This window comes from Microcaecilia unicolor, chromosome 3, assembly GCF_901765095.1.
Source record: "Microcaecilia unicolor chromosome 3, aMicUni1.1, whole genome shotgun sequence".
Classification (NCBI taxonomy): Eukaryota; Metazoa; Chordata; class Amphibia; order Gymnophiona; family Siphonopidae; genus Microcaecilia; species Microcaecilia unicolor.
This window is the reverse complement of record NC_044033.1, coordinates 320,972,422-321,044,510: the sequence shown is the minus strand read 5'-3', so window position 1 is coordinate 321,044,510 and position 72,089 is coordinate 320,972,422. Positions and strand designations below refer to the sequence as shown.

The following is a 72,089-nucleotide window of genomic DNA, read 5'->3' as shown; positions in this document are numbered from 1 at the left end:
GCATAGGGATTCAGGAAGACTGTTCCAGGCATAGGGTGAAGCAAGGGAAAATGAGCGGAGCCTGGAATTGGCAATGGTGGAGAAGGGTACTGAGAGGAGGGATTTGTCATGTGAGCGGAGGTTACGGGCAGGAACGTAGGGGGAGATGAGGGTAAAGAGGTAGGGTGGAGCAGCAGAGTGAGTGCATTTGTAAGTAAGGAGGAGAAGCTTGAATTGGATGCGGTATCTGATCGGAAGCAAGTGAAGCGACTTGAGGAGAGGGGTGATATGAGTATATCGGTTCTGGCGGAATATGAGACGTGCGGCAGAGTTCTGAATGGATTGAAGGGGGGATAGATGGCTGAGTGGGAGGCCAGTGAGGAGCAAGTTGCAGTAGTCGAGACGAGAGGTGATGAGAGCGTGGACGAGAGTTCGGGTGGTGTGCTCAGAGAGGAAAGGGCGAATTTTGTTGATGTTGAAAAGGAAGAAGCGACAGGTTTTGGCAGTCTGCTGGATATGCGCAGAGAAGGAGAGGGAGGAGTCGAAGATGACCCCGAGGTTGCGGGCAGATGAGACGGGGAGGATGAGGGTGCCATCAACTGAGATAGAGAGTGGGGGAAGAGGAGAAGTGGGCTTAGGTGGAAAGACGAGGAGCTCAGTCTTGGACATGTTCAGCTTCAGGTGGCGGTTTGACATCCAGGCAGCAATGTCGGATAGGCAGGCCGATACCTTGTCCTGGGTCTCTGCGGTGATGTCTGGTGTGGAGAGATAGAGCTGGGTGTCATCAGCATAAAGATGATACTGGAAGCCATGAGATGAGATCAGTGAGCCTAGGGAAGAGGTGTAGATAGAGAAGAGAAGGGGTCCAAGAACAGATCCCTGGGGAACTCCAACAGATAGTGGGATGGGAGTGGAGGAAGATCCATGAGAGTGCACTCTGAATGTGCGGTGGGAGAGATAGGAGGAGAACCAGGAGAGCACAGAGCCCTGGAATCCAAAAGAGGCCAGTGTGGCGAGAAGTAAATCATGATTGACAGTGTCAAAAGCGGCAGAAAGATCGAGGAGGATGAGGATGGAGTAGTGGCCTCTGGATTTGGCCAGGAGTAGGTCATTGCAGACTTTAGAGAGTGCTGTTTCTGTCAAGTAGAGAGGGCGGAAACCGGATTGGAGTGGGTCGAGGATGGCATGAGAGGAGAGAAAATCAAGACAGCGGCTGTGAACGGTGCGCTCCAGTATTTTGGAGAGGAAGGGTAGGAGAGAGATGGGGCGATAGTTGGAGGGGCAGGTAGGGTCGAGTGATGGTTTTTTGAGGAGAGGTGAGACTACGGCGTGCTTGAAGGTGTCAGGGACAGTTGCAGTGGAGAGAGAGAGGTTAAGGATGCGACAGATGGAGGGGTTGACAGTATGGGCGATGGTGTTAAGTAGGTTGGTGGGGATGGAATCAGAGGAACAGGTGGTGCATTTCGAGGAGGAAAGAAGGCGGGAGGTTTCATCCTCGATGATCTCAGTAAAGGAGGAGAAGGAGGCCTGGGTTGGTTGGTTGAGGGAGAGGGTTAATGGGTGGAGAGGGGGGGTGGGGGGTGATGGCTTGGTAGTGAATTCAAGGTTGATCTTTTGCACTTTGTCGTGGAAGTAATCAGCCAGTGATTGAAGAGAGAGTGAGGGGGAAGTGGGAGCGGGGGGCACCTTGAGGAGAGAGTTAAGGGTGGTGAAGAGATGACGAGGGTTGGAGCTGAGAGAATTGGTCAATTGGGTGTAGTAGTCCTGTTTTGCAAGGAATAGGGAGGAGTGGAAGGAGGATAGCATGAATTTATAGTGCAGGAAGTCTGAATGAGTACGAGATTTCCTCCAGAGGCGTTCGGCAGATCGTGCGCAGGAGCGAAGGTAACGGATGGAAGGGGTCATCCAGGGTTGGGGATTGGTACGCTTTGTGGGACGGGAGATGGATGGTGCGAGGGTGTCCAGAGCAGAGGAGAGAGCGGCATTGTAAGCGGAGACCGCTTTGTCGACAGTCTCGGAGGACATGATGGATGGGAGGAGATTAGAGATACTAGCGGATAAGGTGAGGGGGTCAATGGCCTGGAGATTCCTGGAGGTGGTGGTTAAGGTTGGGCGGGGCAGAGGGGGGGGGTGAAGAAGTGTGAATGTGATCAGGTGGTGATCGGAGAGAGGAAGAACTGAAGCTTGGAAGTTGGAGGGTGAGCCGGATGAGGAAAGGACGAGGTCAAGACAATGGCCGTCACGGTGAGTAGGGGTGGTAGAGCACAGCTGGAGGTTGAAGGAGGAAGTTAGGGTGAGGAACTTAGAAGCGTGAGGGTCGGATGGGTCATCAACATGTATATTGAAGTCTCCGAGAATGAGAGAAGGAGATGAGGGTTCGAGAAAGACAGAGAGCCAGGCATCGAAGTCGGTAAGGAAGGAAGAGAAGGATTTATCAGGGGGGCGGTAGATGACTGCTACTCTGAGTGGTAGCGGGTTGAATAATCGGATGGAGTGGGCTTCAAAGGATGAGAAACAGTGAGACTGCGGTAGGGGGAGGGGTTGGAAACTACAGGAGGGCGAGAGTAGTAACCCAACGCCTCCACCACGGCCAACTGGGCGGGGAGTGTGTGAGAAGAGGTGACCACCATGGCAAAGGGCTGCGACTGAGGCAGAGTCGTCCGGGGAGATCCAGGTTTCGGTTAGGGCGAGCAGTTGAAGGGAGTGGGAGATGAAGAGATCGTGGGTGAAGGGCAGTTTGTTGCAGACTGAGTGGGCATTCCACAAGGCGCAAGAGAAGGGGAGGGAAGAAGGGGGGAGGAGGGGAATAGAGACGAGATTGGAGACGTCCCGGTATCGTCTGCGTGGATAGGACGGGGACAGATGAGGGGGACCTGGATTAGGGTTAATGTCTCCGGTGGATAGTAGGAGAAGGAGCAAGAGAGAGCGGAGGAGGGAGGGGGAGGACGGGCGACAAAGGCGACGAAGACGGGGTGCACTTAGGAGGAATGGGGATGGGTTAATAGCAGGAAGGAAGTGTTGAAGGTTGAGAGCTAGGATGGAGGAGGGGGATAGGAGGGATGGTGAGGTGGTGAGGTATGGGGGTGAAAGGGGTATTGTCGTGGCGGGCCAGGCGGGAGGGCAACGAGTTCCAATGGCGGACAGTGGGGGTGGGGAGGAAAAGAGATTAGGAAGGGACAGGGCAAGGAAGAGAATGTGGATAGGAGCCATATGTAGTGACTGAGGTGTAGCAGGTGATTGTGTCGTGACTAAGGTGTTAAGCAGATAGATAGAATGGAGAGCTGGGTTGGAGGTTTGGAATTGATGGACTGGTAAGTTAATAGTTGACAAGCTAGCAGCAGGCAGGTAAGTCAATGGATGAGAGGCTCGCAGGCAGGCAGGCGAGCAGGTAAGTCAATGGTTGACAAGGTAGCAGCAGGCAGGCAGGTAAGTCAATGGCAGAGAGGCTTGCAGCAGATCAGGCGGACTGGAGCACGCTGGAGCAGATGTACTGGAGCAGGCAGGCTGGGCAGGTGTACCGGGGCAAGTAGGCTGGAGCAGATGGACTGGAACATTGGAGCAAGCATGAGAAGCTGGATCAGTGGACTGGAACATGCTGGGATCGGGCGGACTGGGACGAGCTTGGAGCAGGCGGATCAGGCGGACTGGAACACACTAGAGGATTTGGGCTGGAACAAGCAGGGTGGAGCAGATGGACTGGAACAAGCAAGGGGAAGCTGGATCATGCAGACTGGAACGAGCTGGGAACAAGCTGGAACAAGCTGGGATCAGGCGGACTGGAACACGGTGGGATCAGGCGGACTGGAACAAACTGGGATCAGGCGGACTGGAACACGCTCGGCATCTGGACTGGAATAAGAGGACTGGAACACGCTGGGGCATCTGGATTGGAACAAGCAGGCTGGAGTAGATGAACCGGGACAAGCAGGCGGGAAGCTGGAGCCCCCGGTCTGGAGCGAGTAGGCAAGCAGGCAGAGAGAAGCTGGTTCGGGAAAGCTGGAGCAGTTGGGCTCAGCTGGGAACAAGCAGGCTGGAGCAGGTGAACCGGAACAAGCAGGGGGAGGCTGGAGGAAGCTGGAGCTGCCGGCCTGGAGTGAGCAAGTAAGCAGGCAGAGAGAAGCTGGCTCGGGAAAGCTGGAGCAGCTGGGCCGAGCAGGGCCGCCCCCAAAGCAGCAGAGCAGCCAGGCCGCCCGGGGAAGACCGCGTCGCTGCACCGCCACGCGGCGGGAACGGCAGTGTGGGCGTAGGGCTGCTGGGCTGGGGACCACAGGCCGCAGACGAACCCCCTCCGACTCCACCTGGGTCACCCGGAACTCTTGGCCAACACGGTCCCGGGCAATTCCTGCCGGGGAGCGCGACGGCCGAGGGCGGGCTTCCAGACAGGCGAGATCGGCTCGCGGGCCGTTGACAGCGCGAGAGACCGTCTGGCAACCTGGGACCCCGCAAACCTGCCTCTCTCCCCCCGCTTGGCTGCAGTGATCAGCACTCACCCTGGGTAGCTAATCTGTGCTGGTGCTGGCTTGTCCTCCCCTTCGCTACAGGGTGATCAGTCCGTCGTCTCTGGCTCTCCGAGCCCCGGCCTCCCCCGGGTCCGCGCACGCCCGGACGAAGTGGACTCCGCTGCTCCCAGCCAGGCCAGGTCATGCAAGGTTCAGCGTTAGGAGTCACGGACTGAGAAAGGGATCTAGGTGTGATCGTTGATGATACACATGCTGCTTTAGACCCGCCCCGAGAAGCCTTTCTTTCTCCTTCAACTTCCTGTTCCCGTGTAGGCGGGAAGTTGTAGGAGAGAGAAGGGCTTCCAGGCAGGGACAGGTCTAAAGCAGTGTTTGTACTGCTTTCTCAATGAAGCTGCGGGCGACTCGAGGGATTGGAAGACTAGGTGGAGGGGATGACGTGGATGAGTCAGTGGTGTGACCTTCTTGTACTCTTGAATGTATTTATTTTTTTCTGCCAGCCCTGCCTTCACATGTTTTCTTTTTCCTGTGCTGCAAAGAATGTACCCAGAACCAGAACCTTTGTGATACCAGCAGTGAAAAAGCAGGTTGTCGATGTGGGGGAGGGAAGAATCTGGTCAGACGGACAGCCCTGGGGTTAACTCTCTTGTCTCTCTCCGGCATAGGAGTGGAGATGGCAGGGAGAGTGGCTTAGTATTATTACGTTTAAATAGACTGAAGCATGTATGGTAAATCATTTCAATTTTCAACTGATCTTTCCACGTAGGAGGGAGCACAAATTCCATCAGGCCGTCTGGGTACCAGGATTCCATGATAGAATATTAGCATAAGCTGGCATTATGGACCTGTATTTAGGTGCATCCACTTATACCATGACAGTGCATGAGCCTCAACATGGCACTTTAGTGCATAGTTTACAAAATTGTGTACGATATGTTGAACACTCCCATGCCCTGCTCAGGGCTGCTGAGGGGGGGGGGGGGGGGGGACAAAATTCCCCAGGCCCAGCCTCCAAGGGGGGCCCGGTGCTGAGATCTATGTCTCTCCTGCTCCTGTCAGGACCCAGATGATGGTGTTAACGTGATAACCCGGTCCCGGCACACAGGAACAGGAAAGAGACAGACCACGGCGCCGGGACCCCTGGAAGGCTGTCAGACTGTGCGTTGTTTTTAAGGCAATCGGCAATGCATTCCAACGTTGCGTGCAGATGTAGGAGAAGCTGGATGCATATAATGATTTGTATTTAAGTCCCTTACAGTTAGGGTAATGGAGGTTTTAAAAAGTACGTGAGTAACTTTTTGTGTTTCTTGCTGGTATGTCTATAAGGTCTGACATATACGTCGAGGCCTCTCTATGGATGATTTTATGAGCCAGGGTGCAGATTTTGAATGTAATTCGGTCTGTTAGTGGGAGCCAATGTAATTTGTTTCTAAGGGGACTGGCGCTTTCATATTTCGCTTTTCCAAATATGAGTCTGGCTGATGCTGGGCTATGGGTGTGGGGGTGGGGGGGTAGGGTAGAGATGAGAAGGGCTGGTGCTGGGCTACAGGGTTGGATGGAGGGGTAGGGAAGCAAAGTTTGAAGGATATCATTTCTTAAATTATACTGTAGGATCCTGTTGTGTGTTGATATGTTTGCCATTATATTAGACTTACTCCTGGTCAAGTTTAAGATGTGCGATAGTGTAAACTATATTTTAAAATATTGGTTTTTCCATATGTTGATGCTGGGCATACTACTTAGAAATCCATCATCAAGTGCATTCTAATGCATTATTTTGTAGCAAGAAACACTACTCATACCTATATATTTATTTATTGCATTTGTATCCCACATTTTCCCACCTATTTGCAGGCTCTATGTGGCTTACAGAGTTTTGTTATGACATAGTCATTCCAGGATATCAGATACAATTAGTAATATATAGAGATTAAGAAAGGGAAGAGAGAAGGAAGGTGTTGGGCAGGTTAGTATAGATGGTGGATTTTAATAACTGGGTGGGTTGGTGAGGTAGTTTTGTAAGGCTATGGGTTCTCTTTGTAGACCTTATTGAAGAGATGTGGCTTCAAAGATTTGCAAAAGTTATTTAGTCAATGGTTCTCAGGACTGTAGGTAATACATTCCACAACTGCGTGCTCATGTAAGAGAAGGTGGTGGCGTGTATCAGCTTGTATTTTAGTCCTTTACAGCTGGGGAAGTGAAGATTGAGAAATTTGCCCACCCATATTAGCTCTGGGCCCACCCAAAATGTTAGGTCTGGCTACGCCACTGGCGCTATACAACATGATGATTGTACCCAGATGGTTATATGTGTTTCAAACATTCCTACTTTATCTTCCAAGGAAAGTGGAATAGCAAATAAACAAAATACTGCAGAAATTCCTTTGGAAAGGAAAGAAAGCAAAAATTGCTCTGCGGATTCTGCAGATCCCAAGAGAATACGGGGGCCTGGGCCTCCTGAGTTTGCGATACTTAACGGTAGCCTGTGGAATCAGGCTCCTAAATGACTGGTTTTGAAAGACAAGTGAATACTCAGCTACCACCATGGAATTAGGCTTGTTTGGCTCAGACAACTTTACAGGATTTTTGCATGGTAGCAAGCAACATCCCCCAGCAGTCCTACAGAAGTCACACATTTTGCCTACGATGAAAGCGGTGTGGAAATGGATCTGCCGCATGCATGGATTTTCGCCTAAAACTACCCCCTACCTGTCGATTTCTGGCAACCCAGGGTTCGAGCCTGGGACAAGCAATGCTGTATTCAACAGATGGAAGGAAAAGGGGATAGAATATCTGTATCATGTGCTCACAGACGAAGGGCATATCAGACCGTTTCCAGAACTGAGAGCTCAGTTCAAAATAAATTCAGCGGACTACTTCCATTATTACCAGTTAAGGCACTATCCTGCTTATAATCGAAAGAGAAAAACGCCTATAGTGCGACCTAAATCGGGAGATAGACGTTTATCTCCCCAAAACGAATAAATCAGTATAATAGAAACAAAACTTTCAGTGCGTCCGTTTCGCTTGTACGCTCAGATACAAACGCCCAAATAAGGGGCGTGTGGTGGGCGTGTTAGGGGCGGTGTTACGAGGTGGTCGTCTACAACGTATAACGGATAGCGAAATGATTTTGGGTGGGCAGGAACATGGGCGTAATTGCTCAGACCCGAAATAAAAGCGACCAGAGCAAGGGGGAAATCGTCTTTAGACCCATTAGCGATTGTGTGGAGTTGGAGAGTGGCGAGATCGGTGTTGGGAGAGCTAAATTGTTGGTTGCAGAGAAAGCTGAGTGTGTAGAGTACCTGTTACATTTGTCTGTCTGCCCTAGTCAGAACGTTGTCACCCTCACCTGCCTCTTTTGTGTCTTACCTTTCCCTACTCCTCCGCCTTGCTCTATCGGTCCCTTCCCCTTCCCCTCCCCCTATCTCTCTCCATTCACTGTTCCCACGTGTATATGTGTATATTGTATTCCCTGACCTCCGTTTGTCTCTGTGTTCCCTGTACTGTTTGGCGAGCGAGTGGCCAGAGGGCGTGGTGGCTAGCAGTGAGAGATCTGCATGCTGTTCTTGTGTTAATACTACTAGTACTAATACTTGCACTGGTGGGGATATGGATGCAATTAATGCACTGGTGGCTGGCATGGTAGAGGAAGAGGCCACACACCGCAGGAGGTATTCATGGCCCTGAGTGTTCAGGCCCTGCACCACCTTCCTACAACTCACTGACCAGCAGTGTCTAACAAGGTTCAGGTTTGATAGGGCGACCATCGTGCAGCTTTGTGAGCAGCTGAAACCCCTCCTTCAGCCCCAGACCCGTAGGAATAACCCCATCCCTGTCCACCTCAAAATCACTGCCTCTCACTCTGTCCTGGCCACTGGGAGTTTTCAATCTGTATTAGCTGCTAACACAGGGCTCACCCAGGCTTCTATTTCACACTGCCTCACCCAGTTCCTGGATGCCTTTCTAACTCACACCTCTCACTACATCACTTTCCCCACCACCCCCCAGGCCCTGCACAACAACATGGCTGCCTTCTATGCTGTTGCTAGATTCCCCTCGGTCATAGATGTGATTGACTGCACACAAGTCACATTCAGACCCCCCCGGCCACATGAAGTCACCTACAGAAACAGGAAGGCATTTCATTCTATGAACATGCAAGTTATGTGTGATGCCCAGGGGAAATATTAGACGTGTGTGCCAGGTACCCCGGTTCAACCCACGATGCCTACATCCTACAGCACTCGGGTATCTTCTGCAGGTTTGAACGAGGGGAGTTCACTGGTGGATGGCTACTAGGTAAGTGCAACATAGATATACACATACTATACCTCCTCCACTGGGCAACTCTCCACCCTGCCTTCCTCCACCTCACTCCACAACCCACTATCCTAATCCCCTCCCCCCCCCCATACCTGCTCCAAGCAATACACACTCATCTATCTCATTCTGTTTTTCTCCAAAGGTGACCGAGGCTACCCGCAGAAGACGTGGCTCATGACCCCTGTGGTGCACCCACAACCAGGGGCAGAAGAAACCTACAACAGGAGGCATCGGAGCACCCGGGGGATCATCGAGCGGACCTTTGGCTTGTTGAAAAACCGGTTCCGCTGTCTGGACTGGTCTGGAGGAGAGCTGCTCTACAGTCCAGAAAAGGTGGCCAAGATATTTGTGGCGTGCTGCATGCTGCACAATTTGCCCCAGCGCAGAGGACAGGCCCTCCCAAAGGAGTCACAGCCACCAGAGGAGGCCCCAGATGAGCAGGAAGAGGAGCCCTCTCCACCCCCAGCCCACAGAGCAGAGCTCACTGCTTACCAGCTTGGCGTCAGAGCCAGACAAAGACTCATAGAAACAAGTTTTCTGTGAAAGTAAGTGCACCACCACCCACCAACCCTCACCCTCCAGCATGTGCCATCACTTTCCCCGTCCCCTCCCCCGTCCCCTCTTACCCCTCCCACAGACTTCCTTTGCAGCTGGTGCTGCAGGGGAAGTCTGTTCAGACTCCTCTGATGGGCTGCTCCCACTGTCCTCCTCTGTATCCACACAGCAGCCTGCGGCTTCAGCTGCGCTGTGGAAATCCAGCCACCTTGTTGGCTGTAGCCTGGCCACAGGACCCAGAAGGGGAGCTGGTTTGGTGGGTGCTGAACCAGTGGCTGCTGAGGCGGACGATCTCAACGCCCACCTCTTAGCTGGTGGTTGCTGCCCACTGGAGGAGGTGGATGGCAGGTCTTGCTGCAGCAGCACCGGTGGAGTAGGTGCTGTGACCTGAGGGCGCAGGCCTTCAATGGTGTGCTGCAGCTGTTGGAGTTGCTGGAGCACCTCCTGGTGGGCTTGGCGCTGTGCCTACAGTGCCTCCCGCTGCAGCTCTAATTTTTGCTGCTGGTACTCCTCCAAGCGCACATTGTGCCGCAGCAAATCAGTGGCCAGCCGCAGTAGTTGCCTCCTTTGGCTGGATGGTCTCTGGCGAGGAGCTGGCCCCCTATATGCATCCTCCTCATCAGCAAAGTCAACCGGTGGTAGAGGTCCAGCCTCTGCTGGTGGTGCTGGTGGAGGTTGAGCCTCTACTGCTGGTTCTGCTGCTGCAGGTGGTGGAGTTACAGCCTCTACTGCTGCTGCTGCAGCAGGTGGTAGAGGCAGAGGCTGTACTGCTGGTGCTGCAGGCGGTGGAGGTAGAGGCTGTACTGCTGCTGCAGGCGGTGGAGGTTGAGGCTGTACTGCTGGTGTAGGCCTTTGTTGGGATTGGAGGCCACTAGGGCCAGCCTCATCAGAGTCATCACCTGTATAGCACAAGGGTGAGGAAGTGTGTTGGTGAAAATAACCCATTTTTGTCTTTCAGCATTCATATACATTGCCCCACGCTTCATGACCCAGCAAAGAGAGATGGTGAGGAGGAATGGAATTGACACCCATGTGAAAGAGAGCACCACAGGCAGCTGGGTACAGGTGGTGGACGGACAGCCAAGAGAGGACACCGCTCACACCTTTGTGGACAAGCTGTTTGTTGTATATTTGTTAAAGTGATGGACATTTGAGCATGTCTTGTGTTACTACTGACTTGGTAGACTGCCTAGAATTGCTTTATGACCCCGATTACAGGCTCCTTAAGTTGCATGCATGTGGCCCACACTGACTAGATCACAGAGGTGACAGAAGGAAATAGGCACAGTTTGGTGATGGGAAAATAGGAGGGAGTAGGAAGGAAGGGCCCCAAAGTTGTGCCACAGTAGTAACCTACACACATCCATAGGAGTCAAGTGTAAAGTATTATTGGGGGTGCTAAGCCCAGTGCAAAGAACCCCTCCCTGGACACCTACATGATATTTCCTCAATATTGGGGGTGCTCAAACACTCACAGCACCCACAGAGTCTACTCAAATAGAGCTTACAATTTAATTAAGATGCACACACAGGCCAAGTAAGAGGGAAGCCAATGAATACGGTAGGGATAGGGAGTAAGGCTACAGAGCAAGTGAGTAGGGGTTAGGAGGTCAGGACACCATCATAAAGGTGGGCGTTTATTCCACATATGAAGACAGCCTGAGACACACCCTAGTGAAACTCCTCCCCCCACCTCCCTCCTCCTGCCCCCCCCCCACCACTCCTCACCTCCCTCCCCCTGGCCCCAACTTGTATAACACAGTGTAGTGCAGCACAACAGATACTCCAACCTCATAATGGACAACCTACCTGAGCCCTCAGGCTGGGCCGAGGTGTCCTGGGGTAGGAGAGCGTGAACCATCAGCTCCATGGGGGTGAGGTTGGCTGTGTCATGTGCTGCGGGATTGGCCCCAGCCTTCCTCCTCACATCCCTCCTCAGCTTGCGCCACTTTCGCTTACAGTCCTCGACGTCTCTCCCACAATGGAAGACTGCATTCAGCCTGTCACATACCGCCTCCCATTCCCGCTGCTTTGTGGTCGCAGCCAGCCTCTGCCCTGTGGGAGCAAACAAATTGGCGTGCCTTTGCTCTATCTCCTGCACCAGGAGCTCCACCTCTGCATCTGAGAAATTACCCTTCCGGGTTGGGGGCTGGCGTGGCGGCATTGTACCAATGGGGTTTAGAAAATACGGAGTGGGCATTTATATCGTCGCCAGGAATGCCCATGTTGGACGGGGAATAGGCGTGTCTGATATGGGTGCTTTAATTTCGATTATACACACAATTCCTAAACGTGCCCAGCTGAGGTAGCAATTTGGAGCGCATGAGTTCGATTATGGGTAGATAACTATGGGCGTTCCCACCTGCCTTCCCCTTCTTGATTGCCATTTAACCCGCGATTTTATGCGCTGGGACTTCGGCAGTTCTGATTCACATTAGTTCACACATTTTACCCTCACTTATATTAAGGTTTGTGTTTGGCAAGGTATGCTTCGGTACACCTGTGTATTTTGGGGGGTTGTTATTTGTGGTTGCCCTCAGCCCACAACGCTTCTGTTTCCATCCTTTGAGCCTCTTCCTGTCTCCCATTCTCTCTGCCTGGTTGTAGCAGGCAGTCTGTGGGAGCTAAAAAATTGCTACAATCGTACCAAATCAAGCACCCCTCAGTAAGGGTCATTTTACTGAGGCAGATGTCCAGCTAGTTCCAGAAGATAGAAGGCGCACTACACATTTTTGAAACAGACGTTCATGGTAAGCTCTTACTTTTTGCCACCTCTTCTCTTCCTGCTCATCATCAAGGAGTGTCCATTCACTGTATGTAGTCTGCAGTCATCTCTTAGCTCTCTTTTCACCAGGTTCCTGTGCACTGGTTGGAGGCCATCAGCCCCGTACTGTGTGGTTCTGCCAGGTCCTCAGTGCTGTGGGCCAGCTGTTGCAGCTGCTGTATTGGTTCCCGGTAGGTTCAATCCTTGTTTGTGTGCTCAACCCCAGTCCCCATTTATGAAATGGCCACCCATTCTCACTTTTGATAGGAGGGGGAGGGGGAACAATATAGGCAATTCATGTTTTTACCACAGTATTGAACACAGTCCTACAATCCTCCATAGTTCTGGAACAACAACATTTCTAACATGTAGGCTGCAAACTAGTTTCAAGATGGCCACAGGTACTGCCTACTGAGCCCTTAAGACATGGTGAGAGAGAGAGTTTGTGGCTACAGGTCCAAACTCAAATTACCTGCAGGTAGCTGCACCCTGGTGGCTGCCGTGGCCTAGTGGTTAGATCACTAGCCTTGTAATCACAAGGTTGCTGATTCAATTCCCACTGCTGCACCTTGTGATCTAGAGCAAACCACTTAACCCTCCATTGCCTCAGGTACAAACTTACAGTTCTCCTGGGACAGGGAAAGACTTGGAATGTAGGTCACCTTGACCTACTACTGAAAAAGATGTGAGCAAGCACCATATTTATTTGTGCCCTTCTGTAACTCTTGTATTATATTGCAACTGTGATGCAGTAAGCCTCCATCTAATGGTTTTCCCATTGTTTTCCCTTTTCTCCTCAGCACTATATACCATTGCAGATGCATAGAATGTGAAAAGGTGAGGCAGCCGTTTGTAGCTCCTTGGTGGGACCCCCCACCAATTTGGTATGGTTGTGGGTAAGGGTGTCTGGTGATCACACTGAGAAAACATCATATATTTGCTACCTAGGGTTATGTGCAAGAGTGTACGTGGCAGATCACAAGTGCTAGACAACAAATCTATTATTTATGGCACTCTGTGCTGTGGGGCTGTATGGTAAGGGGGAGGGAGAGAGGCTGGATGGCCATTTGTGTCCCTCAACAGTAAATAGCCATCCAGCCTCCGCGGCCCACCCCCCTGCACATAGGGCCATGCAGGTTGGAATGAACAGGTGGGCTTCTGTATGGGCACCATTATCACAGACATGCATCAACTTTCTCATTCACACTTCACATTTCATGCAATGCATATTGCTGCCTCCTCTCACATCAACAGCACAATTTGGTTATATGTAATGCACAACGCACACACTGTTAGATTAAATGTGAAAAAATATTTTATGTCCAAACCCCAACATATTCCCCCCACCCCTACCCCTACAAATTCCCCCACACACACACAAAAATTCCCCAACACCCTTACATATCCCCCAACCCCCCTCCAACATTTCCCACCCCCCACAAAATCCAAACAATTCACCCAACAACCCCCCCTCACAAAATGCAAACAATCACCCACCCTTCCCCCCCCAGTCTATGAAGGGCGGCCACGGCCTCTTATCAAGGCCCTCTATAGCAGGGTAATGAGCAGCAGCAGCACCACCCTCAGTGGGCCCTGGAGCTGCTCATTACCCTGCCTAATGGTTCTGAGCTCCTGCAGTACCTGGTTCTGCCCATCTACCAGGTGCTGCAGGAGGCGCAGAACTGCAGCTGGGCCAAGGACTGGAGGTGGCCCAGGGGATGGAGATGATGGCCCAGGGGATGGAGGTGGCCCAGGGGATGGAGAGGCCTCAGATGGAGCTGCACGTGGGGAGGGGTCCTCCATAATGTCCTCATCAATGATGAGGACCCCCTCCTCCGAGTCCGACTCCTCATGGGCCTCCTCAGCCGGCTCCTCCTCCTCCTCCTCCTGCTGGTGGCCCTCCTGGGCTGACTCCTCCTCCTCCTCCTCCTCCAGGTGCCCCTCCTGACCTGGCTCCTCCTCCTCCAGGTGGCCCTCCTCATCCGCCTGCTCCTCCTGCTGGTGCTGGAGCCCTGTGTATGTAAAAGGAGTATGGATGAGATCAGCACATGCAACATGGCTTGCATAGTGCAGTAGCTGGGTGGCCTGGGCCGGGGGATGGGGGAAGGTGTGAGGAGGCGTGGCCTATACCCATGGGGGACTGAAATGCATCAGATGACATGACAGGGAACCCTGGAAGCTGCTCTGACACCACAGAACACACAGGACATGTTGGCAGACCACACTCATTGGTGACCAGCATGTTTGCATTGTGAGATGCAACGAGGGTTTGGTGACCTGTTTTTGTTGGGTTTTTTTTGGGGGGGGGGGGGGGCGGGGGGAAGGGTGTTTAGCACATAACTTTTATGTGAGGGAGGCCATGACATCCAGTAAAAGTAGGGCCTCAGGCAGGTCTACCAGGACACACTATCCACCCACCCCAGAAAGGGGGAGAGTAAAGTGAGGCATGTCATCTCATTCATCTGGGGGGTGGGGAATGGTCATTGGAAGTTGCAGCCACAGTCATGGGAGGGCACCTGCAACCTGCGTCCTTGATCTGGGACAGATATGTTATTACTTACTAGTTGGCTATTAGCCACAAGGAAAGTGATATTGTACAGGACATTTGCATTATTCAATAAATATATTTACGAATCAGTACAGGTGTCCTGTTTTTGAATACTTATGGCGAGCCCTGAGGTGCCGTCGCACTGCCCGGATGAGGTCTGGCCTCTCCCGCCTCACACGGCGGAACCTCCTCCTCAGGGACTCCAGGTCCCTGTGAACTCCGAAGCGTCTGTAAGATATAAGTTTGTAGAGCAGGAGTTAGGGGATGGTCCTTCTTGCCCTCTGCACACACATTCATTTGTCAATCAAATAGCAGAGAGGGTCAACACTGTTGGGGGGGGGGGACCACCTCCATTGGTACAGATTCATAGGAGCCACCTTTTTAAAAATTTTGGGGGTGCTACCCCCAGTGGAGATCACCCCTCCCTGGACACATACAAGGAATTTATTCAATATTGGGGGTGCTCAAGCACCCACAGCAACCACCGAGTTGGCTCCTATGCAGATGATGCCATAGAGGTGGCCATGAGGCCAGAAGGTACCGTTTGTATGCATTATAATTTATGCTTGTAAAACTACTTTATATGTGTTATCATTACCATGTTATGAAGATCCTTCTGTATGCTATTTTGTTAAATGTTTCCACTATTCATGATGTATTGTAAGCCACATTGACCCTGCAAAGAGGTGGGAAAATGTGGGATACAAATGCAAGAAATAATGAAATAACGAAATACATTATTGTAGGGATATGGAAATGGTCGTCCTTTCAAGTACATACATTTTATTACTGATTGTGCATGTACCCATATTACTCATTATCCTTGCATGCACACTCCAGTTACTGGCTACATTGATGAGGGAGCTGTTATATGTGTAAGTACAGGAGGGGGGGGGGGGGGCAAACACTTACCTCTAAAGCCTCTCCCTGATGTGGGACCAGGCTGTCATGGCAGGTGGTGGTGGGTGGCAGGTGGTGGTGGATGATGAAGAGCCTGTGCCGGTGCCTAAGGCATAGCCGCACCAGCAGCAGGCTCTCCTCCTCACTGAAATTTGGCTCCCTCCGTAAGTGCGCCATCTTTTTCAGTGAGAATAAGTGTGGGAAAACAAGTGCCTTATATGGATGTCCTTGCGTGACGGACGTCGTTTCGTGCACAGCTCCGTATATGGATTACCATCCCATATATGGCCCTATCAGCACGTGGACGCCGTCGTAAGCATAGACGTCTTTGACGTGCATGCCTGGTTGTTATGCGTGCGGGCCCTTCATGCGTGTGGAACTTGCCTTATATAGATTAGTATGAAGCACCCGACCCTTTTCACATATACACAATATGCATATAGCTGCATGTTCAGTAGGTATACAATGCATGCAGTTCCGGACATCCAGATAGGGCACATATGAGGAATATTCAGTGGAGCAGCATGATCTTTCTGTAGTTGACGCGTATAAACGTCCCTCATATTTTCCCTACCTGGATGTCCAGAACAGCATGTACTGTACTTTCGGTACACCTATGTACATTCTTTTACACACTTTCTGATTTGGTCATTTTCACCTGCGATAATCGAACGTGTTAGGGCGCCCTATTTAGTAACGCTTATGCGCTCCTCATTTGGTCATTTTGCAACAGGGATAATTGATTGTCGAAAAACGCTCATACTATTTTTCGATTATATATGCCTGATTTTGGACGTTTTTGTAAGCAGGTCCTAATGCGTACTTGGACGACCTTTCGATTATGCCCCTCCACGTGTCCAGTCTGACTTGGATAGACCTCACCGAGGACGAGAGGGAAGAACTGGCTGCTGCTATGTCGCTGGGGACGCAATTGAAAGTGCCCATGGCCTACCATCATCGCCACATCTGAGATACAATGCCAGAATTGGATTACGTGGGCTACGCGGCAAAATGGAGCCAAGATCTGGGAAGCCAGATAACCGAGACTATGTTTAAGGACCATGTGCGGTCACTTTGGCAGACCAGAAAACTGGCGGAGTACTGGGAAATACAATATAAATTTGCACTAAGGATATATGTGGCACCTAGAAGAGCATGTCATATGGGAGCATCACCGGATGGAGCATGTGGGAAGTGCCATCAAGAAGGGGGCTACATTGGCTCACATGCTTTGGACCTGCCCAAGAGTTGTTTGGTTTTGGAAAAGTATACTGCGACAAGTAACAGAACTCTGGTCTTGAAGATGGACATATGACCCAAAGTTACTTTTTGGACACCCAAGGCTAAGCAAGCCAACGCCAAAGGGATTCACAGACTTTGTAAAAAGAGCTACAGTAGTCGCGAAAAAAGCAATCCTGCAGGAGTGGCTGGGGAACAAACCACTATCACTGCAATATTGGCGAACTCAAATGCTTATACTTTTACGTACAGAGCATCTGGCAATGCGGAACCAGCCACGGATAAGACGACAACAATTCGAATGCAGATGGGCGCCCTTTTGGGAAACCTTGACCCCAATGGTCCGGAGCCAGATATTGAACTTATAATCCTCGTTGCTGCTGCTCCTGTAACCTCTGCTTGTTATTGGACATAGAAGGGAAAAAGGGGGAAGGCTTTGTGGAGGGAAGGAGGGTAGGGAACGGGGAGGGGAGGGGGAGTAGTTTAGGGGGGAAACTACTAATATTAATAAAAAATACAAAATGTGAAGATATGCCAACTGCTGATATGGAACTTACTTGTGTAATGTGAAATGTTACAGCTGATTATGTCAACTTAATAAAAATGATTGAAACATAAGTAGATTGGTGTTGGATACACAGGTATTCGATATGAAGTCCATGAAGTGTGATTGGCATTCTTGCCAATTACCTGGTGGTCTATAAAATAGGACCCACACTGCTGCTAATGATGTTGAAAAATCAAAAAACAACATAAGCAGAGTAATGCTGTCTAAATATCAAAAATCACAGGGGGGAAAAAGTCTCAACAAGTGCGGCAATTAATTTAAATATGAAACATATTGCACGCACAACAAGTCATTATTGACTGAAAAAAACCCCAATAAAGAAAATATATATTTTTTATTTTTTTAATGCTGTTATAATAGTCCAAAAAGTCTTAATGCAATGCTGTAAAATTCATGCATCAATAATTTAAACCAACTTGTGTGTAAACATGCCAGAAAACCACTTATCTTATCTTTGTGGTATAACTCCCAATCTGTTCCTACTTGCGTTTGGATTCCGACGGTCCTGTTTGGATAGGGTTACCATATGGCTCCAGAAAAAGGAGGACGGATTGAGCCAGCCGGGTTTTACTTCCATTGCTTTCAATGGAAAGCAGTTGCTTTCAATGGAAGTAATTGAGCCAGCCGGGTTTTACTTCCATTGCTTTCAAAGCAATGGAAGTAAAACCCGGCTGGCTCAATCTGTCCTCCTTTTTCTGGAGCCATATGGTAACCCTATGTTTGGAGATTCTTCTTCAGAGAACCATAACGTGGAACAAAGGGAAACTGATGACACGCGTTGCTGGAAACGCGAGTAGGAACAGATTGGGAGTTATACCACAAATATATTACCAAACAGGAGTACCGTATGACAACATTGGCAACAATCCTACCTTTTCTACAATGGACTTAACAGATGCGTACCTTCATATTCCAATCTGTCTTTCATCCAGACCTACCCATAACTACTGTAACCTCCCCCCCTGGTCAGGCAGGCGATGTTAGCCGTAGGTTCTCTGAGGGTTGGTTGTCAGTAGTCGTGACCTCTCTCAGGAACTCTCTGCCGCAACCGGTAGGAGGTACAAATCAACTAACCTCGTCCTCCATCCTCAAAGGGCGGGAGAGGAATATAAAACTAAATTTAGGATAGATTCTGAAACAAGAGGACACCAGCCTGAAAGCCAAACTTGGTTATGTTTATTTGGTTCAAAGAAATGTTCCAAAATTACTAATCAGGGGATAACTCTTTTAATTCCAGAGTCACTTTTAATATCGACTACACAAAGACTCCAGTATTTTTTCTTTATCACAAAAACATTTTATTATATTGCAATGCCCGCTAACCTCACTAGCACTGCTGCCTACTATTAAAACCTCACACATTCACTCCTCCGCTCACCTTGCACACCTGTATTTAATTTAAATACAAAACAGTTGATTTTACATTTTAAACTGCATACTTATACTGTTTCGTATTGTGCATATGTTTTGCCATGCTTATACATTATATCATACTCAAATAATCAAAACTCAGTCCTGCCAGCAAAATAGTCCTTTTCCTACAAACGCCACGCCTTCCGCATGGACGCAATGAAAATGTTTCCACATAAACGCTGGATGACTGTTCTTCATGGACAAACTCTATATGTCCATTAAACCTCCATTGGCTGTTCAAATACGCCACCTCCAGTCATTAGTATGCATCACAATACAGGTGCTGTGTGCTTGGTGACTAACTCAACAGTCCACCATATCTGTTTCATGTTATGCCGGCTCCTCAATGCAGGACCGCATTTCACAAATCTTCCTCAGGAGGAACCACCATCAAATCTATAACAGTTTAAATATTACCATTACTATCATCAATGCTTCTCTTACAATCTTATAACACTATAACATTCCAACTAACACTTACTTGTTCTACACCTCCAGTGGCTGCATGCCGGATTGAAACTCCCTTAGGGCTGAGCCACAGACACCACACAGGAAATCACTGCACATAGCACTTCTATTCTGCTTTTAAAAGGGAAACACTGGAACACCTCCCTACATCCTTAAAGGGGAAATGCCTTACACCCATTCAACCTCCAAATTGAGCCCATTCGGGGCTACCGTCCCCCATGAAAAAATATACCGTTGTTCAATCACCAGCAACCTGGCACTAACATCACCACCCCTGTTAGATAAAGGAAAATGAGTTATGACAGCGCACTGAAGTTGTTCTATAGTATGATTGCATTGCATCCAATGCTTCACCAAAGGATTTTCCTGCCGATTATGTCGCAAATTACTAATGTGCTCTGCCAAACGATTTTTAAGTTGTCTTTTCGTATGTCCTATGTAGTATAAACCACAAGGGCATCTGATACAATAAACAACACGTTCTGTATTACACGAGGTGTGATGTCTTAAACTATGCCATTTGCTGGTGTGAGGAATAGGGATGGTGGAGGTGTCCCATTGATATCTACAATAAACGCACTTGCCACACGGGGAATGCCTGCCCTCCACTATGGGACTACTAGATCTTTTAAGCAACTCCCCGACGTTCGCCTGGCATTTATATGCCACCTTAGGGTGCTCGTTAAACACTGGGTGAACCGAGAGAACCTGCCAATGCTTATGAATTATAGAGCTAATACTTGAAGCTTTTATTGAGTAAGGGATAACACATACCAAGGTGCTGCCCGGAGTCTTCGGCCTGGGTGCTAAAAGCCATGAACGATGGGCATATAGGGCCCTTTTATACGCTCTTTTAAGGATACACATGGGGTACCCATGGGTCAAAAATCTATCAATCATGATTTTGGCTTGTTTTTTAAATTCAATCATGGAGGAACATAAGCGGCGTAGCCGCAAAAACTGACCGACCAGAACACCCCGCTTCAATGCGCTGTGATGGTAACTTGAAAATGTAATAGGGTGTTGTGGTCGGTAGGCTTACGAAAAATGGTGGTAGTAAACGCACCCTCCTTAGATCTCATGATTTTAATATCCAAAAACTCAAGCTCTACATCATTGATTCTAGAAGTGAATTTAATATGCGGATTCACCATGTTTAAATACTCAATAAAGACCGGCAGCTCATTCAAAGGGCCCCGCCAGAATAAAATAACATCGTCAATGAATCTCTTCCACAAGACCACCTTGTCAAACCAAGAAGAACAATACACGTATCTGTTTTCAAACTGAGCCATATACAGGCACGCCAATGAGGGCGCTACAGTCGCCCCCATCGCAACCCCTTGGACCTGTATATAGAATCTGTTATTAAATTCAAAATAATTATGCGATATGACAAAAGCCTAACACATACGCCTCTCTTGGATTTCTACTCCCTAAGTGCATCACTTTGCATTTCTTCGCATTGAATTTTAATTGCCAATTTTAGACCATTCTTCTAGCTTTTTCAGATCCTTTTTCATGTTTTCCACTCCCTCCGGGGTGTCCACTGTGTTACAAATCTTAGTATCATCCACAAATAGGCAAACTTTACCTTCTAACCCTTCAGCAATGTCACTCACAAATATATTGAACAGAATCGGCCCCAGCACCGATCCCTGAGGCACTCCACTACTCACCTTTCCCTCCTCCGAGTGAACTCCATTCACCACCACCCTGTGGCGCCTGTCCGTCAACCAGTTCCTAATCCCGTTCACCACTTTGGGTCCTATCTTTAGCCCATCCAGTTTATTTAAGAGCCTCCTGTGGGGAACCGTGTCAAAAGCCTTGCTGAAATCTAAGTAGATTACTTCTATAGCATGTCCACGGTTCAATTCTCCAGTCACCCAATCAAAGAATTCAATGAGATTTGTTTGGCACAATTTCCCTTTGGTAAAACCATGTTGTCTCGGATCTTGCAACTCATTTTCTTCCAGGAAATTCACTATCCTTTCCTTCAGCATCGCTTCCATTACTTTTCCAATAATCGAAGTGTGGCTTACCGGCCTGTAGTTTCCAGCTTCTTCCCTATCACCACTTTTGTGAAGAGGGACCACCTCTGCCGTTCTCCAATCCCTCGGAACCTCTCCCATTTCTAAGGATTTATTAATTAAATCTTTAAGAGGACCTGCCAGAACCTCTCTGAGCTCCCTCACTATCCTGGGGTGGATCCCATCCGGTCCCATGGCTTTGTCCACCTTTAGTTTTTCTAGTTGTTGATACACACTTAAACCACAAAACAGAAGTTTCTACCTTCTACTCTCTTTACCTTCAGGAGGGGTCAACATTTTTAGGGATTTCTCATACCCACCTTACATCCGCTTCACGGGTAGATTCAATACTTTAGGAACCTCTCTTACCCAAGGGTTTTCAGCCTGCAAATACTTTGGGGACTTTCTCACACCCAAGGCATTTCACCCTGCATCTGCTTCTCTCTACTCTCTTCTTCCCTTCTCTTCCTCTTGGGACTCCTTCCCCTCTGCCTAATCAATCCCTGGCTTCTGCTCTCACAACCAATCATTCTCCTCTCATTAGCTTCCCCCACACCCACACCAGCTGAGTTAAGCCTTAGACTAAAGATGAGCTCCTGCACACAGGGTTTCCTATCTCTCTTTCCCCCTAGTGGCAGTCAGTCTACACGTCCTGCCAGCTTACACCCATGTCTTCCCCTATTGCAGCTAGGAGTCCAGTCCGAGTTCTTCATCTCACTCCCTGACTCCTTGCCATCAATGCCTTCTGGGACTTGTATTTCAGACTGAAACTGCCTTAACCTAACTATCCTGGATGTGACTCTATCACACTGTAAAGCACAATTTAGGTGCAAAATACAAGGTTCAGAATATTTTGGGAGATTTAGCATATTTTGGGACATGGAAAAAAACAATTGGCCCACTCTTCAACAGTGGTTAATTCAGCTGTGAGAAAAACTAAATCTACCAATGTCCATCTAATCTTCCAAATAAAGATTTAAAGTGTATAGATCAGATGAAAAAGAAATCTTTTCAAGCTGCAATGTTAGCAGCAATAATTTCTGTGCATCAATATCACTTTGTACAGTATCTCTGTACCATAATGGATGATTTACTTAAACTTGCTGACAATTTCTCATCTAACATTCAGCAACATTTCCAAAAAAATATGGTTAATTTTGAGGAATGCTCAAAACATATGATAAGAGCAGCCAGTGAAGGCTATGATACATCAATTAGAGCAGCAGCAACTGCTATTACTACTAGAAGACTAGCATGGCTTAGAGCTTCCGCTTTAAAAGAAATATTTGAGAGAGTGGCTTACTGTACTGGAGATGATCTTTTTTGTGTGACAGTAAAGAAGTTAATTGAAGTTGTGAAAGAAGAATGTACAACACTAGATACAATAGAAAATGAGACAAAAAAAAATCACTTAAAATCAGGTTATAAATGTTTGCCTTATTTCACATCGAAAAACCAATATCAAAATTGTTGTTCACATCAAAGATCCTGAGATGGTAATAAAACATCTACGTAAGTACATAAGTAATGCCACACTGGGAAAAGACCAAGGGTCAATTGAGCCCAGCATCCTATCCACGACAGCAGCCAATCCTGGCCAAGGGCACCTGGCAGGCTTCCCAAACATACAAATATTCTATACATGTTATTCCTGGAATTGTGGATTTGTCCCAAGTCCATTTAGTAGCGGTTTATGGACTTGTCCTTCAGGAAACCGTCTAACCCCTTTTTAAACTCTGCCAAGCTAACCGCCTTTACCACGTTCTCCGGCAATGAATTCCAGAGTTTAATTACACGTTGGGTGAAGAAAAATGTTCTCCTATTTGGTTTAAATTTACTACACTGTAGTTTCATCGCATGCCCCCTAGTCCTAGTATTTTTTGAAAGCGTGAACAGATGCTTCACATCCACCTGTTCCACTCCATTCATTATTTTATATACCTCTATCATGTCTCCCCTCGGCCGTCTCTTCTCCAAGCTGAAAAGCCCTAGCCTCCTTAGTCACCAAGACAACAATATAATCCAAGATGCAACAAATTTCGCAAAACTCAATTAACTGCAGTTTCAGTTAGGGAAACAGTGTACTAGTTTTTGACCAAAGTACTCTTCAACCAATTCCAGTTGGAAGATGAATTCAGAATTTTTAAGAGGCTTGGGAAGAAATAACAACAGACAACTGGGTACTGCAGATAGTATTTCTAGGATATTCATTACCTCTTCCCAGTCTACCACCTCATTGTTTACCAAACATTTACCCTATTCCACTGAACCAACTTTTTCTTCTCCATCAAGAAGTAAACATACTTCTAGAAGTACAAGCAATAGAAGACATCCTTCTTGAACAGCGCAACAGAAGTTTTTATTCCCAGCACTTCCTCATAAAAAAGAAGGGAGGTGGATTTCAAGCCATCCTAGATTTACGAGCACTTAACAAATATATTATCAAACAGGGGTACCGTATGACAACATTGGCAACAATCCTACCTTTTCTACAGTGGACTTAACAGATGCGTACGTTCACATTCCAATCTGTCTTTCATCATGACAGTACCTCAGATTTGTCATTGGAGATGATCACTATTAGTTTGAGGTCTTACCATTCGGCCTTAATTCAGTCCCCAGGTGTTCACCAAATGTATCTTAGTGGCAGTAGCTCACTTGCACCAGAAAGGTCGTCAAATCTTTCTATACCTCGATGATTGGCTCATTGTAGCATCATCTCCCCAAGCCAATCTACAGACATCACATGCTACAATTCATCTTCTTTCTGTTTTCGGTTTTCTCATAAACTAAATAAAGTCACATCTGATACCAACTCAACAATTAGACTTTATCAGAACAACTCTAATTATTCCATTAACAAGATCGAAACTATTGCCACAAAGATTCAGAAATTACTCTCCCTTCTTCATCACATTTAATCTGTAGAGATCACAACAGTCAGAGCATTGTTAGGTCACATAATCGAACGGGGCGCTCAAGTTTTCCTGAGGATGTCATCGCAGGACGTCCCGCGAAGGGGTGGGGAAACCCGTATTATCGAAACAAGATGGGCGTCCATCTTTCGTTTCAATGATACGGTCGGGGACACCCAAATCTCAACATTTAGGTCAACCTTAGAGACGGTCGTCCCTACGATTTTCGGCGATAATGGAAACTGAAGACACCCATCTCAGAAACCACCAAATCCAAGCCATTTGGTTGTGGGAGGAACCAGCATTCGTAGTGCACTGGTCCTCCTCACATGCCAGGACACCAACCGGGCACCCTAGGGGGCACTGCAGTGGACTTCAGAAAAAGCTCCCAGGTGCATAGCCTAATGTGCTGAGCCCCCCAACACCCCCCCAAAAAAAACCCACTTCCCACAACTGTAGACCATTACCATAGCCCTTAGTGATGAAGGGGGGCACCTAGATGTGGGTATAGTGGGTTTTGGGTGGGTTTTGGAGGGCTCACATTTACTACCACAAGTGTAACAGGTAGAGGGGGATAGGTCTTGGTCCGTCTGCCTGAAGTGCACTGCAGTACCCCCCTAAAACTGCTCCAGAGACCTGTATACTGCTGTGATGGACCTGGGTATGCTATTTGAGGCTGGAATAGAAGCTGGAAAAAATATTTAAAAATTTTTTTTTTTAGGGTGGGAGGGGGTTAGTGACCATTAGGGGAGTAAGGGGAAGTCATCCCTGATTCCCTCCGGTGGTCATCTGGTCATTTAGGGAACATTTTTGTGGATTGGTCGTAAAAAAAAGGACCAAGTAAAGTCGTCCAAGTGTTTGACAGGGACGCCCTTCTTTTTTCCATTATCGGCCGAGGATGCCCATGTGTTAAGCACACTCCAGTCCTGCCTTCGCTATGCTTCCGACACGCCCCCAGGAACTTTGGTCATCCCCGCGATGGAAAGAAGTTGAGGACGCCCAAAATCGGCTTTCGATTATGCAGATTTGGGCAACCCTGTGAGAAGGAAGCACCATCTTGCAATTTGTGTCAAAAGATGGGCTCCCTTCTCTTTCAAAAATAAGCCTGATGGTGTCAATAGTACATGTTCATCCATTAGCGCACCTTCATATGCGTCCTCTTCAATGGCATCTCAAGCATCTCTGGGTACAATCTGTTCACCCTCTCAGTTCTATGAATCCAGTACCCACCAATCTCATCCAACAATTGAATTGGTGGACTCTTACTTCTAATATTTTCACAGGAGCTCCATTTCAACCACCTTCCCCATTCGTCATTCTAACAGATGCGTCAAAATAGGGATGAGGAGCACATCAACAAACCATAATGACACAAGGGTTTTGGTCCCCAGCAGAAAAATTCTGCAGCATCAATCTGGAGTTGCGTGCAATTTGACTTGCATTAAAGGTGTTTCATCAATCTTTACACAATCAATACAGGTTCATACAGACAATCAATTAGCCATGCAGTATGTGAACAAACAAGGAAACATGGGTTCATACTCCCTCTGCAGGGAAGCAGTTCTAATTTGGAAATTCATTCTTGCCCTGAACTCACATGTCTCAGCAGTTTATGTTCCAGGCAATCTCAACACATTACTAGACTCAGCAGAAAATGTCTACCTCACGAATGGTCTCTCAAGACCACAGTTACGCCAAAGCTTTATGCGAAGTGGGGTCAAACAGATATTCCCTCTGTGTGTTCCCACAGAACAACAAATGTCAGCAATTTTTCTCTAGGTTACCAAGTCAGAACAGTCTCACACAAGATGCTTTTCAAATTTTGTGGTCCCACAGTCTCATGTATGCATTCTCTCCAATACCGATCATTGTTAGGACAATTCAAAAAGCACAATCAGAAGCTGCTCAAATGAGTCTTATCACAAATGAGCCCCCCAACACCTCATTGGACCAGGCAACCATGGTACCCAGTGCTACTCAATCTAGCAAGTTCTCCTCCTCTATTTATTCCTCACTTACCACACCTTACAACACAAAATCAAGTTCAACTTTTACATTGAAATCTGCAATCACTGAACTTAGTAGCCTGGCTAAGTCATCCTCTCATCTAACACCTGTAATGAATTGTTTGCTATCTACAAGTTCTAGATGTACTTCTTGCTGCACGAAAAGAGTCTACTCGCAAATCCTATGCCTCAAAATTGCATTACTATATTCATTGGTGTCAACTGCAACATATCAATCCAATTTCATCATCCATATTGTCAGTTTTGGATTATTTGCTTCACCTCTTCAGTTCTGGTTTATCTCACTCTTCTATTAGAGTTCATACAGCTACTTTATCAGTGTTTCATGATACTCTTGAAGATCTTACTTTAGTCAGCCATACCATTGTGAAAAATGTCTTCAGAGGCTTAACCCTAGAACGCATATTGGGGGCCTTTTAGGCCCCCATGCTTACATTTTTGCTATTATCTGCAAAATTACTTTAGTTAGAATTTTTAAACTCAAGGTATTACTCAAGTATGTCATTGTTGATAATATCCAGTTGTTCATATAATTTTTTTTCATAGGCATTATGGTGTAACAATGCTTGTTTGGTGAAAACTACATCTGTACGAATTGGGGGCCTTTTAGGCCCCCGCTGTTTTTATCATGTTCTCAGAAGTGTTTGTGTCTCAAGTTACTTTATTTGTACTCAGTAATGCTGGTGGAGGGGCCAGGGTGTGGATAATAACATGTGAGGATGTCATGTGATTTTTGGAGGGAGTGATAAGGCCATGACATCACCTCAGGTCCTCTGAACACTGAGGACAGTATACACTGTGAGCTAATTGCTGAAGGACCTGTGATAAGATAAGCTGTTGAGAGGAAATCTGTTTCATTTTCTAACATCTAGTCAGCAATGGCACAGTCTTCCTCCAAGTGTCTGACCAAGAGATTGAAGCGATTATGTTTCAAAGCGATGATGAAAGTGAACTATCTTTGTCTGATGAAGAATATCTGCCACCAGCTAATCAAACATCCTCATCCAGTGATTCTTCTGATGATGAAGAAGTGAATCTAGTGGATCCTCAAGAAGTGATAAGTAGAACATCCAAAACGAATGTTTTTTGGGACAGTAATCCTACATTAGTCGGACGTACTCCAATACACAATATTGTGAGACAGGCTCAAGGAGCTGTGGGAAGTCCCAGTTACTTTACCCCTAAAGATGTATTCTGTACTTATTTTTCTGACAATATTGCAGAAGAGGTCCTATTATGTTCAAACCTTGAAGGAAGACGTATCGCTTCAGCAAAAAATAAGTCCTGGAAAAATATCTCAAAAGAGGAACTTTATGCATATATTGGACTTTTCCTGCTGGCAGGGAGTCAAAAATCGTATGATGTCCCAATACGAGAATTATTTCTGGACCCACTTTCTGATCCACACTATAAGGCGACAATGTCAGTGGGCAGATATGAGGAAATTAGAAGGATCATTCGCTTTGATGATAAGCGAACTCGTGCAGCGAGGTTTGAAACAGACAAATTAGCCCCTATCAGTTATATCTGGAACATATTTATCAAAAATTGCACAAAACTTTACAATCCTAGTACTAATGTTACTGTAGATGAGCAACTTGTACCGTTCAGAGGACGCTGCAAATTCATACAATACATGCCCAGCAAGCCAGCCAAGTACGGTATAAAAATCTTCTGGATGTGTGATTCTGCAAATTATTATGGCATAAATGGCGTAATCTACTGTGGCAAAGAGGTTGGTGCACCAGTACAGAAGGATCTGGGGTCTGAAATAGTCAAAACTCTTGCTGTTCCAATATTCAATTCAGGTAGAAACATCACCATGGACAATTATTTCACCAATGTTGAACTAGGCAATTTTCTGCTTGCAAAAGCTATTACACTTGTTGGTACTATAAAGCAAAACAGACGAGAAATTCCAGCAGCACTCAAACACAATCGTCAGCGAGCACTTTATGAGAGTGTCTTTGGATTCAATAACAAAGCGACTTTGGTATCTTACAAGGCAAAGAAGGAGAAATCTGTAATTTTACTCAGTACCATGCATCACGATTGCAGTGTTGACAGCAATAACCAAAAATTGAAACCAGAAATCATCCTGCATTACAATGCAACAAAAGGAGGTGTAGATAAAATGGATGAGATGGTGGGAGAATATTTGTGTAAGAGGCAAACAAAACGATGGCCTGTAGTACTATTTTCAAATATGCTTGATGTAGCAGCCCTAAATTCATTCATTATTTATACAGAAACTCATCCTGAATTTCATGCACAGAGGAAGGACAGGAGACGCTTATTCTTGAAGGACCTTTGTCATGAACTTGTAATACCTCACATGATAGAGCGAAGCGACTTGAAATGCTTGCCAAAGAAAACTAAAGAAGCAATGAAACGGTGTGGCGTACAGTTTCAGATTACTCCAGAGCCAGGAGAAAGAAAACGAAAGCGTTGTTTCATGTGTCCAAGAAACATAGAGAGGAAAACTGAGCGATATTGTTCCACTTGTAAGGAAACTGTTTGCAAAGAACACTCTTCTGAAAAAATAACATGTCAGAATTGTTTGGAAGACTAATATAATAGAAAAGAAAGTTAGAATAAAAATGTAGCTGCAGCTAGTTTGCTATAGATTTCTATGCATTTTTGTGTGTTTTCATGTCTTTGCGTGAAATTTGGGAAAAAAAAGATTTTTTGGTGTTTTCTGTGAAAAATTATAATTAAAATGTTGTCCACTATTCATATTTTATTGAGCAATTTTGAAATAAACTTGTGAAAGTTATTTAAGTGTGTTTTTCTACATTATGTGCATGGGGGCCTAAAAGGCCCCATGACGTTAATATGTATATTTTTAACGTCATGCGTTCTAGGGTTAATGAATCTTCTGCCACCAATTCACCTACCTCCTGTGGCTTGAGATCTCAATTTGGTACTCAACATATTAACCCAACCACCTTTTTGAACCAATGGATTCTACTCCTTTGACATTTCTAACTTAGAAAGCCTTGTTTCTTATCACTTTGACTTCATCTAGAAGAATTGGACAGATTCAAGCATTAGTATCCTACCCTCCTTGTACTCAGAGACTCCAAGACAAGGTAATTCTACGAACTCATCTCAAGTTTCTTACCAAAATGATATCTCCATTTCATCTAAAACCAAAATCAAGACCTGGTTATTTATACAAGTGATCGGAGTTCCAGATAATTAAGATTTTCCTACTATCCTGTGTCCATCCTTTTCTCCTCAGCTCTTTTATATGATTATCTTATTCCCCCTCCTCCTATTCCTTCCCTAATCTATTATACGTGTCTCAGTACTGTGTGAATGCCTGCACTATCCTATCAAAAAATGGAGTTCCTTTTCTGTTTCTACATGTGTTGTAGAATGTACACCGCTTAGTTCTGCCCAATCATTAAAGCAGTATAGAAAGCACTAATAAACTGTAAATCAGACGGAATTACCAGTTTTCTATCCTCCTCCTCATTACTGTGCCAGACATCAGTGTTTGCATATGCTAGATTGTAAACATGCTCTTACTATTTATCTTCATCACACTTCTTCTTTCACAAGACCTTCACAATTGTTTCTTTCTGTCAGTGACCTTCATCATCAAAACCAGTTACAAAGAGAACATTGTCTAACTGGATTTCTGCATGCATCCGTTTTTACTGCCTTCAATCTCAATCATATGGTATTCCTCTATTCCTTATATTACCACTCACAAGAGCTATGGCATCTACTCAAGCTCATTTTCGACACTCCTCCTTTATTGGACTTGTCGTACAGCAACTTGGTCATCTCTGCATACCTTCACTCAGCATTATTGTCTAGATGCTGCATCACTGAAGGATTCTTCATTTTGGTCATACTGTTCTCTCGACTGCAGAGAGAGTGAGAATATTACACCACCACCATACTCAGGTACCAGTCTTACTACGCACAGTGGTGGGCTGGAGCAGGCTCTCAAAGGCTCGCAAGAGCCGGTTGTTAAGTTTTTAAGAATTTTGGGAGCCGCTTGTTAAAGTAGGGCCCTCCATGGCTACTTTAACAACTGGCTCCCAAAATGTGGGCTTGGGCCCCCTGCTGAATTCTCTTACTTTGCTGGTGGGGATGCTGAGTCCTGCCAGCCAAGTAAATAGACTGCTGCTGCTCCCAGCTCCTTGTTTCCAGCTCTGAGCAGCAGGCTGGGACTTCTCCAGCATGTGTGAGAAGTTTCAGCATGCTGCTCAGAGCAAGACATTGGGAGTGGTGGCAGTCCATTTATTGGTTGCAAGCAAAAGTATGCCTAATGTGCCCGCACGAAGCGAGGAAGGAGAGAGAGGCAAGTGTTGCTCCCCCCCCCCCCCCCCACCCGGCCATCCTTGGCCCTTCCAACTGCAGAGCTGGCTATGTCCAGAGAAAGAGCCTGTTGTTAAAAATTTACCAGCACACCCCTGACTACACATATATTTGAATTGCTTTATCTATACTACTTAAGACTAATACCTTTATGTTTTTACTTCTCAGCTTGGAAGTCTTCGGCTGTGTGGCTGAAACAGTCTTCTATCCTGTTTTGAGACTCAGAGAAGAACCGAGAAGAACTGATAGGCTGTATTTGGCGTTTGGCAGCCCCACCAGCCACAGACTGTGTTTTGGGCCTGCCAACCTGTAAGGCCTGCTTAAGACCGTATTTACTGAATTACAGAGGCATGTTATCTTGTGTTCATGGCCCTGTGATATAATGGACCTTGGGGTTCAGTTAATACAACACTTGTTTTTCATTTATATACCTTTGTCTGTGTTATTTCACAGGCCAACCCTCAACCTTTACTCTGGTATCATAGTAACATAGTAGATTATAGCAGATAAAGTCCTGTATGATCCATCCAATCTGCCCAACAAGATAAACTTATAGCATGAGAGATGGGAAGGTGGTAGAACTAGATCTCAAGAAAAATATCAGGAAGTATTTTTTCACAGAGAGAGTGGTGGATACTTGGAATGCCTTCCCGTGAGAGATGGTGGAGATGAAAATGGTAACGGAATTCAAAAATGTGTGGGATAAACATAAAGGAATCCTTTTCAGAAGGAATGGATCCTCAGAAGCTTAGCGGAGATTGGTGGCAGCACCAGTGGTTGGGAGGCAGGGCAAGTACTGGGCAGATGTCTATGGTCTATACCCCGAAAATGTCAAGGATAAATCAAGGTCAGGCATAGTTAGGCAGACTGGATGGACCGTACAGGTCTTTATCTGCTGTCATCTACTATGTTACCATGTTACTACATATGAATACTTGATCTTTATTTGTCCTTGCCATTTTCAGGCAGAGATTGTTCTCGAGATACTGAACTGTCATTGAAATCCTCCTCCAACCCATCCAAATCTGTCCAGCCATGATCAGGGCACAGACCATAGAAGTCTGCCCAGCACTGGCTTTGCTTTCCAATTACTGGTGTTGCCATTTGATCACCGCTAAGCCTAAAGGTCTGACCAACTTACTCCACATAACTAAAATATTGTCTTCTGGAAGACTCCATCATCCTCTCCCCACCAATGTTCCAGCCCCATGTGTAGAAAATTTCAGAACTCTAGGCACACAGGAGTCAAACACTGCAAAACAGAAACAATTCAGTGATAAAATACTGATCACTTCTCCCAGTTAAAGAAAGCAGTGGTAACACACACCTTACCACAGGCAAAGAAAAGGCAGAGCTTTGGGTAGTTTTGACCTATGCAGTCAATAATCAAGTCTGCCACAAGAAAAGAGAAACCTTCCAGCTCATTTTTGAAAGAGATGGGCGCCCGTATTTCGACCCAAATCGGGATATGAGCGCCCTTCTCTCATGGGCGCTCAAATCGGTATAATCGAAAGCCTATTTTGGGTGCCTCCAACTGCACTCCATTGCGGGAATGAATAAAGTTGATGGGGCGTGTCAGAGGCGTGATGAAGGCGGGACTGGGGCGTGTTTACTGGCTGAGGAGAGATGGGCGCCCTCGGCCGATAATGGAAAAAAATAGGGTGCCAGTAGCGAGAATTTGGGCCGGTTTTTTTGAACAATTTTTTTTCACGAATAAGTCCCAAAAAAGTGCCCCAACTGCCCAGATGACCACCGGAGGAATCGGGGATCACCTCCCCTGAATCCCCCAGTGGTCACTAACCCCCTCCCACCAAAAAAAAAACTTTAAAAACTTTTTTCTTCCAGCTTGTGTGCCAGCCTCAAATGTCATACTCAGGTCCATCACAGCAGTATGCAGGTCCCTGGAGCAGTTGTTAGTGGGTACAGTGCACATCAGGCAGGTGGACCCAGGCCCATCCCCCCCCTACCTGTTGGACTTGTGGTGGTAAATGTGAACCCTCCAACCCCCGCCCCCCCAAAACCCACTGTACCCACATGTAGGTGCCCCCTTAACCCATAAGTGCTATGGTAATGGTGCAGAGTTGTGGGGAGTTGGTTTTGGGGAGCATTTGGGGGGCTCAGCACCCAAGGTAAGGGAGCTATGCACCTGGGAGGTATTTTAATATATTTTTTTGGTGTCCTGGCGTGTGAGGGCGACCAGTGTACTACGAATCCTGGCCCCTCCCCCGACCAAATGCCTTGCAGTTGTTCGTTTTTAAGCTGGGCCAATTCGGTTTCCATTATCACTGAAAAACGAAACCGCCCAGCTCAAATCCGCCCAAATCCGATGCATTTGCCTGGCGCAAACCGTATTATCGAAACTAAAGATGGACGTCCATCTTTTTTCGATAATACGGTCTGCCCGCCCCTTCGCGGACCCGTTCTCGGAGATGGGCGCCCATGGTCTGGATGCTTTGCTTCATCCATCAGTATGCACAAAATTACATCTGGAACTAAAAATAAAGCATGGAAGTAACAACTTTAAAATACTAGGTGTTACATCGGATGATACAATTTAATATTAAGGCTTAGATTTCATCTGTTGTTAAACTTTGTTTCTATAAATTTAAATTGATCCATTCAATTTGATATTTATTTCATCAGCTTGCTCTTCAGATATTAGTCCATGCTTTAGTCATTAGTAATTTAGATTCCTGCAATGCCTTCTAACAAGGTATCAAAACTTCCGACATCTAACATCTTTAACTAACTCAAAATATGGCAGACTAATCACGTGAGTAAAAAAGTATGAGCATGTTACGTCTTTTCTCAAAGGGACACTGGTTACCCCGTCCCACTGCAATACGTATCAAATAATATTACTACTTTGTAAGATTCAACAGTTGAGTCAGCCATATTTTGTAATGTTTATTGAATTTGTATTATCTTAGTAGGACACTTAAAAGAAGAAGGTGGAAATGGATTTGATAAACTGTTATTCAGCCTATTTATGATTAGAACCTTCATTACCAAAGTTCAAGTCCAGCCTGAAACCTTTTCTATTGTGACACTTTTATGACATAGTAGTGCCACGGGACAGTTGAGGAGTCCAGAACCCACAGCAATTCAATTTCTTTCCTATGAAGGATGAAGTTCCATACAACATAAGCAGCCTTCCTAATCACAACTAACCAGCAAAATTAAAGGTCTCCATCAGGTCCCATATGCAGTTCCATCAAACTTACCACCAGCAAAAAAAAGGGACACATCCTTGTCCCCACCGTGTAAAGCTATCTGGGATTCATTCAACCCCAAAACAGAGGAGGCTTTCATAAAACCTTGCATGACAAACAGGCAACTTCCTTACAGCTGGCATCAGAGGCCTTTTTGAAAGGGCCACAGTTGTTTACTGTTGTGAAAGGGCAACTGCCAATGGCACTAAAAGGTCTGTCTTGTGCCCCCTACTGACAAGGACAAGCTGGAAAACTACTGACCAGTGTCTAACATCCCTTTTCTGACAAAACTTATAGAACAGACAGTCTGTTTCAAAAAAATACTGTGGGATGCTGTAGGACCCTTTTGGCACTCGACAGGCGTGCGTTAGGCCACCATGTTATTTTTTATGTTAATAGCTAACACAGCTTTGTAAGTAGCCCCCAAATGTTACTACTGTTTCACATTAATACGATGAATGCAGGAAGACCCTGAAAAGCTACTCATATGTATAAGGTTTAATCCAACAATGTATCAATGACAAAATTGTTATTGACTGTTATATTTACTTAAATTTTATGTTCAAATTGTGAATAACATCTTATTTTAGCTAAAGTGATAAAAAAGAAAAATATGTGAACTGTAGGATGGCCTTGACCAGTGATGCAGCTTCTGCAAAAACAAACACAGATAAGTCACTTTGGATTAGCCCAACAAATGGTAGCAATAATAAAATAATCTATCATTTGCACAAATTTTAATCATTCCAGTTTTTAGTTAGGAATTTCTACTGTTCCTTTCAGGCCTCAGCAGAATAATGAAGCACTTAGGGAGAAAGATACAGCCCAGAAGCCCAGCACTTGAAGCCAGGATAGCAAATATCTCCACTGCTACTACGTACTTGCCCTTTGTGCTCAGATACGTTGGGATGAAGGAGACCCAGACACTGCAGAACACCAGCATGCTGAAGGTGATGTACTTGGCCTCATTGAAACTGTCAGGTAGATTTCTTGCTATGAAAGCTATGATGAAGCTGATACCAGCCAAAAATCCTAGATACCCCAGAACACAGTAAAATGCAACTATTGACCCTTCATTACATTCAATTAGTATTGTTCCAGTTTCTGATCTCATATTAAGATATGGGAAGGGAGGAGCAGTACACAACCAGATGAGACAGAGAAGAGCCTGAAGAAGGGAACAGGAAAGGACTATAGAGTTTGAGAACCTGGAACCCATCAATTTCCGAAGCTTGTTCCCAGGTTTGGTGGCTTGGAAGGCAATGGCCACAGTAATGGTTTTTGCTAATACAGAGGAGAGTGAAATGGAAAACGTGATCCCAAAGACAATCTGTCGGAGAATACAAGTCACCTTTTCAGGACGGCCAATGAATATCAAAGAACAGAGGAAGCAGAGCATGAGAGAGATGAGGAGAATATAACTGAGGTCTTGGTTATTGGCTTTCACTATGGGAGTGTCTTGGTAGTAAATGAAGATTCCCAGAATAACAGCAGTGATGAGAAAGAGGAAAATTATGATGAAAGTCAAAGTTATCCCCAAAGGCTCTTCATAGGAGAGGAAGGTTATTACTTTTGGGGTGCAGGCATCTCTCTTCTGATTAGGCCATTGGTCCTCTGGGCATGTTATACAAGTATCCATATCTGAGAATGAAAAATATTGTCTTATTATCTCATAGCATCTGTTGCAGAACATACATGAATGTCTATGTACTTTTATAGAAGAGTCTCCATCCAGGCATCTTCTAGGAACCTAAATATTAGTGTCCTTTTATAAACTTACCCCCTATCAGCCAACCACACCTCAAATATTGTATAGTATTCTTGTAGTTGCATAGCACTATTACAAAAAGTACAGAGAAGTTTGATTACATGGATAGATCAAATCTCATATTAGGAAAGGTTAAAGAAGTTAGGGCTCTTCAGCATGGAGCAGAGGGGAGATATGTCAGAGGTCTGTATGAACAGGTAAACATAAAATGTTTGTTTACTCTTTCAAATATTCTTGGACAGCAGAGGCTGGTAAGAATAAAGAAAATAACTTTTTATGTATAATAAAGAAAATAGAAAATATCCTTTTATGTGCAATAAGTAAGAACAAGAGGAATCGTATGTTTTAGAAGAAATGAAACTTATAACAGTATATAAGTGCAGAATAAGAAAGCCAAACTGAGCAGCCTTGCAACTCAGTCTGAATGTCTTGCTGGCTGTGTGACAAAAATGCTCCAGAGGGAACAATCACTTTTGTACCGACTAAGAGAAATACCAGTAAAGATTTTACTTGGTTGCTGCTTATCCGAGTCTGATTGTCTCTCTTATACTAGCCAAGGAGTGTATCTTCAAGGCTTAAGTGTCTTCCCTTCCCAAAGGGCAAGGGACAGAAGTACAGTAGTTAGCTGCATTATGAAAATGTTTAAAGAAATTCCTGGAGGAAAAATTCTTAAAACATTATTAAGGTAGATCTGGGGAAATAAAAAAGCTTATTCCTGGGTAAAAAGGGACATGGAGTATCTACTTTTTGAGATTCTGCTATGTACTTGTGACTTGGATTGACAACTGTTGGAAAGAAGATACAAGGTTAGATGGACCTTTGGTCTAACTCATTAGGGCAACTCTTATGTTCTTATGTTTGCAAATTTGGACAAAAATCCTTGATTACCCACAAAACAGAACATTTGCAGGCTCATTTTCGAAAGAGAAGGACGCCCATCTTTCAACACAAATCAGAAGATGGTTGGTGTCTTGGTATGTCAGGGTGACCAGTGCAGTATGAATGATTGCTCCTCCCACAACCAATGGGCTTGCATTTGGTCGTTTCTGAGATGGGCGTCCTTAGTTTCCATTAACGATGAAAATCAGAAATGACCAAGTCTAGGGACGACCATCTCTAAGGCGACCTAAATGTCAAGATTTGGGCATCCCTGACCGTATTATCGAAACGAAAGATGGATGTCCATCTTGTTTCGATAATACGGGTTTCCCCGCCCCTCCACAAGGATGTTTTGCGAGGACGTCCTCAGCAACACTTGGGCGACCCCTTCGATTATGCCCCCCCATGTGTTCTAAAGTTCTGACTGATATCAATAGATGTCAAGAGTAACAATACCACTAAACACTGGGAAGAACTGTATAATTTTTCCATCATATCAATTCTGTGTGCCCAATATTTTCAAATCCAAATGCTCCCATAAAGCAGCTTACTCTAAAATTTCACCATTAGTGTGGAAATCAACTTACCAACACCTATTTTCTAGGCAGTTAGGGTTCCCTGCTAATCAAGCACTAATCAGTTGCTGCATGGAATATAGCTGTGCTGATTAGCACAGAATATGCCTATTCTCTGCCCCAAAGACACCCAGCACCCCACACTGAATATTGGACCGATAGTACTAAATTTATCTGGATATTGGTGATCAATACCTTGCTCTTTTTGTTTATAGCCATACCCGTTAGTATTTTTACAATGCTGACTGCAAAGGCTGGATATGGGCTCAATGATGAATCACCAGTGCCCAAGGGCATGTCTCATTATAATGTCATCACTCACCAGTTTGGTTGGAGATCTCGCCTTCTGAACAGCGAATACAGTCATAACAGCAAATGGACTTTCCTTCCCTGGTTAATTTCCTGAACCCAGGAAGGCAACTTGGGTTGCATCTGGACTGAGGAGGTGCCTGAGGATTGAGAAAATAATTGTACAAAGTTGTGATAACACTGGAATACGACTTTTCAAATGTAGTTTCTTTGTAAACGTGAGGTGGTTCTAGCCTTTTACATTTTTTGTCTCATTACCAAGCTACTCAGAAGAATATGGGAATGAGGTATGAGAACTATATTTTGAATGGAAGATAAAATATAATATAATTTAATTTAATTTATTTTAATTAATTTTGTTATTTATAAGCTACCTAACCATAAAGTTCAAATTAGTGAGGTTTATACGGTGTAACATAGAACTTAATGAGTGCTTGGCCCAATCTGCACATGTACATTTGGAAGACATAATGCTGAATTGTACTATATGGATCATTAGTGGCCCTCTATGACCCACTGATACTCATTTACTAACAATGATGATTAATGTTGCAACATCAGACATTCGTCATTGGAGCACAACAGCTAGTTTGCTCGCTCAGATCCAAAAAAATCCAAGAGCTTCCACTTCACTATGACATTTACAACACCCTTGCAAAACACCTTCTGTTGAGAAATTCAGTCTGGCTTTACCTTCCAGCCCACACCTGACTGTAAGCAGTCTGAGGTGCAAGATATGGCTGACCACAGAGGCAAGCTGGCAACTTTAAAAGTCATTTGTGGTCATGGCAATACCAATTTCAGTCAGACTGTAGTCAGTAAGCATTCAAAGAATGGCACTGGTCTTCAGAGGTGATCCACAAGGCCCGTATGGCATCTACCAAGCAATAGAACACATCATCAATGTGTGTCCATTCACATGTCTGCCTGGTGATCTTGAAGACCTCACCACCCACTGGCAGTAGTACAGTTAGAGGACTCCTACTGAGCTTATAAGGAACAGTGATCAGATTTGGTATTCTTATACGTTTTATAAAAACACGCATGATAGGGTTTCTGGATAGTGAGGTTGCACAACAGACCGTGGTAGGCCAGGTGCCCTTAAATACAACTAAAGATCCGACAAAAGATGGCAAATCAATAGTGTCAAGTACTAAGCATCATGCAAATAGGAACAACAAACATACTCTGAAATGTCTATATGCAAATGCTAGGAGTCTAAGAAATACGATGGGAGAGTTGGAATATATTGCACCAGGGGTGTATCTGCGTGGGGCCTCAGGGGCCTGGGCCCCCGCAGATTTCGCCCTGGACCCCCCTACCGCTGCCAACCCTCCCCCTCCGTTGCTGTCGCCTACCTTCGCTGGCGGGGGACCCCAACCCCCGCCAGCGAAGGTAAGCAACAGCAATGGAGGGGGAGGGTTGGCAGCGGTAGGGGGGAGGGGGATCGGCAATGGCGGCAGCGGCGGGGGGGGGCTATAATGTGCCCCCTCACTCTGGCCCTGGCCCCCCCTACCGCCGCAGTTCAGATACGCCCCTGTATTGCACTAAATGAAAAATTGGATATAATAGGCATTACTGAGACCTGGTGGAAGGAGGATAACCAGTGGGACACTGTCATACTGGGGTACAAAGTATATCGTAGTGATAGGATGGACCGGACTGGTGGAGGGGTAGCACTGTATACTAACGAGATAGTATACAGATAGACTACAAATTCAGCAGGACACAAATCACACCTTTGAATCATTGTGGGTTGAAATTCCATGTATAAAAGTGAAAAGGACGGTGATAGGAGTTTACTACCATCCGCCTTGCTAGGATGAACAGGTAGACGCAGAAATGATAAAAGAAATCAGAGACGCAAACAAAATGGGCAATGTGACAATAATGGGTGACTACAATTATCCAAATATAGACTGGGTAAATGTAACATCGGGACACGCTAGAGAGATACAATTTCTTGATGAAATCAAGGACAGCTTTATGGAGCAGTTGGTGCAGGAGCCGAAGAGAGAAGGAAAAATTCTAGACTTGGTCTTTAGTGGAGCGCATGATCTGGTGAGGGACGTTATGGTACTGGGGCCACTTGATAACAGTGATCATAATATGATCAGTTTTGATATCAACCTTGAAGAAACTATACACAGGAAGTCAAATACGTTAGCGTTTAACTTTAAAAAAGGAGACTATGATAAAATGAGAAGAACGGTTTAAAAAAAACTTAAGGGTAAAAACTGTATAACAGGCATGGACGCTGTTCAAAAATACCATCCTGGAGGCCCAGGCCAAACATATTCAGCGAATTAGAAAAGAAAGACGGAAGTCCAAAAGACAGCCGGCGTGGTTGAAAAGTGAGGTGAAGGAAGCTATTAGGGCCAAAAGAAACGCCTTCAGAAAATGGAAGAAGGAACCATCTGAAAATGACAAGAAGCAGCATAAGAAGTGTCAAAGCAAATGCAAGTCACAGATAAAGAATGCTAAGAGAGATTATGAAAAAAAGATAGCATTAGAGGCAAAAAAGCATAGTAAAAATTTTTTTCGGTATATTAAAAGAAGGAAGCCGGCAAAAGAATCGGTTGAGCAGCTGGATGACCAAGGGGTTAAAGGGGCGATCAAGGAAGATAAAAATGTAGTGGAGAGATTGAATTAATTCTTTGCTTCGATCTTCACCGCGGAAGATTAGGGTGGGATACGAGGAAGACTTGGGTGGGATACCGGTGTCGGAAATGGTATTTCAAGCGGACGAGTTGGAGAAACTTACTGACTTCACGGTAAACCTGGAGGACGTAATGGGGCAGTTCGGCAAACTGAAGAGTAGCAAATCTCCTGGACTGGATGTTATTCATACTAGAGTACTGATAGAACTGAAAAGTGAGCTTGTGAAGCTACTGTTAGTAATATGCAATTTATCCTTAAAATCGAGCATGGTACCGGAAGATTGGAGGGTGGCCAATGTAACGCCGATTTTTTAAAAAGGTTTCAGGGGAGATCCGGGAAATTATAGACCGGTGAGTCTGATGTCGGTACCGGGGAAAATGGTAGAGGCTATTATTAAAAACAAAATTTCAGAGCACATCCAAGGACATGGATTACTGAGACCAAGTCAGCACGGCTTTTGTGTGGGGAAATGTTGCCTGACCAATTTACTTCAATTCTTTGAAGGAGTAAACAAACATGTGGACAAAGGGGAGCCGGTTGATATTGTGTATCTGGATTTTCAAAAGGCGTTTGACAAGGTACCTCATGAAAGGCTACAGAGGAAATTGGAGGGTCATGGGATAGGAGGAAATGTCCTATTGTGGATTAAAAACTGGTTGAAGGATAGGAAACAGAGAGTGGGGTTAAATGGGTAGTATTCACAATGGAGAAGGGTAGTTAGTGGGGTTCCTCAGGGGTCTGTGCTAGGACCACTGCTTTTTAATATATTTATAAATGATTTAGAGATGGGAGTAACTAGAGAGGTAATTAAATTTGCTCATGACACAAAGTTATTCAAAGTTGTTAAGTCGCGACAGGATTGTGAAAAATTACAGAAGGGCCTTACGAGACTGGGAGACTGGGTGGCTAAATGGTAGATGATGTTTAATGCGAGCAAGTGCAAGGTGATGCATTTGGGAAAAAAGAACCCGAATTATAGCTATGTCACAAGGTTCCACGTTAGGAGTTACGGACCAAGAAAGGGATCTGTGTGTCGTCATCGATAATACACTGAAACCTTCTGCTCAGTGTGCTGCTGCGGCTAGGAAAGCGAATAGCATGTTGGGTATTATTAGGAAAGGTATGGAAAACAGGTGTGAGGATGTTATAATGCCGTTGTATCACTCCATGGTGTGACCGCACCTCAAATATTGTGTTCAATTCTGGTCGCCGCATCTCAAGAAAGATATAGTAGAATTGGAAAAGGTGCAGCGTAGGGCGACTAAAATGATAGTGGGGATTGGATGACTTCCCTATGAAGACAGACTAAGGAGGCTAGGTTTTTTCAGCTTGGAGAAGAGACGGCTGAGGGGAGACATGATAGAGGTATATAAAATAATGAGTGGAGTGGAACAGGTGGATGTGAAGTGTCTGTTCACGCTTTCCAAAAATACTAGGACTAGGGGGCATGCGACGAAATTACAGTGTAGTAAATTTAAAACAAATCGGAGAAAGGTTTTCTTCACCCAACACATAATTAAACTTCGGAATTCATTGCTGGAGAACGTGGTGAAGGCGGTTAGCTTGGCAGAGTTTAAAAAAATGGTTAGATCGTTTCCTAAAGAACAAGTCCATAAACCACTACTAAATGGACTTGGGAAAAATCCACAATTCCGGGAATAACACGTATAGAATGTCTGTACATTTGGGAAGCTTGCCAGGTGCCCTTGGCCTGGATTGGCCGCTGTCGTGGACAGGATGCTGGGCTCGATGGACCCTTGGTCTTTTCCCAGTGTAGCATTACTTATGTACTTATGTACATGGTTCACTGGTTTCCATTTTACATCTGACCTGGCTGAACAAGTCTTCCCACACAATTGTCTTCTCATTGATGTTAAAGCTCTTCTCTGGTGGAGCATAAGGATTATAGCTTCCAACAATGTCATTACTCCGTGTCCCATCAGGTAGAATTACTGTGCTTATAATATCATATCCAATGGCGAGATCACCATTCTCATAAAAAAAAAATTCTTCACCCAGAACATTGTTAAAACGAAGCTTTTTCAGATAATGATGAAGCTAATGGGAAGCAAAACATTTTAATTAATGAACTCACTGCAGGAATACTTTCATAATATCAAACACATATAATCTCATTTTAGGGATGGACTTTAATTTCACAGCAACATGATGTAATGGATTTTATCTGGATAATTATTCCAGCTGCATGTACACGGTTATCTACCTATCTTACTCTACCTATCTTTATAGCTATATAAAAAGCCCTGTGGTTGCCTAGCCCTGATATTCAGTGGCACTAAACCAGACATAGCTATTTCAATATCAGCTCTGACCACGCATGTTTAAAGTGGTGAGACCAGCAGTTATGCCAGCACCCGCATAGCTAAGTGGCAGAAATTAGGACAGCTAATGGTAATGATGGCTAAATCAAAAGGAAAAGTGAAAGAGAAGCTCTAATCCACAGACTGCAACATGGTGGAGATGGATGATGGCACGTTTATTCAAACAATTTCCTCAGCAGTAGTTGAGGCTCTGGATAGACATTTCAAAAGGTATCTGCACAACTGAATGACATGGTCTGAGATAGGGCACTGCATGCAGAAGGTAGAGAAACATACTTCCAACATGGCAGAGGCCTTGTCACAGGCCCAAGCCCAGCTGGTTCTCATGCAGAAACATTTACCTTTGATGACAAGATAGATAATTTGGAGTAAAAGTTGCACAGGAACAACCTCTGTTTTATTGGTTGACTTGAATCTCTGTTTGACTCAGAATTTATAGTTTTAAGAAACCAAGTTGGTGCAAGAGCAAATGTCAGATACGAGGCTGGGGGATTTCCATGCAACTATCAAGGAGATGCTGAAGCAAGGAATTTAAATAAGTCACCTGAGCTGAGAGAAGGTGAAGGGGGGGGGGGGGGGGGGGAGCTGATTGAGATTATTACAAAAAAGATTGAAAGCTGAGTCTGTTGGGGCATGACTGGCAAGAAGTGTGTGTGTGTTGGGGGTGGGGGGTGAGGGTGGAGGTGCTGGAACAGAGAGAGAAAATGAATCAGACCAGGGAACACAGACATAGAGGAGGGGACCAGGGAAAGAGAGGGGAAGTGAGGGGTATGGTGTGAGTGGAGGCACTGGAAAAGAGAGATAAAAGGAAATAATCAGGTGATTAGAAACATAGAAACATGACAGCAGATAAAGGCCATATGACCCATTTAGTCTGCCCATCCTCTATAAACCCTAATTCTTCCTGTTCCTAAAGATCCCATATGCTTATCCCATGCCTTTTTAAACTCTGGAACAGTCCTCGAATCCACCACCTCCACTGGGAGGCCATTCCACACCTCCACCACCCTTTCTGTGAAATAATACTTCCTTGGGTTGCTCCTAAGCCTTAGACCAGGGAACAGAGAGAGAGTAGACATAGAGGAGGGGACCAGAGAAGGAAACCTCATCAACTTGAACTTTATGGTTAGGTAGCTTACATTGCCAACAGAGTGGATAGGAAAAGAAACATGTTGAGTAAGATTAGCGGCAGAGGTTAAACCCAAGAAAGATGATGCAGAGTCAGACAGGGCAGGATGAAGTCACCTAAAAGCAGCAAAGGAGAGTATATGATCAAAAGAAGAAAGCTCATTGAACGCAGAGACAGATAATAAGGGCAGATGTTTTGACAAATTGGAAAAAAGATGTACCCGCTGTGGAAGTAATTTATAAATAAAGCTCTGACATCTGTGCAAGAAATACTACTGTTTGTCGGCCCTCATGCCTGGGATGATGTAAAATAAACTGGAGCCTGGTAGCCCGATGGAAGTAGTCGTGCCAACTCTCCAGGAACCAGTTCCCAGGAATGAGGAGCAGACAACAATCACTAACCTCGTCTCTTACTTCTGAAGCAAGAGAGGAATGGAAACTAATTTCAAGATTTTCCCACTTTGAGAGCACAAATCATCAACTCACCATATAAAATTGTAAACGATTAGTAATTTATTTTAAACTGATGTAACATTTAACATAACATTCAATAAAATTTATAATGTCAATCAAGTAGGTAATTTTCTTTCTCTTTTCTTTTCACAGGTTATCTCTCCACATTACCCAGCATCAGATAAAGTATCCTTATCCTTAATCTCTATTCCTATACCTTACTATATAACTGAATATTATTCAATTTCTTCCCCAGAATTGTTTTCATATAAGGATTTTGATTCTTTGTGTGATTTTTATCTTTTACAGGATTCCCGCACCAACCTTCACTGGAACCAGGTAAGTATTACTCTTTTGTTTCTATCCTACTTCCCTTCCCTTTCCTCTTTTCAAAGTCTTGTTTTCCTAAACGTGTGCAGCAATGCAGTCTTTTTCTTACGCTCCTGTTAGTAGGTCGCTGGTCTTTCTTGTGTGGGGGCCCGTGTTCTCAGTTGCTTCACTCCTCCGCCATGTCTTCTTCCTAACCTCACCCTTAAAAACCAAAAAGGAGGCAAGACCCTTTCTCCCTTTCAGGTACCCCCACTTGATGACACTACTTAATTAAACTATCAAAACTTTGGGATCTACTTAACTTTAAATAAATATAACTAGAATTCCTTAACCTAAAAAAACCTATCCTTATTCTTTTAATCCCTAAATTAATAAAGGATCGATCAGGTGATTAACAGGAACCCAACACAACACCCCACAATCACTCCCCCCCCCCCTGTAATCCCAATATTCACACTCAACTCCAAATATATACAAATCAGCACTACCAGCATTAATTCACCCTTTCTCACCAATTCCTTATTCATTCACTTCCTTTCTGACCAATCACTCCCTTTTCTAAACTCAAATCAACACCACTCACCCTCAAATCACCTATCTCCACCAGCCACACCAAAACACACCCTCTCCTCACCAGATCCCAACTCCTTCTCCCAACCGCCAACGACTCCGTAACCAAGGATACGGAGCTTTCGGTAACATTCCAAGCACTTCCCAAACAATCAGCCACCTCCCTCAAAATTCCGAGCTTCACTGCTGACCGGCGGAATCTTGGCCAGCAGTGCTAAATCCCCATTTTAATTACTGATTTCCCATAGGAAATAATGGGAAAATCAATAATTAAAATAAAAACCCAACTAAACATTATCCAACCTACCCCAAAATTCCCATACACAATAAAACTTTTATTCCCTACCTAGCTGTATTTTCAAAATTTAAATTTAACCCTTTTTAAACCATACCCACTATTTTCCCCCCAAAACCCCTTTTAAAAATCCCAAAATAATTCAAAAAATATCCCCAAAATTCAAACTCTCCCCTCTAGACCTACCCCGTCGAATAAAAAAAATTAACCCTTTCAGAACCCCTTTAAACAGCACCCTATCAAAAACTCCCACTTAAAATATGCAAATTCAAAATCTGACCCGCCATAAAAATCCCCAAAAATTCCCCGACCCCAAAACTGAAAACGAAATTAAAAAAAACTCAAAACCACGAATTTTTAAAAATAAAAAACGCTATTTTCACATTTTAAATTAAATAAATTAAAATTTCGGGACAAAAGACCCCTTACCTTGTCGCTGATTTTCTTCTCACTCGAAGACTGTCGTTGGTTCCGATCGCGGACGTCCCATCACAAAAACGGAGTTCAAAATCAAAAAAACAAAGAAAACCCCGGAGCTCCGGCCAAAAATTTAGTCCCCGGCTTGGGCCTAAACGGAGCTCCAGTCCGGCGCACGCCCCCGATTCGTGCGTGTGGCGTGCCCCCATTGGGAGCACGCCCGCACGTTTCCTCTTCTCTCGCCGCTTCTCATCTCCCGACTCCAGGCCTCAGAATGGGCCTCTCCTGCTTCTTCGTTGCTTCTGCGTCCACAACCAGACCCGATCCCATCTCTCCTGGTCCGGGGACGTCCCCAATCGTCCCCGGACATGCAAAACAACGTCGCTGTTGGCCCTATTCACGGGCCTGCGCCGCCCAAACCCCGAAGCGCTTTTCCCCCCCAAAAAACCAAACCGCGCTGCTTCCCGCCGCTGCTCTGCCACACCGCCCGTGACCCAAACCTTCAGCAGTGCCTCCAAGAAGCCCCAGTTCACAATGCCCAACCCAGGAACGTGCCCAACCGTTCCCGGGTCTCCAAAAACGGCACCGCTGCCTCTTGCCGTGCCTCCAACCTTTCCGCGGCCCTGCCAACAGCAGGGCACAAAGAAATCCACAGCGCTGCATCCTGCAGCGCTCCTCCCTCTCCCTCTGATGGCCCCAGAGCCCCAAACGAGCCTCCAAACACCGGACCCATCTGGTGCAGCTCGCCACACCCCAGGGACGTACTCAGCCATCCCCGGGATCTGTAAACCACGGTGCTGCACTTCGCAGCGCCTCCATTAACTTCCTCTATCCCTCAAACCCTGAAATAACCCAGAGAGCACCATTCCTCCCCAAAACGGCCCCGAATCATCCCTGCCAGCTCTAGACAACACAGAACAGCCCCAGCGGTCCCAGGTAAGTATTTAAAAAAAACTTCTTTTATTTTCCATTAACTCCCTGTATTACACTACTCTCATCATTTTATATATATGCTTTACAATCCACTTGTATCTTTGAAATTGGTGCACATCTCTGATGGTGAGAAGGAAGCATCTGTGTGACTATACAGACTTCACTGCATCTTGCAATTATAGACTATCACTTGTTTCTGAAAATAACATTCCTCCGTCAAAGGATATTTACCTTCCATGGTGAAAAATCCAAAACGTTCTCACGTTCTCCACGTAACAGGATGCTATTTCTAGAACCAGATGTGATCATGTCATGCAGTGCATGAGCCACACCGTACACAGCATTGTACACATTATAACTGCTTCCAAGGATTACGATGTCACAGTGTAAGATGTAGTCAAACGTTTCATCACTGCTGCAGGATCTTTGGATGCTTTTAGGGCACTTGTTGTTACACAGGTCCTTCCACCATGACTCTATGAATGCATCACTTGAAAATAGAGCAGGATTCACCTCACGGACAAATTTGTGAAAGCTTGGAATAGTCCTCTTTCCCACAGTGAAAGCAAAGGTGTTTTTCCTATCAACATTATTAGAGGGAAAGAGAAATAACCATTCAGCTGTTATGATCCAGACCTTTCCCGGTACTTGCCAAATGGGTGTATATCTTATAACATCTGTGAAGTCTCTATTGCAATACAGAATAATCACCTTAGCTGAAGATGTAATGATGGTGTTGTAAATATTGGTAACATTTTGAATCATGATTGAACTGGACTCTTGGATGGTTTCTATGAATTCAATGCAACCTCCACTCTGCTCAATCCCTTCTCTCAGGATCTGCACAGCCCTCATGCTGTTTTCATCATCAGCTGCAATGACACCGACCCAGTTCCAGCCAAAATACTTCAACAGTTTGATTATCCCAGCACAGAGGTGCAGCTCACTAGGGACAGTCCGGTAAAAATAAGGAAACTTAACTGTGTCGCTCATGACAAGATCCCCTGAGATGTAACTTATCTGTTAAAAATAAAAGATTGAATTCATCACCATCTTAGTCGTAAGATTACATTTCATTCACATATCAAATATTTAGAACAGAATTATACTGGGCAGAGTAGAGGAGATAAAGTATTAGATGATAAAGCCAACTGGTATGACGTATTAGAAAAGCTGTACTGAGCTGTTGGGGAGACACAGCAGAGCAAAAGAGGGCTGTGCACAGAAAATGTTTATGTTTTATTTCTTCTTTTTAATTCATTTTAAATGTCTTTGGCTTCTTTTCCTTAAAGTCAATGAAACAAAGATAAGGAATAATGAAACAGTAGGATAAATTCTCCCTTCTCCCCCCAACCTTCCACAGAAGTGACTTCTGTGGCTGCTGCTAAAATACTAAAGTAAAAGCCCCCCCCCCCCCGGACCTTTTTCAATCCCTTTCAAACCTCAGAGACCCTGCATTTATTCACTTTTTCTAAAGGTGGGAACACTCAATCGTTGTTCCAGTCCTGCAGTTTCTGTATCTCAAAATTGCTACTGAAGGGTGGATGTTAATTTTACCTATAGTAGATTTTTGGATGATAGTTTTACCTCCAGAAGGCTGGCTAACACCTGCTGTGTTCCAGGAAATGAAGCTACTGAGATGTGCTCATTGGTTTTAAAATTGGTTCAACAAGAGTTACACTTTAGAACACACTTATCTCTGTCCATCCCCAAATATATGCCTCAACAGTCAAAATAATAAAATATCATCTTCCCAGCAACTTCTGATTAGACATACATCAAACATCACTGTCACTACTTCTTTCACAATGTAGAGGGAAACAGTTTTGGGTGGGTTACTATAGGCAATGCTGTGCACACCTTCATCGAACCAATAAATTAACTTTTTCTCAAACGGTGTAAATTTAGGAGTTAAAAATTATGACCAGCACCACTTAACTTTCAACAGCTTCCAAAGCACCAACAACCTCCACCAACATGGCTAAGTCTTGCTATTTCTTCAGAGGAGAGGTCCAGCTCTATATATCTAGATAGAGGTCTATAAAATAATGAGTGGAGTTGAACGGGTAGATGTGAAGCGTCTGTTTACGTTTTCCAAAAATACTAGGACTAGGGGGCATGTGATGAAGCTACAATGTAGTAAATTTAAAATGAATTGGAGAAACTTTTTCGTCACTCAACGTGTAATTAAACTCTGGAATTTGTTGCCAGAGAATGTGGTAAAAATGGTTAGCTTAGCAGAGTTTAAAAAAGGTTTGGACGGCTTCATAAAGGAAAAGTCCATAGACCATTTTGAAATGGACTTGGGGAAAATCCACTATTTCTGGGATAAGCAGTATAAAATGTTTTGTACTTTTTTGGGATCTTGCCAGGTATTTGTGCCCTGGATCGGCCACTGTTGGAAACAGGATGTTGGGCTTGACGGACCTTTGTTCTTTCCCAGTATGGCAATACTTATGTATTGTCTTGTTTCTTTTCTCACATAGAAAAAAGATGGGCGTCCAAAAGACATATTTCTAGAAACTTAGGCACACAGATTTGAGAATGTACATTTCCACACATTGCGGTAATTCTGTAAAGAGTTACCTAGCTGAAGACGGCAAGAACATGTGTAAATATTGAATTCTAGTCACTTCTGCAAATAAATTGACCTCTTACATAATATGAACTAGCAGAAAAGTACACAACATGATTTCTTGGTGCACATATTGTGGATGGCATGCACATGTGTGGATGAGGTGCAAAGGTACATACCTAAATTATAGAATCATATCATGCTATTCTCTGAAGGCAAGTAGGCCATAAGCATTTTCAAATCTGAGTGACATCATCTGTATGAGCTTGGTGTGGACCCTGCCTAGCATATATAGCTACTAGAAAATTCTAGCAGAGTCCTACTGGACCTGTGCAAGTGCCTTTTCACCCAACGTGTAATTGCAGTTCCTCAGTCTACGTTTTTCCATGGAGCTGGGAGGCCGCTTCTTTGTGGTCAGTACTTTTCACAGATACCTTTTCAGTGGCTTCCTGTGCAGGTTTTCCTCATATTTTTCCATAAGTATTCTCAAATCTGGGTGATGTCATCCAACTGAGCCTGATGTGGACCCTGCCTAGCATATATAGCTACAAGAAAATTCTAGCAGACTCCTACTGCATATGCGCAGGTGCCTCTTCGCCCGACATGTAAGTGCAGTTCCTCAGTCCACGTTTTTTCATGGAGCTGGGAGACTGCTTCTTTGTGGTTTCTTTTCAGCGCTTTTCACAGATACCTTATCAGCGGTTTCCCATGCAGGTTTTCCTCATATTTTTCCACCATTTTCTACACCTTCACCTTTATTTTTTTAGATTTTCAGATTATCAAGTTTTCTTTCTTTCTTTTTCGTTCAGCTTTTCAGGTCCCCTTCAGGCCTCAGCACCAGCCTCAGTTGAGCCTTGCCCCTTTTTGTCACTCAAGATTGAGGAGTCTAATTTAGCCACAATTCTTTACCTGATGTCCAAGAAGATGCCCAGTGGCTTTAAAAGGTGTGCCCAATGCAGTGAGATGATTTCAGTAGTGGGACTCATATATCCGGTGTCTTGGGCTTAACCATAAGCCTAACTCTTATTCTCTCTGTTTAAAAATACTTTTAAGGATATAGAAGATGCGTCAGGTCCAGCAGGAAAAACCTTTTGGTTCCTTGAAGGATGGTGCATCAACATCAGCACTGGAAGCTTCAAATTCGATGGCTGCTCAGACTTCATCTACCAGTGGAAGAACACCAGCATCGAGGAGGTGCTGATATTAGACCCTAGTACCAGCCAGCATTAGACCCAACTCCGAAGATGCATTCGGATTCGATGTCATCCTCATTGGCACCAAAGGACTATGATGCTGAGTGTTGAGGGAAACCAAAGAAGCATAATCATCGTCCTCTTCAAAGCACCTTGTTAGTGCTTCTTGGTTACTGGCAATGCTGATGCCCCGGCACTCCTAAATGGATAGTGTCCCCTCTTTAGTAGAAGCTCCGGTGTCCAGTCCCCGAGCACCCAGGATCCCACTTCTGATTTGACACTGACCCTTTCTCAGGTTGTCCCTGAACCGACTCCCCAGCCTTTGATAATGCCTCCCCTCAATGAGCAGTCCTAGGGCATGATCAGGGAGGAGCCTGAGCAGATGTTTCAGCTGCGCACCATTCAAGCATCGAGTGCTTATGCCAGATGCAGCTCAGCCTCAACTCCTTCCTGAGGCCCCTATTCTGTCTTTGGAGCAGTCTCTGACTCCTCTGCCTTGATGGTTGTCGACATCGACTTCAACATCAACCCATGATGTACCACTCTCTACACTGGGACAGGAAGCTTCCTTGGAATCTGATAGTGAGGCATCCTCTGGTACATCAATATAGTTCTACTGAGCCAGAGCAGGCACAGACTCACTCTACACATCCAGAGTATTGTGAGTAGTCTGACTTGGACTGCTCATGGGAGTCAAAGGAGAATCCGCACTTATTGGATGTAAGTTCTATGGAGTTCCTTCTGTCTCCTCCCTGCCTCAAGAGGGATGTAAATCTCAACCTGGGAGTCTCTCGTTCACAATTTTGTGAAGGACATGGCTTTGGCCAATCCATTTAATTTGGAGATGGAAGAGGAGCCTAGGGCAAAGATGTAGTCTGTCTTGGACTATGCATCTCCTCCTAAAGAAGGGGATCACAGTTCCATTATACCCTATCCTTAATGATGAAGAATTGGGAATCAACCCCTCTCAGTGCAGGTTGTACCAAATAATATGGATACTCAGTATCGTATCCAGAAGGCTCCCAGATTCAAGAGAGCACAATTGCCTCACCACTCTCTGGTAGTTGAATCCTCCCTAAAATGAGCCAGAAGTTTCAGGAGTTATGCCTTGGTTCCCCCAGGTAGAGAGATGTGGGTCCTGGACTCATTTGGGAGGAAACTCTATTAGGCCTCAATATTCATTAACTGCACCTCAATCTACCAGCTCTATAAGAGCATATAAAGTGCATAGGAGGCTTAAGTCTTATAGACTTCCTCCCTCAGGAGCAGGCCACTGAGCTTCACCAGTTAGCCAACAAGTAGCTGCAGTGCAGGATATAAATGGCCCACGGGACTTATAACATCTTTGATATTGCATCCAGACTCTCTCCTATTGGTGTAAGGATCCATAGACTCTCATGGTTGTGTGTCTCTGACCTGGAACCAGTGGTTCAAGAGGTTAGTGGATGTACCTTGCTGAGATAAACTTTTTGTTGACAAGGTGGAGGAGGTATCAGACCTTATCAGAAAATATACTGACACCAATTGCTGGTCAAGAGCACATTGTAGGAAAGAACGCAAGAGACAAGGCGGAGAAATATTATGGTGTGGAAACTCCTAGGGTATGTCATCAAAGTCCAAACTTATCTGAATTCAATGATTGGAATACATAGAAGCCCTGGTTGATACAGTGGAAGTTTGGGATTTTCTGCCCCTATGAACAGCAGATGCATTGATAGTGCTTGCCTCACAAGTCTGAAGCAGCAAGAAGGTCACAGCTTGGCAGATGTCATGCCATTCCCATGGCTTGCTTCCAATTGAGAGATGCCCAATGGAGAAGTTCTGAGAGAGGAGGACAGATCTCTGGAGAGAACATTATTTTATTTATGTGGTTTGGTGCTTTAAAGATTGGGGATAAAAGAGAAATTGTAGGTTTATTGATCAACACAGTTTGAATTTAAAAAAGCAAACTTTATTAACTAGTTTCCATTATGTAAAACCCTTTTCCCCATAGTTTTAAAACTGGAACTTTCTGCCACAGCCTACACCTTTTAACAGATAGCCTCTAGAAGGAACAGCAGGGCCTAGTTCAGTCTTCATTTCTGCCCACCCTACTACTACTACTACTATTTAGCACAAATCCCACCCCAAACTAGCACATCTCTTTATTTATAGTCTATTATTCCAATTAGGATAACAAGAGGGAAGCCTTCACTACAGAGTTTTAATTAAATTTCATTATTTTCTGAGAAGCAAACACATAGTTGGAACATAAGAACGGAGTCGGGCAGACTTCTACAGTCTTTGTCCCAGAAACACCAAAGAAAGACCATGATCAAGTATAAAATATCAGTTCATTATTGATTTAATCTTGAATTGATAATGAATGTGATTGTTGGGCAGACTGGATGGACCATTTGGGTCTTTATCTGCCTTCACTTACTATGTAAATAAATCATACAAAATACCAAATAATCTAAACGCTCTTTATATTAGTCTAATATCTCAACATCTGAACAAGTTTTAAATTATTAAATAACTCAATAATACTAAGACACAGACAGCAGTCCAGCACCAAGATGGATGCTATCTAGTCTTTTGCATTGAATGTCACATGTATGATTATCTCCAAGTTGGTGATAGGTTATATGTATGTGCCTGATGCAAAGAGCTCCTAGCTCTCAGTGAACAAATCCATTCTCCTGAGGCTAGAGTAGCAGACTTAGAGGAGCTGAGAGAGACAGAGGTACATAGATGAAACCTACAGAGACATTGTGGAGAAGTCCCAACTCAAACCTGGCAGCTCCTGTGCTGCCTTAGAGGAGGGAGGTCTCCTAAAGGGAGAGTATTACCCTGGTGAAGTTGGAAGTAATCCTGTAGCCAAGACCTGCCTACCAAGGGATGCAATGTCCTCTCCCACTGAGGATGTGTCTCTGGGAACTTCTGAATAGTAGGGAAAGAATAAGACAACTGTTGTAGTTGGTGATTCAATTATTAGATAGTTGGGTGACTGGTGGACATTAGAATTCCCTGCTCACTTGCCTGCCTGGTGCAAAGGTGGTGGACCTCATGCATCACTTACATAGAATTTTAGATAGTGCTAGGGAGTAGTCAGCTGTGTTGGTACATGTGGGTACCAATGACATATTTTATTGCATTTGTATCCCACATTTTCCCACCTATTTGCGGGTTAAGTGTGGCTTACAATACATTGTAAATAATGGAAATACGATTTGTTACAAATCAGTTATGGATTACATTGTGAGAAGTTAAGCGAAGACAGAGTCAAGGTATCGTTAGGGAATAGGACAAGGAAAAGAACAATGGAACAATGGAAAGAGACAACGGGAAATTAATAGGGTAATAGAACCTTAGCAAAAGAACATTCGGTATAACACTTTCTGTAAGTGAAGGTTTAAGTGTGATAAAATTACGGGGGATGAGAGTTCAGAAAAGAATGTATTGGTGTATTTCTGGAACAGTGAGTGTGGACTTCATGTGTATTGATCCTTACAGTAAATTTTATCAAAGAGATGAGTCTTCAGTAGTTTGCGGAAGTTGGTTAGTTCGTGGATTGTTTTCAAGTTGCGTGGTAGTATATTCCACAATTGCATGCGTATGTAAGAAAAGGTTGATGCGTGCAGCGCCTTGTATTTTATGCCTTTGCAATTAGGGAAGTGGCGGTTAAGAAAAGTTCGAGATGATCTTTTAGCGTTCCTGGGTGGTAGGTCTATTAAGTCAGACATGTAGGCTGGAGCTTCACCATGAATAATTTTGTGGACTAATGTGCATACTTTAAAAGTAATGCGTTCCTTAAGTGGGAGCCAGTGTAGCTTCTCTCGTAAGGGTTTTGCACTTTCGTATTTTGGTTTTCCGAAGATGAGTCTGGCTGCTGTGTTCTGGGCTGTTTGAAGTCTCTTCAGTATTTGCTCTTTACAACCTGCGTATAGTGAATTGCAGTAATCCAGATGGCTGAGTACGAGGGATTGCACTAGGTTGCGGAAGACGGATCTTGGGAAGAATGGTCTTATTCTTTTCAGTTTCCACATGCAGTAGAACATCTTTTTGGTTGTGTTGTTTGCATGGGTTTCGAGTGTTAGATGGCGGTCGATAGTGACTCCAAGGATTTTTAAAGTTTCTGAGATTGGAAGGTTTAGTTTTGGTGTGTTTAAGGTGGTAAATTCATTCATGTTGTATTGGGAGGTGAGTATTAGGCATTGAGTTTTTTCCGCGTTTAGTTTCAATCGAAATGCATCTGCCCAGGTGTTCATGATGTGTAGACTTTGGTTGATTTCGTTGGATATTTCTTTGATACATGTACTTTCCACAATGTGATTTTCCGGATTTAATTTGTGATGTGCTATCTCTCACTGTTACCAATAACCTACCCTTCAATTATGGGCTGCTCATGTCTTTGTCAGTGGGCAAACTTACAAAATCAGCAAGGGATCAAATACTTATTTCCACCACTGTATCTTGTTTGAAAGGGATGTATATTGTTACATCGTCGGCGTATATATATATGGGTTGAGGTTATGATTTGATAGGAGTTTTGCCAATGGGATCATCATTATGTTGAAGATGGTTGGTGAGAGGGGTGATCCTTGCGGTACTCCACATTCAGGTGTCCATGAAGCGGACGTAGTTGAGTTTGATGTGACTTGATATGAACGCAGGGTTAGGAACCCCTTGAACCAGTTTAGGACATTTCCTCCAATGCCGAAGTATTCAAGTATGTGCAATAGAATTCCGTGGTCAACCATATCAAAGGCACTTGACATGTCGAATTGTAGGAGAAGTATATTGTTGCTGGTTGCGATCATTTGTTTGAATTTAGTCATTAGGGTAATTAGTACTGTTTCTGTGCTGTGGTTCGATCGGAATCCTGATTGGGCATCATGCAGTATTGAGAACTTGTTTAAATAGTTTGTAAGTTGTTTTGTTACCATCCCTTCGGTTATTTTGTTTATTAGTGGTATGGATGCTACTGGTCTGTAATTGGTTATTTCGCTTGCGCTTTTCTTTGTATCTTTGGGTATTGGGGTGAGTAAGATTTTTCCTTTTTCCTTTGGGAAGAGTCTGTTTTGTAGCATGAAGTTTACGTGGTTCGTTAGGTTTATTACAAATTGTCGAGGAGCTGATTTCATGAGGTTGTTTGGGCATTTGTCTAGTTTGCAGTAGGATTTAGCAAATTGTTTAAGTGTTTCAGAGATGAGGTCTTCTGATAATAATTCAAATTCGGTCCAGGTTCTGTCTGCTGGGTAAATTCCGTCTTCTGGGTCTAGACAGTCTAGAAGTGTGGCGTATTCAATAGTGCTGGCGGGTATTTTAAGTCGTAGTTGTATAATTTTCTCCTTAAAGTATTTCGCAAGGTTGTCGACATCTGGTATGTCTTTGCTGTTGTTTGTAGCTGGTGATGTGTCTAGCAATTTATTCACAAGGTAGAAGAGTTTGTGTATGTCTTTGTAGTTGGGTCCTATCATTGTTTTGTAATGTAGTCTTTTAGTCTGTTTTATGGTATATTTGTATTTCCTCCGAAGTAGTTTCCAGGCATTTAGTGTTTGTTCATCTTTCTTTTTGTTCCATGCGCGTTCTAATTTCCTGACTAGTGTTTTAAGTTTTTTCAGCTCTTCGATGAACCATGGATTTGATTTTTTCCTATGTGATGTTCTGGTTTGGATTGGGGCGATTTTGTCTAATGTTGTTGTGCATATATCGTCCCATTCTTGGAGGAATTGGATGGTGTCAGCATTTGTTGACCATTCGTTCTGGTAGATCTGTTGCCAGAATGTTGTGGGGTCTATTTTTCCTCTCGTGATGTATGTTGTTCATTCATGTTTGTTGATTGTGTTTATGTGTGTTTTTCGCCAGTTGAGGGAGACATATGCTTTATGGTGGTCTGACCATAGTGTAGGTGTCCATCTTGTGTCAGTAAGTAGTATGTTTGAGTCTGGGTCAAATTTGTGTGTAATGATGTCTAGTGTATGTCCTTTTGTGTGTGTTGGTTGCGTGTTAGGTGCGTGCAGATCCCAAAGTTTTAAGAATTCTTTGCATTCTCATATGCCTGTAGAGGTGTCGTCTTCAAGGTGTAGGTTGATGTCTCCTATGATGAGGATGTTTGAGGCAGAGACACATGTGTTCGAGATCATGAGTTGCATTTGGGAGTCTTGCCATTTTCCTGGTGGTCTGTAAAATAGGATTGCGTTGAGGTGTCCTAGTAGGTTTGGGTGAGTGATTCTTGTCGAGGCAATTTCAAGTTGTGGAGAAGTGGATTCGCCTGTGGTTGTGATGGTGAATTCGGGTTTGTAAATTATGGCTATTCCGCCTCCTCTTTTTCCATTTCTTGTCCAGTGGGTGATTTTGTATTCTGGTGGGCATGTCTCTAATATGGCGGGGTCTGTAGGGCTGTGGAACCAGGTTTCTGTGATGAAGAGAAGGTCTAAATTATCTGTGGTAATCCAGTCTAGTATGTCTACTGAGTTGCTTACTGCTGATCTTGCGTTGATGTATCCTAGTTGGATTAAGCGGTGTGGTTCTGTGGGAGGGTTCGATGTGTTTATTTTTATTAGTTGTCTGTTCCTTTGGTGGTTGGATTTGTTATTGTTGTTGTTTTTCTCTGTTTGTTGGTGGTGTTCGTATGCGTGGATTTTTTCTTTTGGTTGGTTATTGAGTCTTTGGTCTGGTAAGTTGTTCATAGGTTGTGCGTGGAGTTGGTGTATTGTGTTTGGGTTGTTATGGATGTTCTTCAAGGTGGGCATTGTGTGTGTGTGTGAGTGCTGTACAATTTGTGGGTTATGGTGTTATTGTTGTCTGGGTCGTGGGTAGTGTTTGCGTGAGAGAGTAGGGTGATGCAGAAGATGGTTAGGAGTGTTTTACTAGTATTCATATCAGTGTTTAAGGCGCTGTAGCAAACAATCAGCAAGTTTATATTCAAAGCGAAGCAAAGCCTGCAGTTGCATTTAAGCTTAGCAACATTTCATGCTAATCATGCTTGGTTAATAATTAGAGCAAAGTAAAGCCTGTATTTACAATTAAAGCATGACAGTGAGCGTTATATGTTGATCCAATTATCTCACTGTGCAAGGTGGCTCATTTGTCTGGAGGTCTAAGCAAGCAGAGTGAGATAATTACATCTAGGTTAAAGCTGTAGCGGTGCAAATTACAATTTTCTTTGTTTTACAATTGAACAAAGCTGTTCACTTGCCTTGTATTTAGAGCAAGGCAAGGCAATTGCATTTAAATCATTACAGAAAATAGTATTATTTGGCTAAGCAGCTTATTTGCCTTCTGTGTATAATATTTAAGATATTTAAAGCATCTGCATTAAATCATTACAGAAAATGGTGCTATTTTGGCATAGTAGCTCTTTACCTTCTATTTAATGCTAGCAAAGCAAAGTATAAAGCTGTAAATCCTAGCTGACAGCGGTGCATGCAGTTAAGACAAAGCAAGCAGTTAATTTTAGTAGTTTTTTAGTAGTTTTTTGGCCTTCACCATGTGGTCCTGGGTTCCCATGTGGTTCGTCTACGGTGAGAGGCAGTTGGTCTCCATAAATGTCTCCGATCAGGCAATCATCCGCTGTAGCATTCCCCAGCCGGTTCTACAGGATCTACAGCGTAATCCTGCAGTGCTTGGCGTGCGAGGGGCAGGCGCACCTCACACCGCCTCAGAAATCCATGGGTGCCCCAGTCGGGGCGATCATCCGCGGCAGCGTTCTCCGGTTCACCTGGTCGCCAGCAGTGTGCATCTACTGCGCGCAAGGGGCAGGCGCACCGCCGTGCCGCCTCAGGAATCCGCGCCACCGCCCTCCCTCGGGCCCGACACCCGGGTCACTCTCGGTCAGCCCAGACCCAATCGGACGGGACACTCTCCTGCGCTCGACAGGCCCTCAACCTTTCCGTACCCCAGGCCTCCGAGGTAGGTTCTGGCCTTGGTTTCGTGCGTTTCTCCCCTGTCTTGCTCCGTTCGCGGTCGTGGCCCGGCCTGCTGAGTCCAGCCAAGGTGGCGTCTCTCCCGGCTTACCACAGCCTCGGTCTCCCGGCCTCAGTGTCCTCAGCGGACTCGGGATCCACGAGGTTCGCTTTGGTCTGGGGAGCTCGTCACAGGGCTGCTGGTTCGTAGTGCCCTATGATGTCCCGGTGGGTCACTACTTTGGATTCCGGCTTCCTACCTTCAGTGGTCCCCACTTTGAAGGAGATATTCCACCTCCTCGTTAACAGCAGGGCCACTTGGATCGCGGTCTTTGGGTGATCTTGCCGATTCTCGGCAGAGCTCCCGTTTCAGGAGTCCGTTCTGGTCGCCATCTTGTGGAAAATGTGACAGGGAGATTCTACAAGCCAAACTTAGTTTATTAGGTAGAAAGCTGAAGTTCAGAACCTCCAGGGTAAATTGGAAAATTGGGCAACATTATATGGGTAATTTTAATTATCCTAATACTGACTGGATAAATGTTACATTGAGGAGTGCTAGGGAGGTAAAATTTCTAGATGTAGTAAATGACTGCTTCTTAGAGCAGAAGTCACTAAGGAAATCTACTGAAGCAGCTTTTAATTTTCAAAAGGGCAACTTTGACAAAATGAGGAAAATGGTTAAAAAGAGGCAGAAAGAATTGGTTGCAAAGGTTAAGACTTTAAATCAAGCATGGACGTTGTTTAAAAATATCATCACGGAAGCCTAGACTAGATGTACTCCACATATTTAACCATGAGAGCATTGTTAAAAGGTGAGGTGAAATACATCGTTTTGGGCTTGAAGAAGCCAACCAGATGATCAATGTGGAATAATGAATTAGATGAGTATTATCTGGGGATAATCAGGTTAATACCACGTTTTTTTATTTCTGTTTACTGTTTAATTGATCTCTTTTTCTTGTTTCACTCTCTATTTAGTGGTCTAAGGAAGAGCATAGAATTACCTGATTGAAATTATTACTATATATTACCATCTCTGTATTCATGGCAAGTTGTTTTATCACTTGTAAAAATTTAAATGGTTATAAATAAAAAATTTTAAAAAACGTGAGGTGAAAGAGGATATCAGAGTCAAAAAAACATCCTTCAAAAAAATGGAGAAAGGATACGAATAAAGAAAATATGAAGCAACATCATCACTGTCAAGTCAGATGCAAAGCACTGATAAAGAAAGCTAAAAGAGAATATGAAGAAAAACTTGCTGTGGAGATGAAAACTCATAGTAACACATTTTTCAGGTATATCAAAAGCAGAAAGCTGTGAGGGAACCTATGGGACTATTAGATCAGGAAGGAGCAAAAGGAGCACTCAGGGAGGACAAGGCCATAGCAGAGAAAATGAATGAATTCTTTGTTTCTATCTTCAGTCTTTACAAAAGAAGACGTAAGAGATCTACCTGGACCAGAAATGGTTCCAGGGGTCGTGATGTGGAGGAACTGAAAGAAATCTAAATGAAATTGGAAGACGTACCGTGCCAAATTGAAAAATTAAAGAGTGATAAATCAACTGGACTGGATGGTATACATCCCAGGGTAATGAAAGAACTCAAACATGAAATTGCTGATCTGCTGTTAGTGATCTGCAACATGTCATTATAATTGTCCATAGTAACTGAAAACTGGAGGGTGGCTAATGTGACACCGATTTTTAAAAAGGGTTCCAGAGAAGACCCAGGAAATTACAGACCAGTAAGCCTGACTCAGTGCTGGGGAAAATAGTGTAGACTATTATAAAGAATAAAATTACAAAAACACATAGACAAACATGGTTTAATGGGACAGAGTCAGCATGGATTCAGCCAAAGGAGGTCTTGCCTCAACAATTTGCTTCATTTCTTTTATGGTGAGAATACACATGTCGATAAAGGTGAACCAACTGATGTAGTGTATCTAGAATTTCAGAAAGTTTTTGTCAAAGTACCTCATGAGAGACTCCTGAGAAAATTAAGGAGTCATGTGATAGAAGACAGTGTCTTTCTATTGATTATGAATTAGTTATTGTACAAAAAACACAGTACGGTTAAATGACCATTTTTCTCAATGGAGGAGGGTAAATAGGAGAGTGCTGAAGGGACCAATGCTATTTAATATATTTATAAATGATATGGAAATCTGAACAAGTGAGGTGATTTAATTTGCAGATCACACAAAACTATCAAAATGCATGCGGATTGTAAAAAATTGCAGAAAGACCTTAAGAAACTGGAAGGCTGGGCATCCAAATGGGAGATGACATTTAATGTTATCTACTGCTGGGTTCCACTTTTGGAGTCAGTTCTGAAGAAAAAGACCTAGGTGTCATTGTATACAATACGCTGAAATCTTCTGCCCTGTGTGTGGCAGCAGCCAAAAAAGCAAACAGGATGCTAGGAATTATTAGGAGAAGGATGCAAAATAAGACCATAAATATTATAATGCCTCTGTAGCACTCAATGGTATGACCTCACCTTGAGTACTATGTTCATTTCTGGTTGCTATATCTCAAAAATGATATAGTAGAATTAAAAAAAGGTTCAAAGAAGAGCTACCAAAATGATAGAAAGGATGGAACTACTCCCATATGAAGAATGGCTAAAGAGTTTATGGCTCTTCAGCTTGGAAAAGAGATGGCTGAGGAGGGAAATGATTGAGGTCTATAAAATCCTGAGTAGTGTGGAGTGGGTGGAGGTAAATTTACTTTTCACTCATTCATAAATACATAAGTACATAAGTAATGCCACAGTGGGAAAATACCAAGGGTCCATCGAGCCCAGCATCCTGTCCACGACAGCGGTCAATCCAGGCCAAGGGCACCTGGCAAGCTTTCCAAACGTACAAACATTCTATACATGTTATTCCTGGAATTGTGGATTTTTCCCAAGTCCATTTTTTTTTAGTTACATTTGTACCCCGCGCTTTCCCACTCATGGTAGGCTCAATGCGGCTTATATGGGGCAATGGAGGGTTAAGTGACTTGCCCAGAGTCACAAGGAGCTGCCTGTGCCTGAAGTGGGAATTGAACTCAGTTCCTCAGTTCCCCAGGACCAAAGTCCACCACCCTAACCACTAGGCCACTCCTCCACTCCTTTAGTAGTGGTTTATGGACTTGTCCTTTAGGAAACCGTCTAACCCCCTTTTTAAACTCTGCAAAGCTAACCGCCTTTACCACGTTCTCCAGCAACGAATTCCAGAGTTTAATTATGCTTTGGATGAAGAAAACTTTTCTCCGGTTTGTTTTAAATTTACTACACTGTAGTTTCATTGCATGCGCCCTAGTCCTAGTATTTTTGGAAAGCGTGAACAGACGCTTCACATCCACCTGTTCCACTCCACTCATTATTTTATATGCCTCTATCATGTCTCCCCTCAGCCGTCTCTTCTCCAAACTGAAAAGCCCTAGCCTCCTTAGTCTATCTTGATAGGGAAGTCGCCTCATCCCCACTATCATTTTAGTCACCCTTCGCTGCACCTTTTCCAATTCTACTATATATTTCTTGAGATGCGGCGACCAGATTTGAACACAATATTTGAGGTGCGGTCGCACCATGGAGTGATACAACGGCATTATAACAACCTCACACCTGTTTTCCATACCTTTTCTAATAATACCCAACATTCTATTCGCTTTCTTAGCCGCAGCAGCACACTGAGCAGAAGGTTTCAGTGTATTATCGACAACGACACGCAGATCCCTTTCTTGGTCCGTAACTTCTAACGTGGAACCTTGCATGACTACATTTGGGTTCTTTTTTCCCACATGCATCACATTAAACTTCATCTGCCATTTAGCCGCCCAGTCTCCCAGTCTCGTAAGGTCCTTCTGTAATTTTTCACAATCCTGTCGCGAGTTAACGACTTTGAATAACTTTGTGTCATCAGCAAATTTAATTACCTCTCTAGTTACTCCCATCTCTAAATCATTTATAAATATATTAAAAAGCAACGGTCCTAGCACAGACCCCTGAGGAACCCCACTAGCTATCCTTCTCCATTGTGAATACTGCCCATTTAACCCCACTCTCTGTTTCCTATCCTTCAACCAGTTTTTAATCCACAATAGGACATTTCCTCCTATCCCATGACCCTCCAATTTCCTCTGTAGCCTTTCATGAGGTACCTTGTCAAACGCCTTTTGAAAATCCAGATAAACAATATTAACTGGCTCCTCTTTGTCCACATGTTTGTTTACTCCTTCAAAGAATTGAAGTAAATTGGTCAGGCAAGATTTCCCCACACAAAAGCTGTGTTGACTTGGTCTCAGCAATCCATGTCCTTGCTCTGTAATTTTGTTTTTAATAATAGCCTCTACCATTTTCCCCAGCACCGACGTCAGACTCCCTGGTCTATAATTTCCTGGATCTCCCCTGGAACCTTTTTTTTTTGTTACATTTGTACCCCGTGCTTTCCCACTCATGGCAGGCTCAATGCGGCTTACATGGGGAAATGGAGGGTTAAGTGACTTGCCCAGAGTCACAAGGAGCTGCCTGTGCCTGAAGTGGGACTGAGGCAGCCATGGGCAAAGAAAGTGTTTACTCTGAGAAATTATATATAAGAAATCATATGAAGGGTTAATTCTGTTAAAAGCTTGGTATTTGAATTGAATTCTTATTTCAAATTTCAACTCTTTACTCTGTAAATGAAGTGAAGGTATGCCAGATGGTTCAGATTATATTGAACTCTAGCTGCCGAGCTAAGGTTAGGAAAGGTCAGTGAGAAATGGAACTCTGTCCCTTGTGAATTGCCAATGCTAGCTGGCACAGCTGTAAACTATTATGAATGAACAAAGGAATGAGCCAGACATGCTGAAGTTTAAAAGGCTGAAATACTATTTCAGAAGTTCTTGATATGTAGATTTTGTTATAAGGAAATAGTTAGATTCTAAATAATTCTAGATATTCCTGATGTTTAGATATGTCTTATAAGAATGCTTACTTTAGAATATGTTGTATTCTGTGTAAATTAATAATTCTGTGTAGGATGTTTGTTCAACTCTGTGTTACTTTTAAAATGATCCTTTGTCTGCTGTTTAAGGCTGCAGTGAGGAGATCAACATATGGTTTGACTTAGCCATAGTTCTGGCTGGTGCAATGTATAAGCTGATAGGTGAAAGAGGTCAGGGCTAGTCAGCTCTCTTCTCCTTGATTAATTATAGGTAAAATGCAGAAATGGTCCTGGAAGTAATAACAGACCATAGACGTATGCTATTAAGTAAGACTGACTTTTGACCTCTTTAATGAATGCCAGAGTTTAGTTAGCAGTTAGTATGAACCAGACTAGGAATATGAGAATAACCAATGTTAGATGGGGCCTCTTAGTCTCTAAGGGAATCCAGTTTAAGCTATAGATGAGACATCAATCATAATGAGAAATGTAAGAGACTGGAGACCAAATGTCTGGCATGAGGGGCCCCAGGTCACAGGTCAGTTTAGGATGTCTGGAACCTATGTAACTGATATTTCAAAAGTAATGATTGGTTGAGGCAAGGTAGCCAATCAGTTTCTTAACCAATTGGGAGTAAAGGGGGCTAGGCTAGGAGGAGGGCTTAGGACCCTATTTAAGTGGGAGCAGAAGCAGTTTACGTCAGAAGGAGCTCAGAAGAAAGAGAAGGACAGAAGGAACAGACAGAAGAAGGAGAAGACAGCATAAGAAGAGAAGCAGCTGAGAGAAAGACACAGAGAGCTGAGAGAAAGACACAGAGAGCTGAGAGAAAGACACAGAGAGCTGAGAGAAAGACACAAAGAGCTAAGAGAAGAGAAGAGAGCTAGAACTGATGTCCTGCTTTGTTTGCTGGCAAATAAAGAAGATTTCTCTCTCATACTGGTGTGTGCTGTCTGACTCCTGAAGCATCACAAATTCATGTATTAATTCCTGCAACAATTCTTGGTGGCAGCGGTGGGATGAATCCTGCATTAATCCCAGCACCCAACTGACTGGAGAACATTCGCCGGGTATGTATTTTGTATTCTGTATTTTGTATTGTAATCCTAGCTAGGAAATTGTAAACCAGCCCCTCAAGAAAATTGAGGAAGGAGAATCTGATCAATTCTCAGCAAAGGCCCTAGTACCTTCTAGTCGCGGGGACTAGAAGCGAAAACGCTTGAGCTTATCTGTATTTGAGAAATCTGAAATTGTTGGGTGGGATTTTCTGTATGGAATGTGTGATGCGTGAATGATTAACTGAGTGCGGACTTCTTATAGCTGCATTTCCAATTAACGCGAGTTCAATTGGTCAGCAACGGAAGGAAGCGATTGTTGTCTGTCTACCTAGTGTCTCGAGAGTGCGGACCCCTTACTGCACTCTCAAAAACTCCCTCCTTTTTGTGTGTTGTAACTGTAAGCATTATGGGTGGGACATCATCTAGACAAATTGTTACCCCCCTAGATTGTATGCTTAGAAATTTCAAAAAAGGCTTTTTAATTAATGACTATGGACAGACTTTAAGCTCAGGTACTTTAAGAACCTTGTGTGAAGTTGAGTGGCCATCTATGGGAGTGGGGTGGCCCCCTAGTGGCAGCTTAGATATTGAAGTAATCCGGAAGGTCTATAGCATAGTAGTAGGAGAATCAGAATATTCTGAACAACTCCCTTATATAGATTCCTGGGACAGCCTTGTGACTGACCCTCCCTCCTGGTTGAAAACTTATATGGGATCCCCAGTAAAATTCATGTTAGGCCGTGTTCAAAGAAAGATTAGAAAATCTAAACTAGAAGAGGGAAAGAGCCCCAGGAAGCTTACCACCCAATCGGTGGCTTCCGCCCCTACCCTGTCTGAGAAACCCATACTCTCTGATGATCCCTCAGATCTTGAGCCACCACCTTATGGCCCATTGTTGGGGTTCCGTGCCACCCCTAGAGATCCACGCCGCCCAGCCCAAGCCTCTCCAGCACAGGCTTCTCCGGATAGTTCTTCCCCTCCTGTGCCAAACCTGCCACACCCTAGGTTGGACTTTTCACCTGGCCTCTACCCTTCTGTGCCACATCCTCCCCTGTTAACCTCCGAAGACCCACTTTGGGCTCCACTCCCTGACTCCTCAACTCCTGACAGCCCAGCCTCTCCCTCTAGTACCCCTACCCACTCCTTAGGGGCCCGGCATCCCTTTCAATGGACTGACTCACCTGTGACCACCTCTCAGTCTATGAGTACCCCTCCCCATCCCTCAGGGGTTCAACACACCTCCACTGAATGGGTTAGACCTGCTGCAATCACCTTTGAGCATGATAGGAGGGTAGCTCCTAGCTCTACCTCAGGTTCCATTCCCACTTCCTCGAGAGTTCTGCCACTTCGTCAGGTAACTACCACTCGACCGGATCCTAATAATCAGGGTCAGGTTATACAGGCACAGGCCTACCAGTATGTACCCTTCACAACCACCGATCTCCTGAATTGGAAGACGCATTACCCCTCTTATACTGAAAAGCCTCAGGCAGTGGTGGACCTAGTGACTAGCATTATGGCCACCCATAACCCAACCTGGACTGATTGTCAACAACTTCTCCTGACCCTCTTCACAACTGAGGAGAGGCGGAAGATTTTGCAAAATGCTGAGGCCATCACGCGAGAGCGTGTTCCCGAGAGGACACAGGACCCAGAGGGATGGGTTAGAGCTCGGTTTCCTCGCGCAGCTCCAGATTGGGATCCAAATGATGGGCAGCACTATGAACTGTTGTCTGGCTATTGCCGGGACTTACTGGAAGGTATGAGGAAAGGCATAAAGAGGCCCATTAATCTGGCAAAGGTCTCTGAAATTCTCCAAGGGGCAACTGAATCCCCTGGGGCCTTTCTAGAGCGACTAATTGAAGCCTACAGAACATACACCCCATTTGACCCTGAAGCCCAAGAAAACCAGAGAATGGTGAATAGCGCATTGGTGGCCCAGAGTATGCCAGATATCCGGAAGAAGTTGCAGCGTCAGGAGGGATTCGCAGGGATGAATACCACCCAGCTAATTGAGATCGCAACCAAGGTTTTCATTAATAGAGATCAGGAGGTGCGCCGAGAGGCTGACCGGAAGATGCAGAAGAAGGCCGACCTTTTAGCGGCAGCCATTACTAATTCCACCCTTAACCGAGGTCGACTTCTAGCTAATGGGAAGCCAAAGTGGGACCCCGGACCACCAGCCAGGCCCCGAGATTCCTTCAATCAATCCCGGCCAAGGGGGGAGAATCCCAGACCAAGATTGGAGAGGGATCAGTGTGCCTATTGTAAGGAAAGAGGGCACTGGAAAGATGAATGCCCCCAGAGGCGCCAGGGACTGAGAAGGGGACCAGGAGATCGAGGAAGCCGAGGCCGAGTTCGAGAGGGAAGATATGAGCCTCCTGAATCTGACATCATCGGGATAGCCGAGATGGCAGAATGGGACGAATAGGACAGACCGGGTTCCTATAAACTGGGCTCCCAGGAACCTATGGTCAAGCTAACTATAGGGAGCCGCTCAATTCCATTCATGATTGATACAGGAGCTGAACATTCTGTTGTGACGGAGCGATTAGCGCCTGTGTCTGGAAAAACTGTCCGAGTGGTGGGAGCCACGGGGGTGCAGAACCGGAGGCCCTTCCTGACAACCCGTAGATGCCAATTAGGCTCACACATAGTCACTCATGAATTCCTGTATATGCCAGACTGTCCAATCCCTTTGTTAGGTCGAGACCTGCTGTCCAAGCTTAGGGCCCAAATTTCTTTTGACTCTGATGGCCAGACTTCAGTCTCCTTTCGGCCTCCGACATCCAGCCCTAAGGGTATATTGAGTTTCTGCTGCCCTCTTGAAGAAGAATGGCGGCTGCATCAGTCGCATGGCCAAGTTGACCTACCCCTGGCAGACAGCTTTCAGGTCAGTGGGGTATGGGCAGAAGATAATCCCCCAGGGTTGGCCCGAAATATTCCTCCTGTACATGTAGACTTACTTCCAAGTGCCCGGCCAATCCATCTTCGCCAATACCCAATTCCCAGAAAGGCTCTGGAAGGGATTCAAGCACATTTGAATCGTCTGTTATCCCATGGAATTATTCGACCTTGCCAGTCTCCATGGAATACGCCACTATTGCCAGTTCAGAAGCCAGGGACTGAGGACTACCGGCCAGTCCAAGACTTACGAGTGGTCAACAAATCCACTATCTCATTACACCCTGTAGTGCCTAATCCATATGTCCTGCTAGGATTGATACCTTCTGGAGCTACCCATTTCACGACACTAGACCTAAAAGATGCCTTCTTTTGTATTCGGGTGGCCCCCGCCAGTCAATTGCTTTTTGCCTTTCAATGGGAAAACCCAGTAACAGGAAGGAAGCTTCAGTATACATGGACCCGCCTGCCACAGGGGTTCAAGAATTCCCCCACTATTTTTGGGACAGCCCTAGGGCAAGACCTTAAGACTTTTAAATCTGAGCCTTCCAGGCGAGTTTTACTCCAGTATGTAGATGACCTCCTGATTGCAGCAGTGACCCAGGAAGAGTGTTTTGAGGCTACCAGAGAATTGCTGGAGCTACTCTTGGATGCAGGCTATAAGGTCTCACGCTCAAAGGCCCAACTCTGTCAGTCAGAAGTGAAGTATCTGGGTTTTTGCATTTCCCAGGGAAGTCGGAGACTGGATGCTAGTAGGAAGCAAGCGGTAGCTGCAATTCCCCAACCCAAGTCCAGAAGAGAAGTTAGGGAATTTCTGGGAGCAGCCGGATTCTGCAGAATTTGGATTCCAAATTTTGCATTAATGGCGAAACCCCTTTACCAAGCCACAAAGGGGGGTGAAAAGGAACCATTTGAATGGGGACCTACTGCTCAACAATCCTTCATTGCCATAAAGAAAGCCCTACTCCAAGCCCCTGCGTTAGGCCTTCCTGATGTGGAGAAACCTTTCTCATTGTATGTCCATGAGAGACAGGGGGTTGCTCTGGGTGTGCTGACCCAGATGATGGGATCCTGGCAGAGGCCTGTTGCATACCTGTCTAAACAGCTGGATGGAGTGGCTAAAGGATGGCCAGCCTGCATGAGGGCCATTGCAGCAACAGCCTTACTGGTCCAGGAAGCTGATAAGTTGACTTTGGGGCAAGAACTGGTTGTTAAAGTCCCCCACGCAGTTCTTACCCTCATGGAGTATAAGGGCAATCACTGGTTTACAAATAACCGCATGGTTAAGTACCAAGCTAGCTTGTGTGAGAATCCACGGATACACCTGGAAACAGTGGCTACATTTAATCCCGCCACTCTTTTGCCAGCATCTGAGGGACCACCAGATCATGACTGTATCCAAACTATGGATGAAGTGTACTCCAGTCGACCAGATCTTAAAGATGTTCCGTGGAGGGACCCAGATGTAATTTATTTCACAGATGGAAGCAGTTATGTGGAGAACTCCAAGCGATTGGCAGGCTATGCTGTGGTGACAGAGGACAAGGTGATAGAAGCAAGAGCCCTGCCCCAAGGAACTTCAGCCCAGAAAGCAGAACTTGTGGCCCTCATACGAGCTCTGGAGCTAGCAGCAGGACTGGTGACCAACATTTATACTGATTCTAAGTATGCTTTCACAACCCTACATGCTCATGGAGCTTTGTATAAGGAAAAGGGACTTATAAATGCTGCAGGCCAACCTGTTAAGTATGGACCTGAAATACTTCAGCTGCTAGAGGCTGTGTGGGCCCCTAAGAAGGTAGCTGTTATTCATTGCAGGGGACACCAAAGAATAGATACTCCAGTGGCCCGAGGGAATCGCCATGCTGATCGGGTGGCCAAGGAAGCTGCTCGAGGACCCCCAGCAAGTACTGTGACCCCCCTGTTCCAAATTCGACTGCAAGAATGGACACCTATGTATACCCAAATGGAAGAGAAATGGGCTCAAGAAGAAGGTGCAGTAAGGAGACCTGATGGTTGGTTACATCTCCCTGATACCAGAGTTCTGGTGCCACGCCACCTAGCTTGGCCTGTAGTGTCTCAAGCTCATGACCTATCACACTTAGGGAAAACAGCACTAGCCCGCCTACTCAGTCGAGTAGTGGTGCTGGAAGGATTGGATAGTCTGGTTGCCACTGCCTCTGCCCGATGTACTCTCTGTGCCCAGAATAATGCCCGTCAGGGACCCCGTATTCCACCAGGAGTTCAGTCTAGAGGACTAACACCCTTTGAGTCCCTAGTTATAGACTTCACAGAAATGCCCAGGAGTGGTAGGTTCCGATACCTCTTAGTCATGGTCTGTACCTTTTCTGGGTGGGTGGAAGCATATCCTACAGTCACTGAGAAAGCCACAGAAGTAGCTCGAGCTCTCCTTAGGGATGTCATCCCCAGGTATGGACTGCCCCTTGCCATAGGTTCAGATAATGGTCCCGCCTTTGTTGAAGCTACACTTCAGGCCCTGTCCCGCGCATTGCGCATTACCTGGAAATTGCATTGTGCCTATCGTCCCCAGAGTTCAGGGCAGGTTGAGCGAGCAAATAGAACCTTGAAAAATAGCCTAGCAAAGATTTGTCAGGAAACCCAATTGAAATGGCCACAGGCATTGCCACTAGCCCTCTTCCGCCTCCGATGCACCCCAACTAAAGGAACAGCCCTCTCTCCCTTTGAAATTGTGTATGGGAAGCCCCCAGCCATTTTACAGGGAATTAAGGGAGACATAGGGATTTTAGGGTCTGCCCAGGTGCAGGAGCAGGTAGCCCTCTTGGGGAAGATAATTTCTGAGCTTCAGTCTTATGTGAGAGAAATAAACCCTGTCCCCTTCCAGGCTCAGGTACATTCCTTCCTGCCAGGGGATAGAGTTTGGGTGAAAGACTGGAAGCTCCAGCCTTTGGGGCCCCGATGGAAAGGACCTTTTACTGTTTTGCTTTCTACCCCTGCAGCTGTGAAGGTCGCAGGGATAACTCCATGGGTCCATTGGTCTCGAATTAAGTCTGCTGACCAGACTGAGCCCAGCACGGATCAGACGGAGCCTAGACAGTGGAGAGCAGAAAGAGATCCAGCGGAGCCATTGAAGTTGCGCCTGACCCGAACCAAAGAATCTACTAGCTGAAAAGAAGGGTCAACTGCATACTGCAGGAGCGGCTGAACTTCGGCTTCATACTGAGACTCTTTCTTGCCGGATTCTGGCTTTCCTGGAATTTGAGAGCTTGATCCTTGTCAGTTGAGGGTCTATCCCAACTGGTATAAGAACTCAAAGACTGAGAACACTATATTAGAGTAATCTGTGATTAGCACAGACTGTTGAAATATTATTGCTTAATTAGTTTGCTGTATTTGTTTTAGATTAGGAAGAAAGAAAATGTTAGTAGTTTGGATGCTTTTGTTGTTTTCTACTCCTTGCCTCCTTGTTCCTAATACCCCAACTCGCTCCAACCTTTGGTTACACTCAGTCCAGGAACTAATTAGCCAGGCAAAGATTACTTCCCCTTGTATTGTGTGTTCCCGATTTTCTCCTTATACTACAGATGTCCCAGCTGTTCCTGTCCCTGTGCAACTCCCAGCTCTTATACCTCCCTACTTTTCGAGTTCAGGCCCTTGGAGCCAGGATTATACTTGGTGGTCCTTTTATAATGCTACTTCCCCCTCTGACTCTTCTCTAAGGCCAGTTTTTACGTCTCCCTATCCAGCTTCTGGAGTGTTTTGTTTAACAAGAAGCATCTCAACTGTTCTTCCCATTCCCTGTAACTATACTAATGTTCTCCCAGAGAAGGAGGAACCTGTGTGGGTAGTTTCTCCAGGTACTCCTATGTGCCCTACTACCATACCTGTAGATTATGACCAAGGTGATTATCTGGCTCCTAACTATACTACTGAGAAGACTATAGTGTCCCATCCTATTTTCTACTTTCATAAGTCCCCGGGGGATGAAGGGGTTGCATCATATGAGCGGTCTGTTACAATTGGGGATTGGCACCTATGGTGTACAAAGTCTCCATTTCTTCTTCGTTCCCCCTGGGATAGGGGCTCGCATTATGGGCATCCTAATCTCCATCCTGTGCCTACATTTATTGGGAACTTTCGTCGCCCTCTCCTTGGTCATTACTGGCTCTGTGATAATGTCCTCCACATGATTCTTCCCTCCACATATGATTTTTGTGTATTGGTAACCTTGAATTATTTTCCTAAAGTTATTCCTCTTAAGCCACTATCCCCGCACCGCTCTAAGCGAGAGGCTTTGTCCTTACCCTCCTCCGTTGCCACAGAGGATGAGGCGATTGAATTAGCCCTCCAGTATATTAATTCTACTTATCCTCTGACTAAAAAGAGACTTGTAGCCCTTTCTGCCACGGCCTGGATTCCAATTGGAGGCCCGGTAGCGGGTATTACTGAACTAGGTATGGCTACCCGGAGACTTCAATCCCTACTCCATGTTTAGTTCATGAGCTGAACGTGGTAGTCAATGCATTGCAGGATCAAATTAATGAATTAAGTATAGTTTCTAGATATAATCGTATGGGCCTTGACTATCTCTTTGCAGCTCAGGGTGGCCTCTGCACAGTGTTAAATTCTTCAGAGTGCTGTACTATTGTCATAAATAGGACGCATGTAGTTAGGCATGCCATGGATAAAGTCCTACAGTTGGCCAGCCTTAATGTGGAAGATTACCGAGGAGGATTAGACCTTACCTCCTGGTGGTGGTCATTGACCTCCTGGATACGTCCCTTGTTCATTTCCCTAATAGTCTTAGTTTTAGCAGGGTTTTTGTTTTGTTTCCTGGCCTCATGTGCTTCGGCAGTATGCCGTCGGACCTTAACAAGTAGGGTAATGGTGATTCACAAGTCTATTCCTAATTAGGATCACTATAATCTCAAGAGTTTGAGTTGTGAGACTTATCTCTGCATAAGCTGATTTTAGTCTCAAAGGGGGGAATGAGGCAGCCATGGGCAAAGAAAGTGTTTACTCTGAGAAATTATATATAAGAAATCATATGAAGGGTTAATTCTGTTAAAAGCTTGGTATTTGAATTGAATTCTTATTTCAAATTTCAACTCTTTACTCTGTAAATGAAGTGAAGGTATGCCAGATGGTTCAGATTATATTGAACTCTAGCTGCCGAGCT

At 44.8% G+C, this 72,089-nt stretch overlaps 2 protein-coding genes across 2 annotated transcripts; one reads left to right on the top strand and one right to left on the bottom strand.

Annotated features, from left to right (window-relative positions):
* Nucleotides 1-34,493: 34,493 nt before the first annotated feature.
* Nucleotides 34,494-47,389, bottom strand: LOC115464679 (vomeronasal type-2 receptor 26-like). Its single transcript, XM_030195041.1, has 4 exons — nt 46,628-47,389; nt 41,759-41,986; nt 37,281-37,407; nt 34,494-35,377 (listed from the first exon to the last, which is right to left on the bottom strand). The coding sequence occupies exons 1-4, from the start codon at nt 47,387-47,389 to the stop codon at nt 34,494-34,496; spliced, it is 2,001 nt and encodes a 666-aa protein (XP_030050901.1).
* A 2,645-nt stretch (nt 47,390-50,034) lies between these two features.
* On the top strand, nt 50,035-69,953 carry LOC115464678 (the record flags this gene model as incomplete). Its single annotated transcript, XM_030195040.1, is given in 4 exon segments — nt 50,035-50,165; nt 51,645-51,765; nt 66,276-68,822; nt 69,219-69,953. Coding segments are annotated over 4 exon segments (3,534 nt in total), but the record flags the coding sequence as incomplete, so codon positions are not given.
* Nucleotides 69,954-72,089: the final 2,136 nt, after the last annotated feature.

Coding starts and splice junctions, on each gene's coding strand:
- LOC115464679 (XM_030195041.1), bottom strand. CDS start 47,389: ATGAGCGACACAGTTAAGTTTCCTTATTTTTACCGGACTGTCCCTAGT. Junction 41,987..46,627: donor TGGATTTTTCACCATGGAAG/GTAAATATCCTT, acceptor GCTTCCCATTAG/CTTCATCATTATCTGAAAAA. Junction 35,378..37,280: donor CGAGATCTCCAACCAAACTG/GTGAGTGATGAC, acceptor TTTCATTCTCAG/ATATGGATACTTGTATAACA.